The 71,618-nt window shown below is 51.9% G+C and overlaps 2 protein-coding genes across 2 annotated transcripts; one reads left to right on the top strand and one right to left on the bottom strand.

Moving 5' to 3' along the window:
* Positions 1-23,482: 23,482 nt before the first annotated feature.
* LOC119094590 (potassium channel subfamily K member 6) lies at positions 23,483-54,034 on the top strand. Its single transcript, XM_037217653.1, has 6 exons — positions 23,483-23,790; positions 39,448-39,588; positions 39,930-40,069; positions 44,374-44,632; positions 52,427-52,596; positions 53,951-54,034. Exons 1-6 carry the CDS (start codon positions 23,538-23,540, stop codon positions 54,032-54,034), a joined length of 1,047 nt encoding a protein of 348 aa, XP_037073548.1. The 5' UTR covers positions 23,483-23,537.
* Positions 54,035-54,998: 964 nt separating this feature from the next.
* Positions 54,999-62,654, bottom strand: LOC119094589 (protein arginine methyltransferase NDUFAF7 homolog, mitochondrial). Its single transcript, XM_037217652.1, has 8 exons — positions 62,596-62,654; positions 60,722-61,075; positions 60,257-60,367; positions 59,289-59,726; positions 58,859-58,969; positions 58,139-58,462; positions 56,303-56,472; positions 54,999-55,011 (listed from the first exon to the last, which is right to left on the bottom strand). Exons 2-8 carry the CDS (start codon positions 61,046-61,048, stop codon positions 54,999-55,001), a joined length of 1,494 nt encoding a protein of 497 aa, XP_037073547.1. The 5' UTR covers positions 61,049-61,075; positions 62,596-62,654.
* Positions 62,655-71,618: the final 8,964 nt, after the last annotated feature.

Genomic DNA, 71,618 nt, shown 5'->3' with positions numbered 1-71,618 from the left:
GTGTAATTCACGCAGAGGAGCAGGTCGAACCTATTTCTGCAGGTTGTAGCGCACATGCCAGCATATTTCACACGGAGCTGAATCACAGCACGAGGCTTGTCAGGCCTGTCAACTGCCAGCTGTACATGTAAGCGACCGATGCTGTTGACGCATTTGCTCGGAAACAGCAAACTGGTGCTCTCATTTTCGCCGCGTAGGCACGTACAAAGTTACAATCCAACCTCATATGAAGGCATATGGATCCTTGTTCTTAGGAGAAACATCCCGATGATGGTTACCCCACGTCATCAAAACGTGATGCTATTCTAGACAGCGTTGGTCAGCACGCTGGGCGCGGGCACGTTCCAGCCTGGTGGATTATTGCCTGCCCGTGCTGGTCGCAGGAAATAGCTCCCGCAGCCCGCTGATGGCTTCGACCCCGCTACCGCGGCCCTCAGACGGCTGCGGCGTTTCGATCGTGCCCTCGGGCCGTCATCTGGGACGCCGTCGCTCGAGCTGTCGATAACCTTTCGACCTCTAGGACGGCGGAGCGGGGCGACAGCAGGCGCGCGCCGGTCAGGGCGCCTGCGGCGGCCGGCGCTCAGTGCGCTGCAGCCAACTGCGGCCGACGCCGTCGGTGGGTGTCGCCACGTGCCGTGTCGGTGACGTCGGTAGCGCTACCGACGGCGGCGGCATCGTGACGTCATCGTCGTGCAGTGACGCCGCGCCGCCGACCCTCGCCAGCCAGACAGCCAGTCGGCCGTCGGCCACTCGGTCTTCTGACGTCGGATGGCGGGCGAGGATGAGCCGCCTCGCTGGCGCCCAGTCCATGGCGTCGGTACGCTCCTCTGCCCGCTGGCCCTTTGCCTGCTCCTGCTGACGGCTGCCGCAGTCTTCTTCTCGGTCGTCGAGGGGCCGGTAGAGGCCCGTCTTCGTCGCGACATCCAAAGCAGCAAGCGGCACTTCCTGGCCAGCTACCGCTGTGTGACAGGTAATCAGGCCATGCCAATGAGGACACGGGCCTTGTGCCGTGATGTGCACATAGCAGCCATGGTTTGCGTCTGAATATGGTGCCCTCCCCTCATCGAGTGCCTAAACGCGGCCCAGGCACTCACGCCCCCCCCCCCCCCCCCGCCCCGTCAACAGGTATGTCGGAGGGAGAGCTACTTCAGGGGTGCCAGTGTGTCTACAAACTCCCTTGGGGCCATCACTAATTGCGCCTCAGGCTCCAGGGTCTGACCGCGCTCCGCGCCGTCCTGTACGGGTGCATCTTCATTCCTGTGGAGACGTGGCTTTCCCTCTCCCCCACCATCACCCCCAGCCCGCCGAGTCCCCAGTCCACCCACCCATCACCCGCAGTCCGCCGGGCTGACGAATCCATCATGCCCGCTCACCCAGGCGTGTGGCCTGGGGTGCTCGTGCGGAGCACACCACTACCAGCGGCCGAGGCCCCTTGTCGCGCCACCTACGGCAGACCGCCGCCTCGTCTGAGACCGCGACGGTCCTGCCTCGCAGCTGAAGCACGAGCCGTTACGCCAGTGTTAGCGCCCCCCCCCCCCCCCAAATCCCCACCTCGTCCGCGCAGTCGCCTGACCGCGTTGCATGAGGAAGCCTACCCCTCCCCTCCCCCACACACACTTCTCACGCCGTGGGTCCGCCTCCTCGGCAATTAAATCAATCAAACCAGAACTAAGCGAAGGAGGAAAAGTAAAACACGGTCAAAGCCGGTAGAGATGAAGTCAAATCGGAAAAGCCGAACAACAAAATGCAAACAGGGACTAAAGTCGACACGGACAGAAGTTGACAGGATAAAAGTAGAAACACAATAGAGTCAAAAGTCAAAAAGTCAAAAGGGATAAACGCCGACAAAGATCGAAGTCTTATGACAAAAAAGTAGGAGGAAAAAGCCTACATGGAAGAAAAACTACTGGAAAAGGAACTGAATCGGAAAAGTGCAACACCAAGGCGTCGACAGGGATAATTCAAACGACAAACAGCCATACGGACAAAGGCTGGCAGCGATGGAAGCCAAACAAAAAATGAATGACAGCCAAGTCAAGCAAGGTCTGCCCTACCTCATGGGCCAGCATTATAGTTCAATAAAATGCTTCAGTGTGTTTCAAATCACGTCTTCCGAAACCATTTGCTCAACTTACTGGTCAGCACACCCACCGATGACTGCGTAATCTACTGATTGCATGAAAAACTAAGAAAAAGGACAGCATAAACAGATGTACATCGCACTGTATGAAACCAAATAACCACCGACGTGGCCCTGCCGTCTCGCGCCTGCCCCGCGTTCATCTGAAGTCTGACCGATGCCAGGCCCCCCTCCGACTGGCTGCTCCGCCCGCGGGAATTTACAGCGTGCCACAGGGTAGACAGGTGGGCAACTCCACTCCTCCTCACCATCACACCTCTTCGCCCCGAGGGCCTCGAGCCGGCCGCGGACGATCCGGCTGGTCGGCCGCGGACGGTCCGTCTGGTCCCGGTGCGGTGCGGTGCGGCCCCGGTGCGGTGCGGTGCGGCCCCGGTGCAGCGCGGCCTCTGCTTCAGGAAGCCCGTTAGCCTCGCATCTCCAGTCGTCGCTCTCGGCTAGGTTTGTGATGACCCAGAGCACATCTGGATGCGCGCTGTCAGCTTGTCTGGCAAGGCGATTGTGCTACCCTCTCTCGCCGTCCGTGGTGCGGGACGAGCCACGGACTGTGACGTCAGGCTGACTTCACTCATCGAACGTGAACTTCGTAGACCTCCACCGTCCACCCATGGCACGTTGTGATATGTATGTGCTTTCAAAGAAGGCAGCGAGCTCCAAGCATTATGTTTTGTACGTCCGCTTACCCGGCTCTTGTCCGCCATGTCACTGATGCGAGAGTGGCACGTATCATTTCGTGCGACTTACTGACACGCCAGATGCCGTGTATTAGCAATGGTTTGTCCAAAACAGCAATTGCGATGCATATGCTGTTTGGACAAAACTCAGTTTTCTCTTGCTGAAAGTGGGGACTTCAGCATGGCTTAGTTGAAATGGAGATCACGCTAACAGATCTAGAAATGCTTTGTTAAAAATGATATGCTAGAAATCGAAACGTATCCTACAAACTGTGTGCTGCTCGCTGCACTTACCCTACTTGGATGCAGTCAGTTGTAAACTGAAGTTTGAAATACGTTGTATGGCATGCAAGCTTTTAGTGTTATCATTGGTTCATAAATGTGTGCCAAACGTCCTTTTCAAATGCATTCAGGATACTAGCTAGGCATGTGCCTTACTCAGTGATATAAACAATGCTTTGGTTGCTGGTTCTCACCGACCGTGAATAAACACGAAACTCTGCATGTTCTTTCCGACTAATTATGCCAACCACAAGCTTATGGTTTCCGGGTCTCATTGGCTGCTCAACAAACCCTGGTTCCAAGGCCCCGGTTAATGGCTCCTATTGACGCCTTTAGCCCCGCCTCAACAGCAGTCCTGAGCCTTGGTTTTGGGCTCTAATTGAGCTTCGCAAACACGATACCCTGTTTTCAGGTTCCCGCCGCCTCGCAACGAATTCCAAAAAAGACTGTTATGGAAGCACCTGGTTTGTTTGGCAGAGTCGTCAAACAATCTATGACCGCCGCCAAACAAATCGGCCGCTTGGACATTGAGCGGTCAAGATCAAACTGGCGTAACGTAGAAACATATAAACTTAACAGGGATAATTTCCGATTTAGTTACATCACTGTCATGGCGAGATTCTTCCACCACGATGCAACTATGAGAACGAGGGTTCTGGCGGGGTGCCATGCCAGCTCGACCATCAGAAAAGCCGAAAAAGCCGAAAATATAACTGAAAATATAACTATTCCTGTATAGACCTGAACCTGTATTCCTGTATATTCCTGTATAGACCTATTCCTATATAGACCTGAACTGACCCAGCTTCAGATTTCTAGAAAAACTGCATGAATGAATGAACCAGTGTGAATTAGATATTTTGTATCAGTTCCTACTGCTTGACCCTGTTTTTCATCGACCATTTAGTTGGAAGTCCATTTACAGCTCCGAGTAAGCCCTGTCGACGTGAAGTGAATCTACCTGATATAACTGGGGCAAATTTTGAAGGCGTTTCGCGGTCGTTTCCGTACTTTGTTGAGAAACGCAGTAAGTGTGGTTAGCCCTTAGGTTTTACACAACATCGAGTAACGGTCAACGCATACTGACTGTCGCGTATGTGGGGCGAATCAGCAGCTGTCTATGTTGAGTGATATTGATGACGCAGTCAGCGATGTTTCAAACACCTGACTTAACGACGCCGGCGTAAAGCTAGTAAGCCTGTCCGCGCCATTGCCATGCTTGTGAGTCTCGGTAAGCTGATGCTGTTTACTCTCCATGTTTTCACCTTGACCTCCTTCCACTTAACATGTGGCGTACCTACCGTTAGCGTGACAGGCAATTTCTTCACTGATGCCTCTAAAGAGCGAGTATCACGTGTACATGTGTCACGTGCACACACGTGTGAAGGCGTTGGACGTGCCGGTCCAGGCCGGGTGACTGGTCCAGCTCAGACCCCCCCCCCCCCCCCCCCTCCTCGATAAGATAGGCTGATATTGGCCGGCGGCTATCTGGAGGCTCGACGCGAGCCAGGTCGTGCTGGTCCGTCGGGGCTGCCCGGCAATCTGCCACCGACGAGTGGACGCGTGCGCTGGCGGCCGCCGTGAGGCTCCTGCGGCGGGACTACAGCCACGGCGCAGCTCAGGCATCTCCGGCCGGCTGGGCCGCCGCCGTGAGGCTCCTGTGGCGGAGCTGCAGCCACGGCGTAGCTCAGACACTTCCGGCCGGCTGGGACGCCGCCGTGAGGCTCCTGTGGCGGAGCTGCAGCCACGGCGCAGCTCAGACACTTCCGGCCGGCCGGGACGCCGCCGTGAGGCTCCTGTGGCGGAGCTGCAGCCACTGTGCAGCTCAGACATCTCCGGCCATATATATGGATGAAGTTCAGAGTATCCATCCATCCTCTTGGAACTGCCGTCATTCATCACGTGTAATGTATGTTGCTGGATGATTTGCTCCCAAATAATGCCCCTCCGGTGACAACGGTCCGATCCCCACATCACGTGTTGGCTATTTTCATCGTAAAAATCGGTAATGGTTGTGGAAGAGCGGTGATAACAATATCCTGGTACGCTAAGGTCTCGCTAGAGGTGAACAAAGGGAACAGATGGCCAGCACAATTTCACTGAATCTCACCAAACAGGCCACCGCTTTCAGGGGTGTTTATAGTTGTATTGAGCAACGTGGTGATGCATTTTTTACATTAACACAAACGCCACCCTGTTTCCGGAGTGGTCCCATACAAGTATGCATGGTACAGCCAGAAAGGTTGAATTCATATACATCTGTGGGTAGAAGACGAGTCTCTTGTATACAAATCACTTCACATGCCACATCCATAAACAAATATTTGATGTATGCCGCTCGTGATGTTATGCCTATCAATTTCCAACGCGTTATTTGAAAAAGTCATTTAAGAAATATTATTATCAGGATTCGGACCAACGCCAACCGGCCGGTGTTCAGTGCGTTTGCCATGGAACGCATCCCGTTCCACACCAGTCGTACGCGACGAACCGCGAAGGCCCCAAAACGCCGCGGGTAGGGACAGGCCGGCCCGCGCATGTCGCCTGCCTGCCCCTGAGAGGTAAGCTGTACCGGCGAACAAGACTCAAAGACGAACCACAGACAAATGCGCGCTTTACGGGAGCAGGCAATGTGCAGATCAATCAATGTGAAATAGCGCGTTTTAGCTAGCACGAAATATAATACACATGATAGGCAGCAATGAGAAACTGATCTGACAAAAATTTAAGTTGAAGCAACAAAAAAGCAGACTATTTGGGTTCATAATGTGAAACGCTTATGATTTAGGGTGGTTTTGAAAGTCAGTATCAAGATATCACTTGTCATATCACAAGATATCACACATATCCACGACTGTTTTCTAGCAGATTGTGTATTGATTGTCAGATGGATCAGTTGCGCAATACAAGAACAAGTTCAATTCTTTACAGGGAATGTTCCGCATTTGAAGCTATTGAAGCAGGCATAAGATATGATTGGAAAAGCTTACTTGTAACGATTAGTAGGCTTTCAAGGTTCAAAAACGACGCTAGGTAGCACAATTTCAAGGTTTGCAAAAATGCACCCCATTACGTCAGTCTGATGGCGTCATGGAATGGTTCTGTGACGACAGCAATACCTAGCAGCATGTGGCAGCCAGACCTAAGGAATACCTCGAAACACACCGAAGCTTACGCCATCTGTCCATTTTCGTCGCGGGGCTGTGTCGAGTGGCGGATCAGCGGGTGGTTTGTTTGTGGAATTTTGTCTTGGTGCTGGCCATAAGAAAAGCTTTGGTGGACTGTTTGGCATACGCAACGTAGAGACCGCCAGCTTTTATGGCAGATTATTAATATCAAAGCACGATATGCTGTGCTGCTGCTGTTGTTGCCGCGCTGTTGATGATTTTGTCAATACTTTATTGTCGACCCACCATTACCTGCATTGCTATAGTCCTGACACTGATATCATGTGATGGGCACAGTAGTTACTTTCGTTATTGTTTGTACCTGGAAAGGCGGTGCTATGCGAAAAATAATAAATTTGTAACGTTGCTATGAATTGATTGCCCAAGCATGCCTATTGCTATGGTAAAGGTTGTAAGGTTTGGCTACCAAGAAAATTTGTTTTTGGCTTGGATTATTTATGCAATTAATAATTAACCTTGATATAACCATTGTGGTGCAATGGTATTCTTGCTGTTGACAGTCCTTTGGCATTGTTAAATCAGTTGTTACTAGTCATTCATAAATCATAAGCTGCTGTCTCGGTCAACAGCTGTGGCACTACCTCAGTGCTGTACTGTGGCCCAACAAAATGAACAGTGATGTGTTTTTTGTACGGCAATCCATGCTGTTTTCATAATAAATTCCATCATGAAAAGATGGGTCAAATGTCCTCTCTTTTATTGACTCCCCATTTGACATATGACTGACCAAAAACACACGATACAATATATAAATCACTTTCGGCAATGCAGGCAACCAATAAGTGGGATCACTTGCTCAGCCTGTTTTGGAAATCCACAAAATGTAGGTGAGAAAGATGGAAACGCATATTCCACTTCCACAGTCATGCAACATGCTGCAGCCATCAGGCGGCTTTACCAAAAAATAACAGGAAAACTTTGCATATGGTGAATTTTACATGTGGTAGTTTATTTCACGTGTGGTGACACCGTAAACATGCTGACTTTACCCAAGGCTGGAAGCATGACAAGTGCATGCAATTATGGTTGAATGGGCAAAATGCAAGGAAGTGATGCAGCTGCCAGTGAACACAAGGCTCATGATAAAAATATCATAAAGTGCTATCCAAGACACAAGCAGCAATAGTTGTCCACCTTTCTCAGCAACCAGCATCCCATGCAAGTTGCAGTGACGATGAAATTGATGACTCACGAGCAATGCTCGCCTGCATACAACATTTGTGAAGACAGTACAATGTGCATGAGTAATAAGACAGCCCTACATTGACAGAGTTCTTTAGGGAAAGACAATTTTGTAAAGCCATATAATGTCTACCTATACTGAGCATGTGCATTAACGAGCTGTACACACCAGCCCCTACTGCCGAAATGAATCATGATATGACACACAATGAATTTATTACATGCTGTAATATTTCAGTGGGTTTAAAATGTTGGTAAGATCATAATGAAGTACCACCTTACGTTTGCACACCCCTGCAGCATCAGTGTTAGTGCTTCTCTTAGCTTGCCAGCGTCCGTTTGTCATGTTCAAACACAAACATAAAGGTAGAGGCAAGTGTCAATATATCACATTTTATAAGGAGTCAGTAGACTTCACGAATACCAAAACAATGTTCTCTTTCAGAAGTACAAACCTCGCACGCACACTCCTCATCACATCAACATGAATACAAGCCACTGGCACACACCACCAGTGATCACACATATTTCAAACCCCCGGTGCACACTCTTTTGTCAAATAAGTGTGATCTCACATTTGCACAGCTCGCGAAACTATCAAATTGCAGGCTTTCTCGCAATTTCCGCACATATTTTCAGTCATAAGACCGCATTTCACCGTGACCTCTCTTCAAAGCAAAGTCCCAACGGAGGTTCATGGTAATACGGCTCAAGTGGTTTCTTCAAAAAGAAAAAATCGCCAACAGCGGAAAAAGACAGATTTGCCCTCGCGTTTTCTTTTTTATAACTTTCAGGAGAGTGCCCGTTTTTTGGGTGCCGTACTTTTCACAGACAGTGGCGTTCTTTCTTATAACATTGACCTATGGTCTAGAAATAAGGAAAAATGACCCGTTCACGACGAATGCCGCACAACCCAAAAGTGCTCACGCTTACATTCGCGACACGCATTCAGCAGCGAAATTCTGCTAACATCCAATCATCTTCCGTGCATTGCATCATACGTGCCGCATCATCGCTTTTGCGGATGTGCCAGCGGGCATGCTGTTTTGACCATAAGCAGAACACAGTCTGTAGTATGACCGCGATCGCATGACGTTTCTTTGGCGTCATTAATGCCGAGACAACTTTGGAATAGGCTCCAAATAAACCCTTTCGCACTTTGGGCAGAGAGATGAGGTCAAAATCAGACCGGATAATGTCGAGACTGTAAAAAGGACACTAAGTTCATAGAGTAACCCCAGTGAGTGTCCAGACTGTCGTCGTCCGTGAGGTAGCGTCAAGCGCTGGGAGGGAAGACGTGGTCACTTGATTGCAAAGGTTTTGATGAATTGGAGTGAATTGAACCGTCACTGGCGCAATGAGTCGATTTACACGTACATGCTAGCCATCGAGTCGTTAAGCTTAGTGTTGTCTCAGAATGCACTCATTTTCCGCTGCATGTACGGAGAGATGTGTGGGAGATACTGCGCCAGTAGCCCACGGCGGATGGCGCGAATGAAGCGTAGTCCCTTATTGTGGCGATGCATCCAGCCTTTCCAAACAGACAACCACCTTTTCATTCTTGGATTATGAGATTTAATCTTCGCTCGTTTACACGCTTGTAAGAAAGGAGTTCAAAATCGCGTAGAAAGGTGGTTCTGCATGGATTACAATTGTTCATGCTGTCACAATGAACATTTCTCTTGTAATGACGATTCCAAACACGACACACGCGTGGTCTGGAAGGTTCTGAAACATTTTGACGTAAAGGTTCGTTCGGTTTTCTTCCACTGCAGTGAAAAAAATCGCCACTGAACATAGCCCTTCATCCACACAACACGAGCATGCAGGAGGCTGTACCTCCGAAACCGCCCAGCTGGGAGGCCTGAAATGTCACAGGCGTCTTTAGCGGCGCTTACAAGCTCTTTCACTAATTTTAGTCAAAGTCGAAGAGGTAGGGATGCAAAATTGTTGCTTTGACCAGTCGATTTATGGCGGGATACCCCATAAGAAGCAATGCTGCGAACGTGTCACCATATTGCGCCAGTGTTTGGTTTCTGCGGACGAACTGACGGTGACATGGATGCATTTAAGTAACTTGGTGGAGGTCGCTATTAACGTCACGGGTCACACGAAAACACTGCGCACGAAACTACGGAAACTTCATAAGAATAACTACAACCGAGCGCGTGAAGTGAGATCGTGCACGTTTAATAGCGCTAGTTCAGGACCATTGAACAACACCTAGTCATTCGGCTCAGCCGTCGACGCCTTTTTGTTCGTGCCGCTGGCCCGCGTCTTTTCAATGCCATGATATGCTACCGTACTGGAATTACGTCACACATTTGTTAACATTTTCATACGCTCTGGTTAGCCACTGGTTACTCTGGCTGACCAACCCGTTCCCTTCCCGCAGTTTCGCTGAATTAAGTACAGCTTCTCGAAAAGTTTCGGCAGCTCAGTTAGTGAGAGCGCTTACCTTCCAATTTACACACCCGAGGGGAGTTGATTCAGGTACTCGATATCTATCCCTGACTGGGGTAGCATGTGGTTAATGACAGCGACTGCGTTGAAGATCAAGTGTAGTCAGAGGCCAGGACGGACTGCGTCGATCATTACGGTTCATTAATCTTTATCGCAAAATTATACCGCTGACTCAGAGTTTCGGGATCGCATGTTGAGGTCAGGACTTTCAAAACACGCATTGCTCAGCACGGCTTAGCGATCCCAGAAATCCGTCCGGCCTTAATGTCTAGGCAGCTTTTGTGTTAAAAAAGCGACGGTCATGACCCATAGTCGAACTAGAGATGCGAAACAACGACGCCTATGCTGCTGTCCGTGAAAAGAAGTCAGCGGTATCTTGCTTGATAGTTCTAAAACATTAAAAACCCACGCAGGCTGTTAGTGCGCTTGCGAGGGACATTACGCCTTTAGGTAAGGCGGTGGTAATTGGCGCATTCCTCGGAGAAAAATCAGGAGAATAAAGATACAGTATAGATGATATCTCCACTCTCCTGTTTTTTTTCCGAGGAATAAGGCTATGTATACTGTCTTGTCATAAAAAACCTTTAGTGTAGCCTGCAACGTTACGCTATCCGGCCTCCCCCTTCCATGCGTAACGTAACACGTGAACAACCCTTATGATGTCCCTAGCGTCTACTGGGAAGGCGGCCGACCACTCAGCGCATGGGGAAGGGACTGCTTCGACGTTCGAAACAATTTTATGATCGAGCGTAGAAAGCGGAATCATGCGCGTTTCATGGGACTGGTTCGGGCGTATGAAACGAGACCCGAACATCGCGCCCGACTACGGGCGCCTGATGATAGGATATCTTCAATACCTTGGTATGACGCTGGCGGAGGGTCTTATTGAAACGCCGCTGATTGCCCTGCGTTAATATAGAAATTCCTCGGCTACATCCGCATTCGGCAGCTGTTGATCACCCGCGGCTCGGGGTTATCTAGCGACGCCGCAAAATCGCTGCCGTTGCCGGAGCCTTTTTCCCAAAAGTTTATGTGACCCCCGCCTTCCTGGGTCACTGACCTCTAGCGGGTCACAGGCAGTCCGTGGATGTCATGAAAGGCAATGGTGTTGACAGCTTTGAAGCTGATGCGAGAACAGAGATTTTGACGAAGCCGTGCGGCATTGATATGTTTGCTCTGGTACTTACACCTCATGCAATTCAAGTCAAGATTGTGACTAACTCCACTCACCTTTTGGCAGTCATTAAAGGGAATGCTTCACTTCTGAAGATGCTGAAGCAAGCATCAGATATGATGAAACAAGCTCACTCGCTACCATTGGCATAGTTGTTATCGGTATAAGCTGAGGCTGCTCCAGACACTACAATTCTCGACATATGAAGGATATGAACGCCTCGACAACTATACTTTTATTGGCCTTGATCTCCGCATGGCTTCTGGAATAGCAGGATTTCAGTGACGTTATTATGACGTCATGAATACCAAGGTGACTTTGAAATACTCTCCCCGATACACCTTCCCCCTTTTTCGCGGGCGTGTAGCTCAGAAACTACAGGGGCTTAGGTCCTAAGAAGGGCAGGATTGTGAACTGCACTGAAGGTCTTCAATATGGCTGTTTCAGTTCAAACCTCCATATAAATGTGGACACTGCCTTTAAGTTCAGGTGAGGGCCAAAACCAAACAGTTTTTGAGTAGGAAATTTGTGCTGATCGAAAGATTATGTTACTCATTTCGAACTCCCTAATTTCGAAGACGTCAACAAATTTGTTGTGCTCACCTTACAAAGGTGTGGGGAGGTCATTGACCTAAAATGGCGTTAGTGAGCCTACTGTATATAAGAGCTTGAAGTTAGAGCTGAAGTGGAACCAAAATTTAAAGTTGAAGTTGAACTAGAAGTTGAAATATGATCAATTTCCCAAAAAGATTGCCATCACTCTGGCCTTGAAAGATGAGTAAGTCACTGAGCTGAAAGAAAAACATTAAGCGACCTTTTTCTTGGAACAGGAGTCTAGGCTAAATTTCTTTGCGTGCAGTCTCAAGGCACTTTCGACCCTGTTTGAGAATTTGATTGTATTTGACCTTAGTTGATCCAGAAGTCACAACCTAGAGATGTAAACATTTAACATCAACGAGTTGACATAGCGTCCCACGTACCCGGTCAGTTTGGAGACTCCAGCGCCCTCGCCTCTTGATAAGTCAGGGATTCAAACTTCCCCGCCGCTCGGCTACATCATTTTCAACCTGCTACCGGGCGCTTACTAACAGCCTTACAGATTTGGCAGCCAAACGAATCGCTTGACTGTACCTCGGGCCGAACTCTGCTTTAATACCATAGCAAATTTGACATGTCTTGCACTTCACTGCTGTCGGCTACCAGCATCCGCGTCAGCGGGATGTCGAGCGTCGCGCCCGCATCGAGGCGCGCGCGGTCGACCGCTGGCCCATTTCGGCGGCTTGACCTGATGACGCGTGGCGCCCGCATGCCCCGGCCCGGAGCCTGCGGCTGCGCGCGGCCGGGCCGCCGCCTCAGGTCAGCCAGTCCCCGCCGCCGTCCCGCACCGTCGCCAGGCCCGCTCCCGGCAGACGCGCCTCAGGCCAGCCAGTCTCCGCTGCCGTCCCGCTCCGTCGCCAGGCCCGCTCCTGGCAGACGCGCCTCAGGTCAGCCAGGCCCTCGCCGCCGCCCCGTTCCGTCGCCCGCTCCCGGCAGACGCGCCTCAGGTCAGCCAGGCCCCCGCCGCCGCCCCGCTCCGTCGCCAGGCCGGCTCCCAGCAGACGCGCCTCAGGTCAGCCAGGCCCCCGCCGCCGCCCGCCCCGTCGCCAGGCCAGCTCCCGGCAGACGCGCCTCAGGTCAGCCAGGCCCCACCGCCGTCCCGCCCCGTCGCCAGGCCGGCTCCCGGCAGACGCGCCCAAGTCACATCGGACGGTCTGCGCCAGTGGCGATGCCCAGGTCCAGGCCGATGTTGGTCGGATCGACCGAGCGAGTCGATAGGATGGCCCAGGTCAGTTCCCGTAGGTTGGCTCACGACAGGTCTGGTTAGATCGGCTCAGCTAGATCAGTCCAGGTCATCCGGGGCAGGCCTGATAGCTGGCGCAGGTCAGCCAGGTCAGCCGGGTGCTGGCGAGCCAGGTGGTCTTGGCGAGGGCTCGACGGCGAACAGAGCGGATCGGTGAGTTCATGTCGGCGCGGCTTGGTGGCCCAGGTCGGTCTTGATAGGTAGGTGCGCCCAAATCCATGTCTATTCGGCATGGCAGGTACGTCTAGGTCAGCTCAGTGGGTAGGCCCAGTAAGCCTCGGTAGTAAGGTCCAGGTCAGTCCTGGCAGTTGGCGTAGATCGGTCCTCAGCTCAGTGGGTAGGTCCAGTAAGCCTCGGTAGTAAGGTCCAGGTCAGTCCTGGCAGTTGGCGTAGATCGGTCCTCAGCTCAGTGGGTAGGTCCAGTAAGCCTCGGTTGTAAGGTCCAGGTCAGTCCTGGCAGTTGGCGTAGATCGGTCCGGGAAGGTTGGCTCTGGTCAGCCGTGGCAGTTCGTGTTTGACGGTCCTGGTAGGCTAATCCAGGCCATTCAGAGTCCCTGGTCAAGACCAGTCCCGGTTGGTTGGTCTAGGTTAGTCCTGGCAGGTCAGTCCAGGCCAGTCCCTGCGAGTTAGGCCAGGTCAGGTCCTGAGAAGTTGGTCCAAGCCAGCCCCAGTTTTCCGGACCATATCAGTCTAGGGCAGTCCCTGCGGGTTAGTTTAAACTCACCCCGACGGGGTGGACCAGGCTACTCCCGGTCAGATAGCCTCGACAAAGACAGGCTAAAGCATGTGACCTTAGGTCAAAGGGTAGTGGAGCTATTACCGTGCAACCGGGCGTTGACGCGGTTCCCCAGTCATGCACGAGCAGCATGGACGTGCGAGCTTGATAACATTTTACTTGCAAAACGTAGCAGAGCCTGAGCTCAGCTGCTAAAAAAGCTTTGCCGGCCGCTCGAAACCACCGACTTGATGTGCGCCGCTCAGTCAGATTTAGATGTCTTTCCCGTGAAAATTGCCCCGGGGGATTGCTGCTGCGCTGGCCGCAGTCGGCTTTACCGCCGAGCAGCGTGTCGAGCCGTGTCACGTGGTGGCCGGGATCAGCGAGCTTCCGACCCTGCCTGACAGGGCCCTCACGACCCTGTCTGACAGGGCCCTCACGACCTTGCCTGACAGGACCCTCCCGACCTTGTCCGATAGCGCCCTCCTGACCTTGTCCGTCAGCGCCCGCGCCGGTCACGTGGCTCGAGGCCTGCGCCGGACGGTTGGAGACGCATGTGACGTCACTGCCCGGTGGGCGGGGACACTTGCGTCGGTCGGCTCGCTGCAGCTGGCCCGGCCCGGCCGGCGTCAGTCAAACTGCGGCGCGGTGACGCGCGTGAGCCGCGGGCCGCCGGCGTCGACAGCAGCGCTGCCGGTGACGGGCCGCTGCGTGTGGCGGGGCCCGGCTCAGGCTGGCGCGCGCGAGAGGTCAGTCAGGTCAGAGAGGTCAGGCCGCGCGACAGCAGGCGCGTACGGCCCGCGTTCGTCTGTAATTGTGGACGCAGCTGTTGTGAACGAAGTGCTACGTTTGGTTTCATGGCATCCTGGCTGGTGTTCCACCTGCCGTGTTTTTATGGTACCAGTTGGTGCCAGTATAACATGGTAGGTGAAAACAAAAAATAATGAATGCGTCTGCCGACCGTCTTTCGACCGAAACCAACGCTGAGGCGCGGACCTCACTCAAATTGGGGGGGGGGGCCGGGGGGGGGGGGGAGCAATGTACTCTTCACCATGTAACGTGGTATGTCTAGTGTTAAAGGTTTTCTTTGGGGTAAATTGGGGTAAATTGTAGAGTTAAGCAAAGCGAGGCTGTTTTGTCTCCTCTCCCCCGATCCCCCCCCCCCCCCAACCAATTTCAGCATCCTTGCACGAACTCGTTGAGGCATCTACATCGTGATGATGATGATGATTTCGGGTTTTAGGGCGCATCGACTGCTGTAGGTCATGCAGCGCCCGAGGCGTCTACATCATGGACGCTGGCACTGAGGGTTCAGGGGGCCGGTAGCTCACGTGAAGTTGGGTGCAAATGCGCCTTTAAATGTTTTTTCATGAAAAACATGGGGCTAACGTTGAGCTTTGTCTTCAGAACTGGAAGAGCAAATGTCACGCTTTACCAAACCTCAGGACGTGGTACCTCCTGCCCGTCACGTACGTTACCTTGATGTCATAATCATCTTCTGAATCAGCGCCCAGTTCTGACTGAGCTTCAGTGCGTTTACAAGTTAGTTACCACGGGTTTATCATACGCGTTCTATACCAAAATTCCGTCCGTTGTGCTCAGTCTGTAATGGTTTAACCTCCAGATGTCATAGCACTAAGTCAAACAGTAACAATGTCAAACAGACTAACTACTGGCAAAAATGCGGCCGCATGTGATAACCTTGCATGCGTTTCAGCATGGAAGCTTGAAAGACCATAAGGCCAACTTACAAAGTCATATTTAGGATCAATGCTTGGGGTAGCACCACACCGCCGTTGTATGAGACTGATGTGGATACAGAGGGCATCACCTGTGAGGTAGGCGTCAATTTCAGCCTGACTTCCCAGGAGCAAGTGAATTAAGGTCAATCTGCAAGGTCACATGCAAGGTAAAAAAGGGTAGCGCCGCACTCCAACGGTTTGGCACTAATCCATGTAAATCAAGTGTCATGTGAGAGCCAGGCATCCAATCCAGTCTGCGGTATCAAAACATCACCCTTCAAGTTCAATTATTCCGGCCAGGAAGCCCAAAAGAAAAAAACTACGCATCATTGCACTGCATTTTGCCAAAAGGCAAAATGTGCAGGTCAAAGGAAATAGCGCCGTACCGCCGGGGTATGAAACTGGCAAATGTAGGAAGCGTGCCATCTGGCGGCCAGACATCAGTTTCCGCGTGAGCTCGCACACTTGCCCATTTTCATGGGTCCATCAAGGTCAACCCGAAAGGGCGTATTCAAGGTCAGAAGATGGTAGCGTCGCACTGTAGTTGTATGGGACTGATGTCTGTACGTGGAGTGTTATTTGAAAGCTAGATGTTTATCCAGCTTTGGTTTCCAAAGCATGGCAGTCACAAGCAAACATTACGATCACATTCAAGGGCAAGGGATGGGGCGCAGTCGCGCTGCCACTGCGTGGTACAGATGCGTACAAATCATTTGACAGATAGACAGTAAAGCTTGGTGTGTCGAAACGCCTCCCTCCAATACTAACTGTTCCCATCAGGAAGGCTAAAGCGCACAATTGCAATGTCGACGACGGGGTAACGCGGCACTGCCGCTATATGGGAGTGATGTACATAAAAGGGACTCATCAGCCTGTGTTTTTAAACTCGTGCAAATCAGTGTCGACCTTTAAGCTCAAATTTACGATCAGTTGACTGGATAACGGAAAGCTGCCACTGAATGAAGAGCCGTCCAACAAACACAACACTTCAGGATCAACTTTTAAGGTCCCATTCAAGGTCAGAGAACGCGGTACCGCTGCACTGCTAATGCATGAGGCCCATCTGTGCAATCACGTGTCTAAGTCTACGTTACGGCAGCACATATTGAAGTGGATGCCGTGTTTTCACATGACAGGCGGTCTGCGTGTGTCGCTCCCATACAGTCGCAGTATGGCACCACCACGTTCTCTGGCCTCACGTGCAGCCGGGCGGCGGCGTTGCAGTGACCCAGGGCAGATGGATGCATGGTTTTCCAATCACACGCCATTTTATACAGGTGAGTCCAATGCATCGGCAGTGCGGCGCTAGCCCGTCTTATGAAGCTAACTGTTATCTTAAAGGTTGGCGATGAAATGCGTTTTTTACGACCCATGCTGAAGTAGATACTGTCTTTGACATGAAACCTTGATTATATCAATCGGTTCCATGCAGCGGTAGTGCTAGGTTGCTATCTGATCTGCAGTTTTGGGCGTGATGGTCTACCTTGAATCGTGCATTTGGACGGATGCCTGGCTTTCTGGCTGGCGTTTGGATGGGTACGGAAGAATGCTTTAAATTGACACCTTATTTGTGCAGATCGGTCGCATGCAGCGGCTTGCTCTGCCATCCCGGCTTCTTATCTTAAATGTGACCTTAATGGTTGACCTTGGCTTGAGATTGCCCTTCCTAGACGCGTTCTTGTGGGTCCATGGTAAAATGGATGTTTGACATTCATATGACGCCCCATTTATGCTGATGGGTTCCTTACCATAACAGTATGGTACAACTCCGTCCTTTGGACTTGACATATGACGCTTTTGGCTTTGTGACTGGCACAGTTGACCTTCAAGGGGAGCGTTTTGATGATCCAGACCGAAATGCACGGCGGAATTTTAAGCGGCACGTGATTTGTACAGATCGGCCCCATACAGCGGCAGCGCGGGACCGCACTGCCATTTTTCTTTCAATATGACTGAAGATTGCTTTGCTCGTGGGTTTTGGTAGTTCCGCCTGCAAATGATAACTGCCTCTCCGACGACGGCCTGCTAATTGACATCAGATCGAAACATCGGCAGTGTGGTGTTTCCCGGTCGTTTGGTCACAACTATGGCATTGATGGATGCACTTGACAAATTATGCTCGTTAGGGGCTGCAGCGCTCATTGACCACCAGCGCTGTCTACGACGAACGGGCGCCGGGCTTATCACCTTATGGAAAATGGTGAATAAGCTATCTGCAATGGGTATGAATAGATGGCCAGTTAACAACTTCAAAAAACCCACTCGCTCCCGAGGTCACTATTTGTTCAACAAGGGGAAAGTCGATTGCAGGTTCTGTTGTTTCTGTTGCGATCAAAATCAGCTTGACATAAAAGATTTTGTTCGTTTTAGTATTATGGAAAGGAGGAAAATTAGCCCTTGTTTTAAATAAGACGAGCTTGCAGCCATACTGAGATGTACGCGAGACAAATTGCTTGGCACCATGTACAGAATTGTACGGAAAACAAAGTTTTACCGCTTACAACCTGTCAACGTAAAATCGAAGGCGATTATTTAGCAATGTATATGCAAAATGGCTGTCAGCGAAACATGACCTACACCGAAGTATTCAAACAGCGCGAATGCAACTTAGTTTTAAGAAAACAGCACATGCAGCGAAGGTGGCATTCATTATCCAATGCGTAATCCGCAGTTTAACATCCATTGGAAAATATTGTATGTCATGTTGTAAAAGGCAGCTCCGGTTAGTTCTTAGCTCAGTATTATCACTTCCGATATGGTTTTTTATCTATCTAATATGGATATACTAGATAGATAAATATATTAGCATGTCTTGGATGTCTCACTGAAGCGCACAGCATGCTTTTGCAACGTATTTGCAACATGTTTTCCCTCGTAACTAATGTAAACCTAATTGAAATTCTCATGTCGCTGGAGTGAAATGTGTTTTCGGCTTGAAACGATTAAAGCTAAGATTCACACACTTATCCATTAAATATTCGCGAGTAGTATCACGAACTGACTTTCGTTGCATGTAATGCTGTACCGTATCGTCACCTGTAAGGCTTCCAGTTAATTTGTCTTATAAGATGTTGTAATATATGGAGACTGCAAACGCATCCCATCCCGTGGCTCAGATATCCCACTTTCAGGTGCACATGGCGTCCCATAATGGAAGGTATGTCTGGGTTTACATGGGCCTTATATTTGCAGGCAGGTTTGTGTGGTGATGACCACAGTTTGACTCGTCCTTTCAGTTGTAATGCCACATGAATTGAGGTAGAGGGAAGCGGATCGCATTTTCATGACTAATGGATGTTGTTTGGCGTGAGCTTATTTTAGCGGGATCGAAACTTGGACGATGAGATTGAATTATGCACGCAATGGCAAGAAAGCTGCTCAAAGTGAGACTAGGATAACATCATTTGCTTTAAAAAATTATCAAAGGTACGCATTTGCTGACAATCCCATCGTCCAAAACTACGCATCAGATTTTCACGAAAACCTCACTGTTCGATTCAGCATGTTCGATTCACTTCACATTTTAAATTTTGTGGCGTTAATATGATCCATGGTCAACTAAATGGAATGACGTATCGTTTTTAGGCATTGCTTACAGTCCCACGCTACGAAACTGCTTGGCTGATGTTAAGGAAACCGATTGATGTAAAGAATGATGTGATACTTGTAAACGACCTTCAACATTTCGTGTTTAAAAGGCCGATTTAAGCCTTTCATTTCGGGAGACTCCAGCGATAACCGTGGTTATTCTTGTAAAAAAATGGTTTTTTTGTGGTGCAGTTGGACTGCCAGAACCTCACTTTTGCTGCCTCTCCCGTAGGCGCGGTTGCTCCGAGTGTTCAACGACATTTTAAGCGCGAAATCCTACTCGTCGGTGAAAATCACTCTAAAAGTCCCTTGGCTTTTCGCTGCGTCTAATACCGCAGTGCGCTAGCCGGATATACGGAGCTTAGTGCAGAGTGTATGAAATGCAGGGGTTAAGTTGCGCTTATAAGAAACCAGAGGTATAGGATGCTATTTCCGTTCCCGGCTTTCCTGCGGGGCTGAAAGGCAGGTGGCGCCATATAGCCTAAGTAGCTGGGTGCATCGCAAAGCCCCAATGCCACACAGGCCCTTGGCCTGGGACTCTCGTTTCTGACACACTGCCCCAGACAGCGGTGGGGCTGGGTAGGGCGCTTGAACCCTTTCACCTTGTTAGGCTTGAGTAACCGCTGAATGTTCCATCTGAAGACTTCCCTTGACCTGGCCATCTTGCGGTGATTCAGGTCGGTTTCAGTCCGGTCTTCTTGAAAGCAGGCCAGCTTCTCCACTTCGCCCACATGGTTTTCCAACACGGCTGTCCTGAGGCGCCCACCCCCGTGCTTTTTAGCACAGAAATCCGCCGCCTCAAGTTTGGTGATAACCGGTTGATGAACGGATTTATCCACTTAAACTTCGGAAACTCGGCCCCAAGTTGAGCTATCCGCCAGCTTTTTTACTCGAAGTAAGTCTTAATAATGAAGTGAGTTCCTCCGGGAGAGTCGTTAATCGTAGCTGAGTACATCATAAACAGAAACAGTAACTCAATCAACAACGTTGCTGAAAGTTAAGATTTGTGGCCGAGAGGTCCCAAAATTGTTAAAGTGGTTGGGGCTAATGTGTACGAACATGACGCGCGGTGACAAATGTTTGTACAACGGGGCAAGGTAGAACAAGACAAGAAGGCAACACAACACTTGAATTCATGATGACATGTAATGTTAAAGTTGTGTTGAGCATTTCATTCACTATTATTAAAGCGCCTTGCAAGGCTGACAAACTTGTCATAAGACAGTCTATGCATAGTGGACTACATAGACAAGCGGCGGAACAACGCGCAGAAGTCTTTTTTAAATCCACAAACGAAATATAGCCCCAGATGCATACGAAATGCGTTTCATTGAAAGCCAAGCAAGCTGTGTAAGTCTGCGTTCTTCACCGTAACATATATTTTGGGCACTGTTAACTAGTTCTGATCCCATTTGGACAAATACGGAATTGTTTGTGTGCACGCCTAGCCGGAAGTGTAATATCGTGCGCTGTTTTCTCTCCAGACCCTGACTGAGAGGGCCGTATTGTGCGGCAGCCTTGCAGGGAGGTGATGTCCATCTGACAGACACCGAAAGCGTGAGGCTCATCAGGGAATCGAACCACAGATCGTTGGAAGTTTCATCCAAATGAACGTTTCAGTCCCTCGCTGCTGGTATGAATGGTATTGTTTAGAGATATGATGGTTCACATGACGGTTTGGGTCTGTATACTGGAGGTTGATATCGTATGTTGCTTTCTCTACATAAGATCAGCTGGTGAGCATTTGAACAGGACCAAGGTCCGGGGTTCGGTTCTCTGCTGAGCTTTGCATTTTATCGCACCAGAAAAACCATATCACCATTATCATTATTTTCAAAGCGGCTGCACAATGCAGTCCTTGGCAGGCGAAGCGTGGAGCAAGGCATGATATGCGAACAATGCAGTAAAAAGATCCACGCATTTTGTTGTTTTTTTGTCCAGCTTTTTCCCAACTTGTTGCCGTTTGCCCAACAAACAATTGTGTGCCATTATTTTACATTTTGAAAAGTACGCAGTGAAATTTTCAGTACTGACGGTTTTTCAAACCCAGACAAGAGGGTGCACCGTTTAAGTTGGGACCGTCTTTGGGGTCACCCGGTCGCGTCGGTTAGCCGTTTTGGTTTTGCTCGCAGCGTTGATGCAAGAAGGGACTGCGGACGTCGGTGAATGTAAACACATGTGGCACTGCCTACCGGTCAGAGGCTGTGGACGTGGTTCTAATGACGGGACGACGTAGTTTGTTGCCAGTAGGCTCGCCTTTTGCACGATCAAACGACGACACGAACTATGTAGCAAGGAATAGCAATAAGCTCGAGAAAAGGAGAGTTGTGTCGCCCAGCACGGCAAAGCACATACAGACGGATGTAGCGATTCTTGAGGACGGCCGATCATTCCGGAAGGTCCACTCTGACCTTAAAACATTTCGAAAATGACGCGCCCGAAGTGACCTCACCGTGGACCTGCTGCGAAGCCGTGCATGTAAATAAAATCGGACCAGCAATGAAGCGTCAGGACTGTCGTCGAGGGTACGCGACAAATGTATGCACCTGAATATTGCACGGGAGTAAGAACTCATTCTAATAAAATGTGGCGCGTAAGGTATCTATAGGGAGGTGTAAGTAGATGTAACTGTATATGTGCAGGCAGATTGGCCCACTTTTTGTCGCGATATTTGAAAATGTATAGCTGGTCTTGCCGATTCTGCTAACACCCACGACATTTTGTAGGCAGTTCAACCACCAAAGAAAATGGCTCCTTTGAAATAAAGTCAGCGTCGTAAAGCGCAATACTTCGTTCATTTTTCCGTAGGCCGGTTTTCCTTAATTTGTTTTCCCCACGTCTTATCCTTTGTATAATTAAGAATTCAAATGTGTACAACGAGGTTAATGCGAACAAGTCAAAAGAGATGGATACGATCATATTATATGCCACAGGAAAGCAAAATTATTGCCGGTGGGCATTTGTACTAAAGAGACTGTGGACAATAGGACAAGAAAACGAGTATATTACGAGCTAGCAGTATACGCAGAAAGCTGCAGTATGTGTTATGGTAGAACGTCCGAAAGTTGGGAAAACGGTTTTATTGGAAACGTCTCACACTTCATGGTCTTGTGATCTCGAGAGAATATTTTAGGAGAAAAATGATATTTTTTCCCACAGGGCTGAAAACAAGTTCGAAAAAGAAAAGCTTTTCCGGGCACCTTGCTCATCATGCTCATCGGGTCTGCACAGCATACCCCACTGTTAGTGTGTGAAATCCTCAAGTGAAGTATATGTGACCTGCCATAAGAAAGCTTCTTATGAGTAATGCATCATTGCGCTGCTGCCAATCGGCAAAATCCACTGCGAAATATGTGAAACATCTTTTTTTGTTGAGGAGCAAGGAATGTAAATTACTTGGTGCCGAAGCACATTTGGAAAATGTGTCACAATACCACACATACTTGACATGCTTTGTGCGTACAAACTAAGGAGTGAAATCTGCGCAGATATTGTTAGAACTATAGCTGAATATTTTGAATCAGATAGCTTACGCGCCACATTTTATTAGAATGAGTTCTTACCCCCATACAATATTCAGGCGCACACATTTGTCGCGTACCCTCGACGACAGTTCTGACGCTTCGGTGCTGGTCCGATTTTATTTACATGCACGGCTTCGCAGCAGGTCCGCGGTGAAGTCACTTCGGGTGCCTCATTTCCGAAATGTTCAAAGGTCAGGGTGGACGTTCCAGAATGAACGGCCGTCCTCAAGAATCGCTACACACGTTTGTATGCGTTTTGCTGTCCTGGGAGGTAAGGTAAGCTCGAAATCCGGTGGATTTGTGTGGTGCCCGAAGGCGTCTACCCCTGCACAAGTTCATAAAACCATACCTGTGCACCGCGAAAAACCGACAAACTAGAATAAGCGCATAGCCCTGTTTGTTATGAGCAGACCATGAACCTTCTTCAATTCAGCACAAAAATAGCATTCAGTCATGACAGAAAAGCTGATCAGAGCGGCGAATGCTAGCGGCGTGTGGCGTGTTTTCAGGTCTTGTGTGCAGGAGACCGCTGGCGCGAGTCCGGTGCGTCGGCGCAGGCCCGGCCGCGGTCGCGCTGCCGCCGAGCTGCCGTGTGACGCGGCTGACAGCGGGCTCCGATCAGGGGCGTGCCGGCCGACCGGGCGGGCCGCCTGCCGGCCGGCCGGCGCTGACCAGACGCCGGCCAGCCGGAGGGGAGGGGCGGGTCGGCCGCCGCTGGCCCGGACAGCCGGTCGGACGCAGGTGCGCGGCCAGCGCCAAGTGTTCAGCCCTGCCATACTTGTGGTCTCAATCGCGCGGTGCCCAGCGCGGTGAACCCGTCTCCGCGCGGCCTGCTGGCGCCGCGCGCCGCACACGCCACCAGCTCAGGGCACCGCTAAGCGGCGGCGCCGGCGGACGGGAGGCTCTCCACGCCGGTCTGCAGTGCGCGTCGCGTCAGCGGCAGCCGGCGCCGAGGTCGCGTCCAGTGGCCGCCGTCGGCCGCAGCCTGGAGTCGGTCCGGCCGGCAGCGCGCGCCTGCAGCTGGCACCATGACGCCGCCCGACGCCAAGGCCAGCGCCTACTCGTGGCTGGATGAGCCGGGCCAGCGGGCGCACGTGCGCCGCTGCCTGTGCGTGCGCCGCAGCAGCTGCCTGCTGGCCTGCTACACGGCCTTCTACCTGCTGTACGTGGCGCTGGGCGCGCTGGTGTTCAGCTACCTCGAGCAGCCGGCCGAGATGATTCTGAAGGAGCAGCTGACGCGTGATATCCAGCTGTTCCTCAGCAGCTACCAGTGCGTGCCAGGTGGGTGCAGCTACAGCGGGACCAGCTTGTGAGATTGGTGCTCAGCCGGCGTCAAGCTGGTGTCGGCTGACAATTGCAGAGATGGTGCTATTTTGTTTCCGTTGCTTGTTTGTTTTGTAACATTTGGAAACATTGAGCGGTTATTGAGCGATTTTTCGAAACGATTTAAGCGCACTCATCTTGTGTGGAGAACAATGTATGTCGATAGAGAAAATTGTCGAGGGTGAGCGAGAATAATTTGGGTATGTACATGTCGGTGCTTACTGTTCAAAGCAGCTGGATAGAAACGCGTTCACAAACATCATCAGACGATTACCTGACTGGAGATGCTGGAACTGGTCACATTTCTCTAGCTGCTGACACGTCATGTAACTCATCGTTGTTAGATCGAGTCGAAAATCAACCGTACTCGCTTCGCTGACGACCGCAGCGCAGATGTCAGGCATCACAGACCATGCTATGCAGCGTTAAGCCAAACAGAAGAGTCTTCTTTCGCCATCGGTGTGTCCACCTGTCGTCATGCCCATTCCCGATGTCCATATTGAGCTCAGCTGCCTCGTGCCGTGACGGTGCGATGTGAACTGACAGAGACAGCGACGCTCAACGGTCGGGGTTCTCCTCGCGGAAAGTTTCCGTCGCCTAAGTGGCAGCGCAAGAGAACTCGAGTCCATGTTTGTTGCCTGTTTCATATACATGGTGAAGATGCACACCACGCCTTCGCATGGCTAGTTCCGTATCCGATAGCAGTTATATTTGCCGCAAACCTGCTCTAATGGTGTGCATCAGTCTCGGACTACACTGGTCAGAAAGTAACTGTACTTCAACTGATGATACAGTCCTGGTCTCTAGCTATACCCATAAGGTGCTGCTCGTGCATCAGAGGCTGACAATGGTGTGCATCAGAGGCTGACAATGGTGTGCATCAGAGGCTCTAATACTGTGCATCAGTCTCGGACTACGCTGGTCAGATAGTAACTGTACTTCAACTGATGATACGTCCTGGTCTCTAGCTATACCCATCAGGTGCTGCTCGTGCATCAGAGGCTGACAATATCCATAATCTTATGGGAGCACTGGCACAAAAGCCGGTATAATGGCATCCTCCTCCCTGAATCTGGGCTGTTTTCGTTCGTTCAGCCGTGGTGCATGGTAGGCATTCACAAGCTGCCTAACTCTTCACTGGCCTGTCATATTTTAGCGTGTTTTATTGGAATCTTTTTATCCCCGGGATCGATCCATATTCTTGAGTAAACATCTCGCGAGTCTGATTCACCATATGCTTTACCACCGACAGGACGCGTAAATATGACGTGGCTCCACTGAACGCGGGGGTCTTGAGGCTTTCCTTGCCCAATGCGACGCCTCATGCAGTTTGCGTGCAGAATAGCTGACTGGAGGCTTAGTCGGATACAACTTGGTGTTAAGCTCACAAAAATGTTATGGAGGAATAAAAAACGTCAATATTATAGAAATTCTTAACGTGCGGCAGAAGGGCAGCCCAGAGTTGCTTCATGAAAACTGTTCTGCAACGAAAATTGGAAATGTCTCTCGCTTTTTGGCTTACAGGAAAACTACCTGCAATAGGGCAAATAGAGAGCAGGTGAACGTGTAGGGTAGGTTATGAAGCGATGGAATGATTTTAGCATAAAGGGACTTTTCTAGAGGATATTACTCTCGACAAAAAATTGCATAATTGTGTTCTCGAACATTTGCCAGGGAATTTAGCGAAAGCAAACAGAAAACTCCTGAGATGTTCGTTCACAAACCGTCTGAATGAGTTGCTTGTGGCCATCCTTGGTGCTAAGATGGTTTTAAGGTGTAACATTTTGCATCTGTATCGGATTAAAATTCATTGCACCTTTGAGTGCCGCCACCAAGTCTATTCACACTTGATCCCACGCAAATCCTTCTCGATCCTTGAAAACACTTACTACGGGGTTGCAGCCTAGCCTTCAGCCTTTTACAACATACCCTCCAACCAGCGCTATCGCCGTGTCACTCAGTCTAACTCACGCCCCGACGACTGCAACTGACTCACTCAGCACTCAGAGGCTTCGAAGTAGGGCGGGGACCAGTGACGGGAGCACGTATCGGGCCGCCCTCTGACGGCTGAGACGTGGCCTTGGGCGGGACTCGCTCGACAACACGACGCAGTTATAAACGTATGCAATGTAAACACCATACCCCAGCCGCTCAACGGTCTCACCCCGTTTCAACGCTCACTTATACCTGCCACAAATGAATCTCGGAATCAGGTCCGGGTCCTTATCCGAATAGCGACCGCGCTGCTGAAGCTCAAGCGTGCTCTGTCCAGAGGCTGGTGGTGCGGGCGCTACAACCATATTGCTCTTTCGAAGAAAACAAAGCAGACAACATCCTCCATACCAGACTTCGTTGGGGTATGTCCTCCTTGAACACCAAACGATGTATCGTTTTTTCTTCTTCTCAATTTAGGACCCATCTTGCTTGTGTCATTGCCCCTCTGAAAATGTCTTCCACTTTAGCGTGCGTTGTCTGGCCTGTTGCGGCGCTAGGCAACAGTTATAACTCTACTGTGCCTAGACTGGGACGTTGACGAAGGCGTCGTCAGAGCAGCAAAGAAAGGGAGCACAATGGATGCGCTGGGTGATCTGCGATACGTATGTTTTGTTTTTTTAAGTCTGGTCCCTTCCATACTGGGGCTATCTCGCACTGCTATCAAAGATAAGAGTTCACGTTTGCCAGTCACCAGAAGGCATTTTATTTCATGTCATGAATCCATAGGCTGGTGACTTTTACCTGATCTTTGCCATTGTCCCTCTTCACCGTCACCTCCTACCTCTCCCCCTCAGCGGTGGACGCCATATACTGACCCTCGCAGTGCACATTAATCCGAGGTCCGGTACCAAACATAGGATTTTGAATTCGCACTTGCATTACACGTACAAGCGTTACGATCACACATGCGCATATATATGCATACGGTCTTTTGCGTGCCTGTTTTTAACGCATTTCATCCCTGGATAATTTTTGCGTATGAACTTTACGTATGGGGTCTTACAGCCATCCCACATCCGCGTACTGTTTTTTTACACACGTATTTTTGCCATATACACCTTCTCCTACCAACAATTGTTTCTTTTCACGTGCTATTTGTCCGCAATCGACCCAGCACACATAAAATGGTCCTAACACAGCACACCCAACGACGTGCGGCGGCCCATGGCCCCAGGCCCGTTCGGGAGTCGACTCAGGCGTCACCTAATCTCAGCCTCAATCGATTGGTGTCGTCTTCTGGCATTGTATCTGTTGTCCATGGCTGGTTCCATAATATAAAAGGCCAATGTGGTCGTGGATGGTCTAGCAATTAATATTGTGCTGCTACTGCTGCGTCCGTAATTTTATCAATACCGGGCGACGCGGTGTCGACACAAATCTGGACATCGTTAGAACAAACACGTGCCTTCTGATTCAGATAAATGCAAGGAACAAAACATGATAACAAATGCAAATCAATCTTCCTTTGGGTAGCTGCTAAACATTTGGATGCGTCAACTGCACAAAATTGCGAAAGTGGGACACATTTCATTCAACACTTCGTGATATCCCAGCTTGACTGAAATACTCTTCCCCATAAAATAAAAAAGGAGACATCCGTCTTGAGGACACTGAGCACTGAGATGTACTCTAAATATAAAATCACAGAACGTTGGTGGTGTTCACGTCATGCTGATGTCAGAGGGCCTACGAGCTGAAAAGAGATCAGCGGACTTCGGCTTTGTTCGTGACGGCTTCCATGCCCCGAATAGCCATTGTTTCTTTACGTTTCCGTTCCATATCGCCTCGACGCTTACATAATATCTTCCCCACAACTGGCACTTCAGGAATAGTATTAAAACTGTAGTCTGAAGGACGTGAAGAGCAAAAGGTTTGTTGAAGTCTGAACGCGGTGATCGCAGAATCGTTCCCTCGCCGTGCGCGGCAACTCCCACACGTAGATGGCAGGCACAGGATGCAGCTGAAGAGGACTAATTGCGTACGTCGCTGGTCGCACAGATTTCAGCGAAGTGGGACGTGCATGGAATGTGCGCACTTTGCTTGGAGTGGCACGCTGCTTCTTGTGTTTGCACAATGTGTACGACAAAGTCTGGGAGGGATCTTTTTGTCGGTAATGATATCGCACTAGACATATTCTTACATAGTATGGTCCGTTGTTTGTCCTTAAAGCCGTCTGTTCTCCATCACAGATGATATCACTGGCTTTTTGCTCGTTACACGCTATGTCATGTCTGTTTATAGAATGCGAAGCGTGCCATTTTCTCTGTTCCGGTTAGCGTGTGTGTTGGTGTGTATTCATGCGTGCATGCGTGCGTGCGTGCGCGTCCGCTAAGGTGGAGTGACAAGGTCAGAATTTTGGGCACCCTTGAATGTTTTTGGGCCTGCTAAGTTGTCCGAGGCGGGCTGCACGACGTGGATTTATTGTTTCCTCAGGATAATCAAAACAGTCCGCCGCGGATGCAGTTAATTAAATGAAGAATAAAAAATAAACAGATGCAGGCCTCACCGGTCACCTCAAAAAAGAAGTAAACAGTGCAGTTTGTCTGCTCATTATCACTGCGTCCTGATGCAATTTTTATGAAGTCCGTGTCCAGGTTGATCAGATCGGATAAGCATACAGTAAGGAGTGAGTTGAATTAGGTTTTCTTCACAACTGATACATGCGTGCATGGGACTCGGTGGTGTTATGCCAGTGCCCTGTCTTTGCTTACATGTCACGTCGGAAATTCGAATTCCCTTTCAAAATGCCGTGAAGCTTATTAAAAGATCCTCAGTGATCCATCCACGTCCATCTGTCTGTATAACTGAATCCATTCACACGCTTTCCTCCAGACCTTGATCATTGTTCTCAAGTCCGTATTTTATTCTCACCAACCTCGTGTCCCGAAACTTAGCTTCTCATCTTGAGGGTGGTGGCAGATAGCAAGTGTGGGTGTAATTTGGTCGACGACTGGTCGCAGTCTGGCGGTATCGTTTCGGATTGTCCTGACTTCTTCCATTAAATTTCACGGTTACTCGATTTCTGCAAGAAGATGTACATAGAGCTTATTTGGCTCTCAGACGTACGTTTTTTATAAAGGCAGCTGGCTCACGTTGGAAACGTGGTTGTTTTGTTGATTGCATTTGTTAAGCTGGCTGGCGAACGCATTCAAATCTGTGGCAGTACTCTTGGCTCTCTTTTACTGCATCAATAGCTCCGGCCCGTGATGGGGCATATCACCCTTTTATAATTCCACTAAGGCCTTATCTTTTTATCAGGGTGGCATGTGAATGGTCCTAAACAAGTTTTGCTACACATTTCGAGTTGATTCTCTTTGATGGTAAGAACTGCAGTCGCTGAGGAGCGTTTCTTTTGACCACTCCACTACAGCCCCTTGCGAGTATTCAGACACGCCAGTGGTAGTCAGCCTGGCGGTCAGGATGAAGTATTTAGCCAAGTAACGCTCTAAGATCGTTTTCACGCATACTCTTCTCTGATGGTCGCATCCTTTGTAAGTAATTAGTGTGAATAGGGAACCCAAGCATGAGTTACCTCATCCCTGCCGGACTCCGTATTAGCAACAGCCCCTGCCCTTCTCCCGCGCCCGCTCATCTCGGATAGAATCGTGTAGGGGAGTGGCGGTCGATCGCTGGATGTGGGAGGACCGATTCGGTGCCTGTTGGAAGAGTCAGTTGGAGGACCGATTCGGTACTTGTTGGAAGAGCCGTCATGAAAATGCTCACTACGTCTGTCACGGACTTGAGGGTACGTATGTATCGAGGACCCAAAAGTTATCCTTTTTCTACGATATGAACAGTCATGTTGTTGTCACCCTCAGATGTTGGGGTGCAAAAAGTGGCCCTTCTTTGGTTGAGTTAGCACGGGATGACCCAACACGTAATGGGGAAGATTGGTTCGGCGATCCATCTGGCAGGCAACTCTTTGTAATCCTGTGCTGACGCTGCCTTTGGGCCCATCTTCCGCCAAGATTCCGTTGATCATCTGTCTGTCATGTTCAGGTGACCAGGCTGTTTTTCGGAGTGCCTCCACATCTTAAGAGGTAACCTGTGATCAGCTATCTCGGGTCGTCATAGGCAGAACTAAGAGGTTTGAGTAGCTGCAATGATTGCATGTCAAAAGCTCCAGGTGTATGCTCCCTTGGGAGATTATTTCCATCGGCGGCATTGGCATCTCATGATGCGCTAAAAACGAAACTGGAGCTAAATGGAAGACGTGGCGTTGATGGATCTTCTGGGATGTGTGCAATCTTTCGCAGACCACAAAATAATGTTCCTTCTTTCTTGGGCACAAACGGATCCAAGTGTACGAAGTGTCCGTAAGTGATATTGACACCTTATGCATGAGTCCTGGCCTTGCGTGGTCGTAACGGAGAATTACGGGTTTCACCAGTAGGTGGCAGCACAAACGGCAGTTGAAACCAGCGCAATAAAAGCCGTATAGATCAAAGTTCATTTGATGTATTTGCTAATGTGTGGTAAAACGTTGTTTACAGCACACATTGGACAGTCTGTAGTTGGACATAATACAAGCGGACCTTACAATAGTGAATGTGCTTCGAGTTTGCGTGGATGCATGTCTAGGATTTTCGTAGCGACCTCTCTAAGAAACGAATGCCACATTGCACTGTAAGATTGCGTCAATAGTTGTGATCAGCTCATGGTATTGCATGGGGCCTAGAATAGACGTCTTGGGCCGCCCTTGCTCGAGCGCATCACCTCCCAGTTATGGACCCAGCGCTCTTCTGACCGCGCCGCTGAAGCCGGGAGGCACGCGTGGAAAGCCGGAAAGCTCACGACGTAGCGTGCAAGAAAGCCTTTCCGATCCGAATTGGGGTTTAGCTCCTTCAGACAAAAGCTGCCAATAGTTCGGCACGATATAATGAAGCAACCATTGCTCTGGTGCGAGACTCTTTCCAATGAGCAGCATGAATTCGATTGACTACTCTCTGACGAACTCCGCGAGGTCTCCATAGATTATACCTTGAACACGCAAGCATACCTGCCAACGCCATTCCGTGCGAGCCGAGTTGAAATATCCCATCGTGCGGCCCAAATCTAGTAATCTAGTTTTTGTCTTTTGAAAGTAAAAACATAGAATTGTAATAGATTGCTGTATGACAATAAAGCAGCATGGGCTTCCCCTGTGCTGTGGTCAGGGACGAACCTTCGGATTTTCGTTAGGGGGGGGGGGGGGCGAACCCATGAACTTTGTCTATCCTTTATCCAACAAATATTATACGAATTTCGTTCACTTTGCTCTGTGGTCGTAATTTAGACTACATATAAGAAAGAAAATCATTTAGTGTTTATTCCACTTTATGAGCGGAAAGTTTTTACGTTGGGTTAACGACTTTGATATGCCAAGAGGTACTGGTTAAACGGCTTTGTAATGCACAACAAGGGGCATTGTGACGGTGCTCAATATTTCGGGCTATTCTCATCCTCAAGAGCTCATCTCTTGAGGGTAAGCATGGGGCAGCAGATGGGAATATGCAATTCCATAGGTGTTTCTTCATAGACGTATCACTCCCGAAAATTTAATGCACCTATTTGGCATCCTGCCTTGGCTCAAAAACGGACCATTTGCTGGAGAAGAGCCAGCCACTGTCTGGCCACTGCACTTGCCTGCCATAGTGGACACCGCACGTGCCCACAAAGAGTGTCGCCTCGAGGCCGCTCCAGGAGGCTGCAGGAAAGTAAAAATTTCAAGTGGCTGTTGGGATCCTTCCCGAAGAACCAGCCCCTGGGGCTAAAGAAGATACTTGATCTAATAACCTGATGGCAATACTCCAGGCCTGTCTAAATTTGATGGTCATCAAATTGATGGTCATCAGATGGTCATCAATTTCATCAGATGGTCATCAGAATTCCGCTTGCAATCGCACATTACAGACAGGGGTGTATCCTGAGAGTGGGTGAGAGAAAGCAGGCGTCAGATGCCTAGGTGAGGGGGCCTGCCGCATCAAAAGGGACCAATTTGGTAAAATAGAAAAAAAACAATCATTTAGCACAACACACAATAACTTAGGTAAAACGAAGCCAGCAAAAAAGATGAATTTTGTAAGTGCTTACCCCACAGTGAATGTTTGTGCGTAATTGGGGCTTTACGACGCTTCTGGGACTATTTGGCGGCGCCCGCCTGTCATCCTGACAGAAAGGGCGAGCACCGTGCAGAATCAAATCTCACAGTGAATGGCTAAACGCGAAAGCCATAACTTGTGGACATTATCTGACTCGTTATGCCAATTCGGTGACATGTCGTGGCGCGAATATTGGAATGCTGTTGGCGATGGTCGAAAACGTTGAGACTATCAAAATTCGTGGGCCTTTAACGCAGTGTCCTTTCTTAAAGGAAAACGTACGGCAGCTCCCTGAAATATTTTACATGTTTCTGTCGTTGCGTCACGGTATTCAAATCTTGTGCGGCTTGTTTTGGTTGTCTCGGAAGAGTGCTTAAGTTTCTTACATTTTAATTGAGGAATGTGACGTGGGCAATGCAGACACACAATGAATTTTAGATATTGAAAGGAAGAATAATACACAAACTTATTTTAAAACAAGGTAGATAGTTGGTACAAAATAGTTGTAGTATAACATAGAAGCACCATGCAAAATAACTTATCTTGTAGAACGTTTTATCCATAAAACGCAATACGTAATACGTACGTATTTCGCACAGAATTGCCTTCATATTTTTGTGGTTTTTGCACACACGGCACTTCGGACTGATCACGCGGTTGCGTGAGAACAATTGCCCGTGATGCTGTAACTGCTAATTCCGTTCAGAGAACCTGCCTCGGAATGGCACAGGTGAATTTTCCGTGTCAGAACCTGAAAGGCCCTTTCATCCCAGCCCGGGGTAAATAGCAACTGCTACTCTGTTGATATGTCAACCGGGGTGCCCTGGTCGATCAGGAGACCTCCGAGGGGTACATCATGCTAGTCCCATCCCTGATGCGCCAGGAGTTCTTACCTGGGCCTCTGGCCTAGGATCGACGCAGGAACATATCACTGACGTAAAAGGATCCTTTGCCAAATTATACATTGGATCCCGGCAAAGGATCTAATGCATAATTGGTGCTGGGGCACCAATTCGGCTTATCGGCCTTGCCTCCTGGTTAAGGCGGTGTGAGGTCTCCGGTTTGGTACGGCGGGCTCTGAATGGCAAAAGCCACTGTCTCATTGTTACTACAACCGTTGCATCATTGTTACTAAATCACATTGCCTAAGGCTAGGAAAACAAATGCAAGCGTCTCCCATGCATGAAAATCTGCTTCCGAAGCAGCGCGTAGCGATCTACGTTAGAAATACCAGGAGCGCAATCACATTCCAAACTTTTGATGTGGTATGCTGTATTGTTTTGCTGTGGTATCTCGTAAATCAAGTATTCCCCATATGACCACAAAATTATAACGCAGAATATATTCATCAACTAAAAATGTATCGCGCACTTCACATGCTATTGGGCACATTGATATAGGAGTTCATGCTAAAAACGCAGATATTCTCAACTAAATAGTTCCCACTTCTCACATGTATATTGTTCCCTGTGAAGTTCATGCTCGAAGCCCTGATTTCTATTAAAACCGCCTCTCTTTCTCTCTCTCTCTCTCTCTCTCTCTCCTCTTCTCTTCCTCTCTCTCTCTCTCTCTCTCTCTCTCTCTCTCTCTCTCTCTCTCTCTCTCTCTCTCTCTCTCTCTCTCTCTCTCTTCTCTCTCTCTCTCTCTCCTCTCTCTCTCTCTCGTCTCTCTCTCTCTCATCCCTCTCTCTCTCTCTCTCTCTCTCCTCTCGTCTCTCTCTCTCTCTCTCGCTCCTCTCATTATTTTCTGTCTCCCGTCATTGTCAAGGGGGTCTCGACCAACGCCAGAGGCCTTTTGACATTCGAGGTTCCGCTCCTGTCCGTTAGCAAATGTGCCCATGATTGACTTTGGGTTGATTGCTGGCACGGGGTCCCTTACTAGACACTGTATGCCCCTAATCAACACAAGGGCCCGAAAAATGCACGATCTTTCAGATTAACCTTTAAAGGCCCGACCCTGCCCCGACCCGGGAAAGAGTCACCGGGGCCAAGACCGGCGCGGGACAAAGTGTTCGGTATTTGCTTCTGGCTGAGGCTCCTGCATCCCCCCCATCTGCCCCTCGGACCCTCCGATCGGATCCTTTGGTGTAGGAGGCGGCACGCCGCCACGACTGTGCACAGATGCACAAAGACTGGTACTGCGGCCAGTGTTCCCAGCTGTATCGATCATGCTTCTTCGCCGCGTTCATGTATCGTCGCGAGACAGCCGTGCCGCGCTGGTCAGGATGCTGCCGCCCCCATGGTGTCGACTGCCCTAAACGTAAGGAAAATTCCCGTACGGAGCCGCACTTTCCTGGAAAGCCAGGTCCACTTAGCCGGGCGTCCGGGACAGCGGTGCGTGGTGTCACTGCGCTGCGCTTGGGAGAAGGGGAGAGTTGTGTTGCGTGTGAATAATTCTAAGAAATTACTGTGACTATAACTATGTTCATTTCGTATCTCGTCACAGTTGGTCTGGACTGCCGCGGCGTCACCGTCGGCTGCAGAAACTCATTTTGTTCATCGTTGCGTAATTCTTAGTTGTACTCGGGCACAACATAGTTTTGTATCGCCATGGGGTCAAGGTCATCGTCACAGTTGGGCACGCCACGACGTACCCTTACACGGTAGGGCCTACACACAACCTGCGGTCGCTATCTAAGGCCGCACATCCGCCGCCGCAGCCGGTGTATTAGCCTAGCCGGCCAGGTGACTACTGCGCTCCTTCCGCGCCGTGGTTGTCACCGGCGGCGATCTCGCCCACCACCTCGGCGTCCTGACGCTCCTCTAGTAGTCGCTCGCGTTTGGACCGTCGGAAGAAGCCAGCGCGATGCATAAGGCAGGAGAGCAGCGCCAGCAGCAGCAGCGCCGCCAGCACCGACACCACGATGATCCAGACCGCGAGCGGCTGCGGCTCCAGCGTCGATGGCAGCAGGGGCGTGTCAACAGTGGCGCGGTCGGGTCGCTGGTTCAGCTCCGGCGCAATTCCGGCGTCCTTCGACAGCTGCACGAAACCCTGGGTCGTGAGGGTGGCGCGGTCCAGACCTCCGAGCAGGTGCTGCAGCACATGTAGGTCAACGCGCATCTCCAGCGTGACGGTTGCGCGCGATGACGCCTCCCGGAAGGACAGCCACTGGCACGTCATGCGCACGCAGCGTACGCGTGAGCCGCGTGTGCAGTTGATCCGATAGGCGTCGGGGACGGCGGAGCGCTCGGCGGCGTGCGTTTCCACCTCGCTTCGGCGTCGACTCGGCGGCAGGTCGCGCTCGGTCACGGGCCGACCCGCCGCGCCGCCGCTGAGCGGGCTGCGTCGGATGAACTTGCCGTCGTCCAGGAAGCAACGAAACGGCTGGCCGTTCCCCTGCACTTTTGGCGGACGCATCCGCAGAAAGTTGACCTGTATGCCGTCGCTGTTGAAGTTGACAGGGACTAGAAACGAGATGGCTACTGCACTCACAGGCGATGGCAGGTACTTCAGGACCTGGTACGTGTGCTGGACCAGGACGTAGTTTGGTTTGCCTTTTTCTTCCGTCTTCCTGTCGTCTTCCTTGTCATAAAAGACCTGCTCTGGCTCAGATGATCCTCGAATGTCCATGTCAGCCTGGCTGACGAGACCCAACGTGATGTTGGCCGCGTTGTCTTGAGGGTTCCTCTCGGCACCGGTGGATGTTACCGACACGTTGAACTTGAGGCTGCTGATGTGTCTCGTGACATCAGCCAGGTCGAACAATAGGCTGAGCTTGAACTGGGAGTCGCTGCGGAATGGATGCGGCAGGACGTTGCACGTGAGGCCGACACGGCCGTCTCCTGGGCTGCGCTCCTGACAGGAAGATGGGACGCGCACCAGGCTCAGTGGGCCGGGAACGTCCACGGACAGCGTCGGCAGCGATGCCGGCTCGGCTCTGTTCTCCAGACCCAGCTCCAGCACCAGCGTCTTGGTGGACCCGATCACGTACTTGCCATCCAGGCCGGGGAATTTGTAAAACAATTTGAGGTCAGTACTGCACACCGCGTCCGAGCCGCAGCCGACAGAAAATGGCACACTCAGTATGAACAACTGTTGGTTGTCCATGTTGACGTCCGGTACGGGACTGACTTGCAAAAGTCGTCTATCTTCCGCAGCTCTGATGGAAAGCCCACCTGTCGTTTTTGTTCACGAGCAAAGAAACCATTGGTGGCACGTTTTGAAACGTCCGTGTCGATGACGACTGCCTTTTCCCCAGGTTTAGTTCCGACCCCAGATGGCAGCACATACCTCATGCCGAGCTGGATTGGTTTGGTAAAGTCAGTTCTACCTTGGGAGCGAATGCTAGCGGTAAACGCACGACACTCACTCTTCTCCTTACTTGCCCTCCAGGGAAGTGTCACCGACCTTCGCTCTTGCTTGTCAATCTCGAACGCACCCTTGGCGTGAAACGACTCCATCTTGAGCGTAACGGTGACGTTCACCTCGGACGGCACGGAGCTGCCGCGGTACGACAGGCAGGCCTGCACGCGAAACTCCGTGGCGGACGTCTCCAGCTTGCCGGGCTCGGCCGTGAGCGACGCCACGAACTCGATGACGGGCCGGCTGCGCAGCAGCACGGCGTCGCCGCTGGTGTACGAGCCCACCGCCACGTCCGGGTAGCCGTTGCCGTCGACGTCCTCGCCGCGCGAGACGCTGACGCCGAAGCCGCGCAGGGCCCGGCTGAGGTCCCGAGCGGCGATGCGCTGCGCCGGCGTGGTGCCGAAGTCGCCCGGCCCGCCACGGAAGACGTACACGGCGCCGCGGCCGCCGTCCTCGTACGGCGCGCCCACGGCCAGGTCGGCGAAGCCGTCACGGTCGAGGTCGCCGAGCGGCGCCAGCGCGGTGCCGAAGCGGGCGCGCGCCGCGCCGGCGCCGACGAGCGGCCGCGAGACGGGCCGGAAGGAACCGTCGTCCGTGTTGAGGAAGACGTAGACCCGGCCCTGCTCGGGGGCGGCGTCGTCGCCGAACATCGGCGCACCGACCGCCAGGTCGCTCAGGCCGTCGCCGTTCAGGTCCAGGGCGAGCACGGCCGCGCCGAAGTACTCCCCAACGCTGACGCCGGACCGCTCGGCCAGGACGACGTACGGCTCGAAGTGGTTGCGGGGAAAGTCGAGCAGGAACACTTTGCCCCTGCCGTCGGCGGCGCGCGGCGCACCGGTCAGGTAGAACGTGTCCGTCGACCTGCTGAAAAACCTACCGGAGCTGACCGAGTATCCCAGGTAGTCGTATTTTTGCAGCACTTTGGTGCGTGAAGGATTCGGGATGATGAGGTCGCTCAGCGGCTGCACCCCCCGGCGGCGCCGCTGGCTGCTACCTCTCGAGCCGTGCGTGTCCAGGTCACTGTAACGGACCAGGGTTCCGGTCCAGTCGATCACGCCCGGCGCGCCCAACACCAGCTCACGACCATTCTCTGGGAAATGGACGGACACGCCGGCCTGGCCGTAGGAAAAGTAATGAGCGTTTGTGTTATTGCCTGGACCCAGTGGCTTGAAGCTCTGCCTTTTGGGGTCGGACAGCGGTACAAGCTTGGTAAACGACTCATTCACCGAGTGATGGCAGACGCCGTTGCTAAGATAATACTTGTGATACTTCTGGTTGCGCCAACGATATGCGCAGACGGCGTATCGACCAGTGCCGCTCGCCTCCACGTTCAGAGAACCGCCGAGCCAGCCGTGGTCCTTCAAATCTTTGTAACGACGGCTGGGTCCAAAGTCATTTCCAGTGATGTCGACGAGGACCTCCTCACAACGGGCGCCGCGGCGCAGCCGACACTTGTAGAGCGCACCTGGCTGGAGCACGCGCGAGGGTGGGTTCACGCCCAACGTGGAGTTGGCTCGCGGTGCTCCGACCAGCAGCTGAGGAACACCGTCGCCGCCGCCAGCGAGGCCCACCGCGAACCCGAAGTATGTGGCAGGGCGTGGTCTGTGACCAGCGGGGTCCGTCACCGGACCCTGGAAGATGACCGGGTGCACGATGTCCACGTTGAAAGCCACAGCTAGTCTCAGATTCAGGAGCACCAGCACCAGCGCCGGGGCGCTGCGGTGCTCCCCGGAGTCCGCCATCGGACGACTGGCGGGCCGGCAACGTCCGCTAGCTGGCACGAGGGGGAATGCTGGCGCCCGGATGCGACTGATAGCGACCCACGCTTCGGCGGATGTCGCTAGTGACCCACGCTTCGGCGGATGTCGCTGGTATCATACTGAAGCGGTGACTCGCCAGCTCCGTCTTCGGTTTTGAGACAGGTTCCTTTTGCGCCGTGAATTTTTAAGTAAATTGAATATTACGCTGTGATAAGATCTCTGCAGGAGCTCTGTGTTTTGATTCAGAGGATGTCTTTACGCTTGGGACTCAAGTAGTATGCTTTGTGGCCAATGGCGCATTCAGAGGAGAGCGGGGGGGGGGGGGGGGGGTAGCACTACAGTATCACTGTGGGCCATCTCTCGGGAGCTTGAAGAACTGCAAGCTGGTGCTGTCATGCAAACGTTCCATTGTCATGCAATCGCTCCATGACGCATTCAAACAATGACGCCTTGAGGGACAATAGCTAAATCGAGTGTTTCGATGCCAAGAAGTGTCTTTTTCAACTGAACGCTCATTAGTAATTGTCAGTGGGCTTTTGTCATCTCATCTGATAATTGCTTCAATATCTTCAAACGTGAAACGTTCCCTTTAAGCATCACGTTCATAATACATTTTGAATGGCGGAATATTTTGCACTGGATCATGAAACTCTAAGCAAAAATTTCACATTAATCACCAGCCATCAGCTGACCACATTGACTAGCCGGTTAACCATAATTGGATTAGGACTGACGTTTGTGCTTGATTTTGATGCTTCTTGGCTTCCAAATGACTGGACTCAACATTATGTGGAGAAAGTGGACAGGTTTCATGCATGTGCATGTAGCCAGGCTTAGGTTTCTATGGCTGCGCACAGTCATGTGAGTTCCTGTATAAAAACAGCATATGTGTATATATGTATACATATATATATATATATATATATATATATATATATATATATATATATATGAATCTGAAAAAGACATTGGTCGGAATAAAATAATTTTTGGAGAGGGCCCCAAACCCTCGGGGACCCCAAAATGTTGCGTGCCCGCCTTGACGAAATCCTGGATCCGCCACTGCTCGTGGTCCGTTTTTGAATGCTTTAGAAGCCCTATTGGTGTCTTGAAGTGCCAAAATTGGACTGGCCCCCCGGCCCCAGTTGCCACCACCTTTTGCACGGGGTGGCCATGTCCCAAAAACCACTGTCCTGGGTGCGCCGCCGGCGGATCTCATCACGTTGAGGCAGTTCGTTAGCTCTACAGATGGCTGCCGAGAACATTCGCCATTTCCATGAAGTTGGGCGTGATAGATCTCACATTAACATAAAAGCCGTAACTTAATTGCACAGAACGACCTTCTCATGGCCGAGTTCATCGGACACGGCGGAAGTTCACGATGACCGTCAAGATAGCACCAGAGTAGGGTCTTCGACCTAGTCCTGCTCGAGGCGACAGGGTCGGCTGTCAGCTGAGGCGAGACCGTCTGGTTGCAGAGACTGCTCTGGAAGACCTGATTCAGGAGGTGGTAATCGCCAACAACCGCGGCGTGTCCGCCTCCAGCAACGTCTCCACCGGGCCCAACTGGAGCTTCGGCCAGAGCTTCTTCTTTTCGACCACCGTGGTCACCACCATAGGTAGGAATAGAGGGACTGAAACGGGCTCAAATGTTATGTTGTCCTCAAATGTTGTGTTGCTCAAATGTTGTCAAACCAGGCGGGCCCAAATGTTGTGATGCTTGGCCGTAACTGACCTCTGTAACGGAGGCACGTTCGAGCGGATCGAATGCAAAGCTGTGCTCGTGGTTGAGGCGATATGTTTGAAGTCGGTGCCCCACGTATGAATGTATTGTGGGCGTTGGACCGAGCCGCTGGCGGGGAGTCTCGTGTAGGCCGATTTGGCCGACCGCTGGCTGGATATGCCACCGCAGGCCGCAGCATACTCAGCATGGGTATTGATCGTGTGCCGGTTTTTGCAGGCTATGGTCACGTGACCCCGCTGTCCGAAGGCGGCAAAGTATTCTGCATCGCGTTCGCCCTGATCGGCATCCCGCTTACCTTGGTCATGCTGTCCGCCTTCGTCGAGAAGTTGATGGTGCTGTCCACAGCTGCCCTTCAGGTGGGAGTGCAGCAGCGGGCGGGCCCAGGGTAGCGCGGCACCGTTGTGCGAGCTGGACGCACGTCTTAGTCCGCGGTCGATGCGAAAGGAAGGAAGTGACAGAATGACCCGGTAAGGAAAGGCTAAATATCACTTAGGTGGATGGGAACACATCTGGAAGCTGACGCTTTCTCCTCAGACGTGCTCCCATGGGACAATTTCTACGGCTCACCATGAGCAACTAACCTGTCACAGACCCACTGCAACTAATGACGGCATTTATCACAGACTACGCCACTGTGCCTGCCTTTTGTGCTCATCTTAAGTCCAGATTGAATGGCCTTGCTGCCAGCTGTGACTTCAGTTCCTTGTCTCGGGAAATTTATAGCGCGCATTTTACCAAGTAAGAACAAACTCTCTCCCTCAGCGATCGCGAAAACAAGTCGGTAGAGCCAGACGACATCCATCATGCTTTTCTCAAGCACCTCTGTCCCGTTTCCTCAATGAATCTACTCTCGGCCGTTAACAATCTCTTTGTCAGCGACTCCTTTCCAGTAAAGAAAGCATTGTTACGCCTATGCCAAAGCCTAACAAAGACCATTCGCACCCAAATGCCTAAAGGGCTATTACCTCATTCCGCTCACTAGCTGTGCTAGCGAGCTCGCTGAGCGCATAATTAACGCAAGGCTCGGGCACTTCCTCGAAAGTAACAATGTGCTCGACGTCTACCAGTGATGATCCACACACGATACATCCTCAACCAACAACCTCACACGCATCGTCATCGAGATAGAAAACGGCATGTGCAGAAAAGACACTACAATTGCAGCATGTGTGGACAATACAGCAGCATTTCATCGCACACAATAACCAGCCCTTCTGCTCAAGATACACCAGCTAGCCAACTCACAAAATTCATCACCAGCTGCTCGGCAAACCGCGCCTTCCGCGCCGGATGCGGCACAGATACCTCAATCCTTGAAACCTGGTGCAGTGCCGAACAGGCGGACGGTGCGCAAAAGGCCCCCCCCCCCCCCCCTCCCTTTATCGTCCAATTTGAAACGGCCTTCACGGATCTCAAACTGGCGTTGCCAAACGCAACTCAAGCTCCTGGAACCAAGCCCTTCTGGCGACACGACACCCCAAAATTAACGTGCCTTCTATCTGAAAAGAAAAGCAACGTAATACACACAGGAGTTCAAACCATGTTTAACCAGTATCGATCGCTACAAGCACTCAGACAGCTCATTTTTACGGACGTGTCTAAATGCAACCACACAGTAGGTACGACACTCCACGGAGAAGGCCCTGGGCTTTACAATCGTCTCCTAGACAAAATATCAGTTTTCACGGCTGCGGTTGTGTCCGTTGTAACCACCGTCAAGCTTGCCTCGCGGCAAAAAAAAACCGCACTAAGATAACCATCTGCTGCTACTCCAAGGCGGTCCTCAATCAATCTGCAACACAGCTTATCGAACAAAAACATCGTAGAAGCCAGTGGAGAGCGTTGTCCCCCAACGCGCAACACATTTCATTCCTATGGATACCGGGCACGCAGACTTAGCCCGCAACGAAAATGCTGCTAAAAGCTGCTGCTGAAAGGCTGCTGCAGACTTAGCCTGGCCGAGAAGGCTCTGGATCTCGGGACGTTCTTCGACATAAAACTCTCTCTATCTCTCTCTGGAAGATTATAAAGCTATCCTACACCACCACTTGAAAACCTACCAACAAACGCACCGGACACAGCACCACCACAGACACTGCATGCACTTTATTAAGTCGACACTCGCCAAATGGTCATTTAGCCATCAGAATTGCCGCCACAAGGGGGTCTTGCTAACTAGACTCAGAACCGGCTTCACCAGGTTCAGAGCGCCAGCTCTGCGAGACAACGTTTGGACACGACCCAGCTGCGACACTTGCAGCGCCCCACATGATATAAAGCTAGAATGCAAAGGATTTGAAAGCCAACGGCACCGCCTACAAGCTTGCTGCCGGCGGGCGAGCGTACAGCGCACCCTGCCAATGCTCCTCGGTGTGGAGGGCTCAGGGCTGCTCGTTCTACTCCTCAGGTACTTAAATGACACTCAGATACCAGGGGAACTGTAGGTTACACCCACCGCATACACACGCATACACACCCACGCATACACACATACCTACACCTACACCTACACACACACACACACACACACACACACACACACACACACACACACACACACACACACACACACACACACACACACACACACACGCACACGCACACGCACACGCACACGCACACGCACACGCATACGCATACGTACACACACACGCACATGCATACCACACACACGCGCATGCGCACACGCACACACACGCACACACACGCGCACGCGCACGCACACGCAGATATAAATTCATGCAGCCAGGTGGTTTCTGATCGACGTAATTACCATCGTTTGGCACAGAGAGTCTGCTGGCAGGGGTGAGAAAAGTGTCTTTTCTGTCACCAACGAAATTTGGAACCGTCTAGATTGTCACCTGGAGCCGAATCTTTCAGAGATCGTTGCAATATAACTCTTAATGCAATGAATCACTAAACAAAGACACATTTAATGCAATGAGGCATAACCATGATACGTTTTTGTTTCGGAGCTCACTTGCACTCAAGTATCATTTGCTAGCCATCGCGTGCTGAATGATGGTTGAGACTTAATTAATTAAATAATCGGGTAACGGCGTACTTAACATGACCATCTTGGAGACCTGTGGTTTCCTTTTCAGACAGGGGAGGGAGTTGTGCCTCCTTACCATGAATGTAGTTTTCTATTTTTAGTTATCATTTTTAAGCACTATTCTTCATATGTCACATTTTAAGGGTATAGCCCCCGAACTAATTTTGAGAAACTACACCCCTGCTCTCAACTGTGAAAAGAATGTGCGTCAAATAACTGTGGAAAGACAATGCACAGTGTAGAAAATTGTTTTGAGTGCATTTTGGAGGCATACTTAGTCATTTGTTCTTGCCGCCCCCATCCCTCAACACTAGCGATTTGCAAAACTGCATCCCTGTAGCCCTATATTTACCGACAACATGGTTCTATAAGCACCTGACAACAATATCACCGTTGGTTTTGTGACGTCATCGTACGATTAGCTGAGCGTGCAGGCGACCTTCACTATCTTCGCGTAATCATTATCGGCGCAGACCTCACACTTCCCAACATGCTCCCAATCATTTAGAGCAAACCCTATACAACAATGGTATAAGCAGATGCAATCGATGCGTTTGTGGACACTTCCTCCACCTTCATTCAGTTTTATATGCAATATGGTGAACATAGAGTTTTATCTCACGCCTGTCCACCGATCAGTACGCTTAGCCGGAGGTGCAACGGGCAATGTGACAGGCCTACAACAGTGATGCTCAGTATCTTATGTCAAGGCTGCTGTTTCTCTCAGCAGCAGAAAGCCTCGGATGAATCTTTGACATGTGTCGCTTCAACGTTCTCCGTTACCTTTGGAGCTACAGCTTAGGTATCCACGAACAGCAATCTTCCTAGATCATCACCAGGGCTTTTAAAAGCTATTACATGAAAAAACTACGCTCGTCTAGCCAGTCAGCTTCTCACGACATGAACACAACTAACAGCGGGCCACAGCCTTGCACTGAATTCAACGCACCGCCGCGTGGCGAGCGCTCGAGCTCATCTGTCTCAAATGGCACGACGCTTTACAGAGCTGCGCAGCGAATTGGTCACGTTCGTCGTTGGATCCTGCGGTCAGCCACGATCCTTACGACTAGAAATAAGCGTGATAATTACTTGGTATTTTGTGCTGTTTAGTATGTGAAGTGAATCTTGGCTGAAAAATCTGTGAAAAAACACTGCTCTGAGGTGCACTGGGAAAACGCTGTGTCACCGCTGATCTGTGGCGTCAGCTCTTATATAGTAGAGTTTGTAGTATATTTCTGGCACCTGCCAAAAACTATCCCGATTTAAGCTGCTGTGTTTGCCGGCATCTTATGACTCAATTTGCTCATTCAGCGAAATGTCAACGTTTCGACACATGTTCTACACATGCTCACTCTGCAAATCTTAACAAGCACAGGTCAATACTAAGCTTAGAGTTTCGTTTGACTTGGATGTTAAGCTGTAGATCGTCCGCTCTATTAAAAATTGCTTGCATTTTCGCAATTTTGTCACCAATTGGTTCACATAAGTGTCATTTTTGTCACCGATCATATCCGGTTATTCAGAAGCTGTTTTCACCCCCGTCTGCTGGCGTCCGTCACCGATCATATCTGGTTAATCAGAAGCCGTTTTCACCCCCGTCTGTAGTGGCTGAACGGCCGTCTGGGTCACGCGCACCCGCCACTCACGGTGCGGCTGCTGCACCTGGCGCTGGTCGGCGCGCTCGTGGTCGGCCTCGCCTTCCTGGCGCCAGCGGCCGTCTTCTGGATGCTGGAGGAGGGCTGGACCTTCCTCGACTCCGTCTACTACTGCTTCATCTCGCTGACCACCGTCGGCCTGGGCGACTACATCCCCGGCGACCGGCCGGGACTGACCTACCGGGCTCTGTACAAGCTGGCCACCGCCGGTGAGACGCGGGCCTCTCCTGCCAGAGGTGCGACCGACCAGGCCCCTGCACTGTGTACATACTGTCTGTTACGGGTGAGATGGGTAGGCCTGCACGCCCCTGTACAAGCTGGCCACCACAGATGAGACGCGGGCCTCTCTTGCCAGAGGTGCGACCGACCAGGCCCCTGCGCTGCGTACATACTGTCGTTACGGGTGAGATGGGGAGGCCTGCAGGTCCCTGTATAAGCTGGCCACCACAGGTGAACTGTAGACTTATTGGTCACCGTTATAGGGTGGTAGTCATGGGTAAATGGGTAAACGTCATAAAAAGCACGAGTAGCAGCCCTCGCCGCGTGTTGGTCTTCACGGGTGAGCTGCATGTCTGCAGACTATTGTTCATGTTAGCCTCCACGAGTGGGCTACAGACTTACGGGCCGCGGTCGAGAAGTTCGCCAGGGGTGGGTTTGCAGACACATGTGACACGAGCCCCGCTAGCCACTACCGCGGGCTCAGGACCATATCAATATCCCAGAAAGACGGACGATCAAGCCTTGTTTGAAAGCCAATTCCTCCCACGCATCACCACAGGTCTCATACAAAACTCACAACAGGCGGGTTCCTGCAGATAGGGATAACGTGAGAAGCAGACCTATAAGCCTCTGCGCAAGCTGCCCATCTCCTGAACCATACAAATCAGCAGGCCGCGAAAGCTGGGCAGGCGTGGTCGTGGGCAGAGCTCGTCTTGACGTCAGCTTTCGAGGAACGTGGCTGCCCCACCGGCCGATCACCGGCGTTTTTGACGGGCTTCTATTTGCGTGACCGCCGACGTCGCTATTGCGCAGCGACAGGCCGGCAACAGGCATTGCATGTGTTTGGGGGTTATTGGGAGGATGTATTCTATTCGTACGCGGTGAGGTATTCAGCAGGAAGGGGGGGGGGGGGTTGAGGACAGTTCGCGTGCTTCATAAGCATTTTCATGCACGTCTTAGATACAGAGGTCGGCAAAGTTAACCCCAAATTTAAGATCCGCTTCAACTTCCGTTTAAAAACCCGTTGACTGGGCAGGTTGATTAAGTTACATTGAATTCAGTAAAATATTAAAGAAGTTGACGTAGGTAAAACCTAATCCGTTTATCTGCTAACATTTTAAATTGCTTTCTGGTACCTGTTGTATACTTCTCTTGAACCACTTTAAAAGGTGGGAATGTCTTAATTGCATCGTTAGGAGTCTAATCACCGTATTGCAATACATATGTTGAGTTATGTGCGTGCATGCATTTTGCAGTCGTTCTATTGCCCTGGAATTTTAACAAACTAGAGCTAAAGATTCGCTGCAATTTGGAACTTGATTTCCATCGTGGGTGGGTACCGAGTTAGATTCAAATCCAAGGTTTGAATGTGTTGGAATTTTTCCAAGGAAACCTGGAGACTAGCATGCAGCCGACTTGTCACTTCTAAACAGATGATTTCATTTGTTCCTGACCAGCTGTGCTCAGCGTGTCTGACAATGGTACATGCCACGTTTCTAACCCGGCCAAAATAATACCTAGAGCGAGGTATACTTGCAGGGGTTCACATGTGCATCATGTGACGCATTTGAAGGAGGCTTGAGTCTGAAGTATATTTCGATGCATTTGTTTCGATGCTTAAATGTCGGGTTTTAGGACTCGGCTGTGGCTTTTAGGATTCGAATTTTTATTTCAGACTTCGAATCCCCATTTTCAGGCTTTAAAGATTCGTCAGATTCGAATCTGTCTGAATTTATTTGACTCCTACGAGCCCGAACCCTCACCTCCTATTTTAACCTACTCATTCCATCACTTCCTGGACAACTTTCCGATTGGGACGACTGACTCTGGCGCCCTTTTGGCCTTCACTGAACCTCTGGGAATAATTCGTGTAGCGCTCGTATCCCATCTGGAGCTCCCATGCCGTCAGTGATGTGAGAAATTCAAAACTGAGATACGAATAGGCCCAGCCTGGTTTTAGTTCGATAAGTGAAGGAAAGATGATGTTGCCAAAAATACGTTTGGATATGTACCTATGGGTTAAAGGTGTCCCCATCAGACAAATGTCGCCAGTTCAGCGTATCCTGGGCGCCGTGCGGGCATCGGTGCAGCTCGCTAACGTTGCTGTTACGCTCGTCTCGTTCGGAATACGCGGATCGTTATATCTCCAAAGAGACTTTTCGGTAAAAAGTTATGATTGTGCCGTCCACTGCCAAAACAGATGCCAACGGAATATTCCTAACTGAAACAGGTAATACTGTTTACATCCATGAGTTCCGGATTCAGATGCCATAAGTTTGAGTAGCAATAATGAAGGAAAAGTAAGTGCATGCAATTAGGGAAGTGGCTGGCTCCTTATGGTACAGCTCGGAATGAGAATCTGTGGCCTGAAACTTCGTTGACAATACCGGAAGCTAAATATCGTATGCGCTGCTATTTTAGAGTACTTTATGAGGTCCGTGTTTTTTACTTACCATTTATACTTACATCACTTATGATGGAATGCTGCCATGGGGATGAAATTGGCTCAAGTAGTACACTCAGGACTTTGGCGAGTAGGTGACAGGAGGCGACCCCCACCATGAAGCCTCCACTGCAACCCGATACGCGTTAACATGAAGCGTGCTTACGTTCATCATCGTTTCCCTGTAACTCTTGTCCCTAAGGCCTTAGCTCTCGAATATCCCTCAACCCGAGAAATCCATCCACCACTTATGCAAAGTTAATGTTCCAAACTCATTTGAATGTTGATTTTCAAAGTAAATGGGAAATTTGGACGGAAGTTAATGATTCCGTTTATGTGTCTGACGTTAACGAAAGTGTAGGTCGTAGGTCTTGTTAATAAGCGGATTAACAGTTTAGCGGATTGATGCCAGCCCCTGATTTAACGTTGATCATTAAAAGATCAATTTATTTCTTCGAAAATATAGATTAGAAATGCGTGATGCTACTATGCCACGCAATAAATTTTGCGGTTTTTCACTGGCAAGTTTACGTTGTGCGTTCAGTACGAAATCCTGCACACGCATTTGTTGGTGTGCATGCAGATGTCTGATGAGGCACGTGTCTCTTGCCTTATTCAATGGAATCAAATTTAGCTCATGATAGACTGTGAAGACGGAACCCGCAAACTTAGGACCAGACTGAGATTGCAGTACCACGGGGTGGACATCAGCAGTCCGTTAGCGGCATGAATTGGATCAGAGGGCGGTATGGGCAGGGAAGTTTAATACCCAGCTTATCATCGCTTATTGTCGAAGCTTCGGAAAGGGTATTATCTACGGATGCAGTAGACAGCTGCTCATGACAGTTTCATTTGACGTGGTAAAACTCCCCGGAACTTGAGACGTTATTAGCGTGGCGACCGATGCTTGAAAACGGCACCGCGTCATCTGTGGGGACTGCAACGCTTGCAAGAGCTAACAGGCTTCCCCAGGGGCAACGCGCGGCATCACGCGACTGGCGGAGTGCATGTCTGCGTATTTGAAGGACCTCCAAACATTCATTAATATCAACCAATATCAATACCATCAGTAAATATTTATAATGGATAATGGAGAATCAATACCAATGCTGGGCAAAAGGGAAGGTGGCAGATGCGTTCCGACGTTATCTGTCATCAGATCTGCTGAAAGTGGGATGAAAAGGTGAATACAATCTTAGGGTGTCTGAAAAAATGAGTGGTGTCGCATATTCCAGAAGTACCAACTGCCACGGGATTGGGGACTGCGGCCTTAAATTGTTAATGTGTTTGTCCGTTCCAGTAACTTGGTTTGAACGCCTGCCTTCCGGTTCACCCACTCGTGACGGGGTGGGTCCGGGCCTCTTTAAAAAATCTTGAGTAGAATGGCGCCAGGAGGGATTTTTAATTTGTTCACCAAAAAGGTTTTCACTGTTAGTGGTCGTGCTAACGCGCCCCCATAACGTCACTGGCTTACCATGTTCGGGGGACAATGCTAACTGACGCACCTGGTAATTATTCGTCCCAGGCGGACATAGCCAGCCGGTATTCCAGCAAAGTGATATGTCGTTTTGTGCGTCAACCCCTCGTCAGTAAAGTCCCAGCTGCCAAATGCTTATAAACGGGCGAGCAACCCGCTGTACTGATAGCACCTGTTCGTGTCAGCTCCGAGATGCGTTCTGCCTCTGGCTGCATTTGGTTATGCTTCGGTCTGACATAATTGCAGGACTCATTTCTTGTCGCAGATTGTTCGTCCCACGCCAAATTTGGCATTTCAATGGTCCTAAAGGGCTGCAAACCATTCTGCAAGCTCGCCGCCTCCGGTCGAAATCAGCTTGCGCTCGGGGCCAGGTGTCCACGTCCCGGCACAGCCTCGGTTGGCCGGGTATGATGAGGACTCCCTGTAGCCGCGTCTGATGTGACGTCAACCCGGCGGGGCAACAAGCTGCCATATTTATCCGATCCCGGTGGGGATATTGCCCCAAACTTGTTCACATACTGCAGACAGATAGCTTTGCTGCAGACGCTGTTGCGTCTGTTGGGTCGTACCGCTGTGGGCGGCATGGTGTGACGCAGCGCTGCCAGCGCCCGAGACGGGCGCGAATGTCAGGCACGTCATGCATGCGAAATACCCTGCGGTGCGACGGACTGCACGCTGACCTTCAACCCTGGGGCTAACGCTGCGGTCAAAACGAAGACGAGCAAGAAATCATCCGCTGCATGAAAATCAAAAATCAGCGTTTCGACACTAACACGCGCTCGGGTGAGGGTCAAATTGACCCCTAAAGGTCTTTCCGCGATGGCTTCCGAAGAGCTCGGCGTAGCCGCGCCAAATTTTGCACAGCTGTAGATAGTTGAATAGCGGATCGTTTGGTAACATAAACTCAAATGCACCGTGTAAGGTCGCTGACCTACGGTAGATCAAAGTCAGGCCATGGATTCAGCAGTCAATTTCTAGGGAGCCTTTCATTCTGATGCGACAACGGAGTGTTAGACGAAGCCATACATCTTTGGAATGCTAACAGGTAACACAACACTTGATGAACAAACTCCACTCACCTAGGGTCAGGTGTAAAGGTCAGACCAATGTCAAAACCGGCGTGTTTTATTACTCTAGGGCTTGTATGGAGTAGGTTCTGGTGCTCATTTTAGATTTACTAATAACAGGAACCGCATAATACATCTTCCATAGACTTCTTGAATGTCACAGTAGGTCAATGATCTAAAATGACCCAGGTCAACATCTTGTTTTGGGGAACATACTGCCTAGCGTGATCTTTGTAGCTTATTCTAATGCATAACTCAAAGCAGTCCTGTATTGTTTTGGTCACCATGGCCTTCAAAAGGACGGGCAATGTCACTGACCTTCCATCACCATGGACCTTTTCTTAAGAACAGGTATCTAGGTTCTACGGGCACTTTGGATGTTAATTTGTAATTTGACCTTGTTTGGCCTTATCTGACCCGATGGTCATGGCTTAGGAACCTCAAACTTTGACCTAAGTGAGCTCACGTATAGGTCAACAAATTCTGTGAATGTGGTGTCTCTAGCCTTCTTAGTTCCTAAGATCTGAGGGGTTTCAAATTAACCCCCACCCGAGCGTAGGGTATTGAACCGGCCACGCGGGCGCGTGTTAACCCTAAAGTAGTGCATGTGAAAAATTGGCTCGAGCATGACCAATGGCAATTTGGCAGTCCACGTCTCAGGGACGCTGTGTGGAACGTTTCTGGAACGGTTTCTTGGGCGTTGCCGTTGCCTCCTGCACCTGTGTGGGAGGTGCTGGCGCATATCGACCCGCGGCGCTCCCACTGTCGCCAAGCTGCGGTGCGAGGCGGGGGCGACACGTCCGCGCTACAGCAGCTCAAGCCAATCTCACCGCCGGCCAAACAACTCTTGAGCCGGGTCGCACCCGCCACTCGATGTATCGGCCTTTATTTCAGGCTCGTTCCGAGAGAGGCCCCCGAGATTGCCTTACCAGGCCTTTCGAGTATTCATGCTGTTTGGTCGCGACGTGAAGCTGTTCCCGTAACTCATTTGGCAAAGCGTATGTCATCTGGATACTGTGTATCGATTACGTGGGCTTCTGTTCGTCTCAGGGGACGCGCGTGTCCGGCCGGTATCCACCGCTAAGCGGACGGGTGGATACGGGAGTCAGGCTGGCGCGGGGCGGCCACGTTGAAGCTCGACAATGCACATGATGTCGGCCAAATCTGCCAGCAAACGCAGCTGCTTATCTGTCTGGCATTCCTTAGGCGGTGGCTCAGTAGTCTTCAGATCGATACATGTTCAGTAGTAGCTGTGGTCAAAAAGCCATCCCTGAAGAACAATAGACCATTTTTATGTCATATCAAAATGTATGACTTATCTCTTTCCTGGGTCCATGTTTTTTTTTTTTAGAAGAAAAGACATGCAACGGAGGACAGTCCCTCACATACTACAGTGTTGGCGTCACTTAATCATTGCATTTGTTACGTCAGCCGGCTCTCTCCCGGGTCACCCGGTGCCCGGCGTGTTTAGGATGCCTCAACCGCCGTAGCCATGTGCGGGGTCACCCACCGCTCTAGAGCAGCCAGATACGTAAAAAGCGTCCGAAATTACCTCGCTCCCATCGAACCCCAGGTGTTTTTGGCACATGCGGGAACATATGGCTCGGACAAGTGTCGGGCTAGTATTGATCCCGAAGAATAAGTAGAAGCCTAATGTAATTCTACTTGTAAGGAGTTAGATGGTTCTTTTCTGATGTTAAGAACTACCAGTGTTTTGTGGGCTCTTCGGTTCTTGGCCAGAAATAGAAAATGTGACAGAATCGATTGAAACTTGCCCTCAATGCGTACTGCAGTCAAAATATGTTGCCGCTTGGAGAAAGATGTATTTCCCGATGGCATGCCAACTTCTCTTGCAGTGACGATGAGTAAAATAACGCAACGCAACACCAACGATGTGACTGAACACTAAGGTAACTCTAAACCAAGCTCCCTCATACCTTACTTGTGCAGTTAGCTTTATATAGCCCAAGTTGACCTTTGGTGCGGTATTCAGCGCCGGCGTTGTACAGTCGGCATGGCCACCCGCCATTAGCTGTGGCCGACCACGACTCCTGGGACACTAATATGACCTGTTTGCATCATCCGAGTCATAACGGTAGCTGAAATAGAATCCCTGTGATGGTACATCACGCATTAGACATCTCCACGCGTTGAATGACTGGCTTTAAGGTTTGTAAGTGTACAGGTTGCATCCGCTCTGCCGTCCAAAGATAAGCCCGTTATGTTAATTTTGGACCCTTTTGCGTTTTTGTCATCTGATTCGGATTTGTCATATGATTCGTGCTGGATTCGGCTATTTAAAACAACAGTTGAAATTTTCACAAACTTATAACCCTTTCTTTTTTAGTTTAAAGCCTATGAAACCCTTAACTTTTTGTTTAAATATCCGAGTTCAGCATGAAAAGACAAATCAGATGGCCAAAAATGAACATGTGGGGTTTTACCACTGTACGGCAGCGCCCATTTTTGCATGTTTAAAGCATTCACAAAGCGTCGCTGCTTACCGAATTGCGACGTGGTGAAACAGAATGTCTTCATTGTGAATAACGACCTCGTCGGAAATGGAACCGTGTGACTGCACTAGCAACCTCCCACTAATCATCTGTAGCTACTCTACCGGCGTCATCCCATCACCCTACTGGCGTCGTGTCCACACGCAGGCTGGCTACCGTTGGTCGGGTCGGGTCGGGTCGTGATGGCGAACCCCTCGGGGCGTACAGGGCCGAGTGTCACGACCACATCCGTCGCTTCGTGCGCGCGGCCTTTGACCGCCGGCGGGCCGGCCGGCTGTCGGCAGGGTACCTGCTGGTCGGCCTGGTGATGATGATGTGGCTGCTGACGGTGTTCGCCGAGATCCCGCAGCTGAACTTCGGCATCCTGTTCCTGCACCAGTCGGACGAGACCACCTCGGATCCGGAGAAGATGCGCCTCTCGGGCCCCGCCGCCGCGCCTCAGTACACACAGCAGGTACCTGTACCGCCCGCCCCCCCCCCCCCCGCCTCTCGGGCCTCGATACCGCGCCTCAGTACACGTACATGAAAAAGTACCTGTACCGCCCCCGCCTCTTGGGCCTCGATACCGCGCCTCAATACTCGTGCATGAATAAGTACCTGTACCGCCCGCCCCCCGCCTCTCGGGTCTCGATAGCGCGCCTCAATACACGTACATGAATAAGTACCTGTACCACCCGTCCCTCGCCTCTCGGGCTTCGATACCGCGCTTCAATACACGTACATGAAGAAGTACCTGTACCGCCCCCGTCTCTTGGACCTCCATACCGCGCCTCAATACACGTGCATGAATAAGTACCTGTACCACCCGCCCCCCGTCTCTCGGGTCTCGATACCGCGCCTCAATACACGTACATGAATAAGAACCTGTACCACCCGCCCCTCGCCTGTCGGGCCTCAATACCGCGCTTCAATACACGTACATGAAAAAGCACCTGTACCGCCCCGCTTCTCGGGCCCCGACGCTGCGCCTCAGTACACTTAACAGGTACCTGTGCTGTCCCCCGCCTCCCAGGCTCCCCCGCGCCTCAGTACACGCAGCAGGTACCTGTACTTGCCCCCCTCGCCCTCCCGGGCCCCGCCGCAGCACCTCATTACACGTAGCAGGTGTCTGTGCTGCCCCCCCGCCCCCCCCCCCCCCCCGCCTCCCGGACCCCGACGCTGCGCCTCAGTACACGTAGCAGGTATCTTTACTGCCTCACTCCCCGCCTCTCGGGCTCCGCCTCCGCGTATGTCAGTCATTGCTGTCTTGATTTCATAAGCTAGTCTGTGTGCGGACAGCGTGGCTCCTCCAGGCGACGTTACCGAGGGACTTACCCTGCTTTCCCTCTGCATGCAACACACGCGTATGTGAGGAGAACACGAGCTGATTTCTTCGCTCGCATCATTGTGTTATCACCGCCTATCTGTGTACCCCACGGTTTTCTCTCTGATTTCACTCATTTTCACATCTCACTGATTTTCAAGTCTCACATTTTGGAGGAGACATGCTTGATGAATGAGTTGCAGGCGTAACGCTGAAGTGTTAATGCAGTATTAATGCTCAAATTGTTTCCCAAGCTTGGGGATGCTGCATTTTGGTCCCCAAGCCCGGTGCAGCTCCCTGCCCTCCCTGGCATTGTAAACGCACTATGTGTCGTCCCTCTGCTTTATCACTTCCAAGCCGCGCTAAGCTGCCGTTGTCCACCCCCCCCCCCCCCCCTCTGGACTCTTCATTTCACAAGTATAGTCCCTGTGGTTAAAAGGCGTGTCAAAAGTAGAGTTTGATTGCAATCGTACCTATGACCAGCGCTCCGTCTCTCCCACGTCAGACGGACAGCCTGAGAGCGGACGGCCGGCCCGTCCAGCAGACGCCGAGTCCGCTGGAGGCGGCGCCACCGCACGGACCGCGCTAGCCGGGCGGCGGCGGCCGGCCTGCAGGGCGTCAGCGGTCGGCGGCGGCACCGGTGTCGGCAGATGCGCTGACAGCCCGCGGCGCCAGGCCCCGCCGACAGGCGCCAGGCGACGGCGTGGCGCGCCGGGTCACGGTGCCCGAGCAAGCACGGGCGAGCGGGCGGCCGGGCGGCGGCGCGGCTCGCCGCGGTCGCCGCCTGACCAGGCCTCGGGTCGCAGTTCGACGCGCTGGCAATTTACGTGATTGCTCTCTCGCTCTCGCTCTCTCCCGGCAGCCCGCGCTCGATCCGAATGACAAACCACTCAGCAAATGGCCGAGGACGGAGCGCGTCACCGCGCGGCGCGGCCGCCGCACCTGTACGTCAGTGCGGCGCAGCGCTCAGCTGTTTGAAACCCGGTGGCGATTGGTAAGCATTCAAGCATCAAACTGTCCAAGAAGATGATCTGAAGAAAGGCTATTCGGTAGCGCACTGAACTGATGACGGGTGATGCCGCCCGAGCGCTGTGATTGGCTATGAGAAGTAGCGGCCAGTTCGCTGATTTTCTGGATCCATGCCAGAAGCAAACGATCCATGTGAACACTAAATCAATAATGTGACGATCGATCTGGACACCACGCCGGGTACCAGATGATCCACGTGGACAACGTTCACAACACCAGCCCGTCTGAACTCGTCTCCATACCCGATTAGTTCCTTGGGATGTGTTAATATACTAGATCTGTTCATCGGCGCAGGCCGCTCTCGTGATGTGGGCGGCGGCGAGTGGTTCCATCGGCCATCGGCGCGGCGCGAGTGGTTCCGCGAACAGGCGTGATTACAGGCACGGCCGCCATCGGGCGCCGTCGGCCGGTGCTGATGGGCCGCCGCCCGGCCGGAGCGGTCGGCGGCACTCAGCGCCGCCGCCGGACGCCAGGCACGTGCCCGGGGCTATGGCGCAGGTCGCCTGTTTGGGATCATCCCCTCTTTACTGAATCAGGCTGAATCAGGCGGAGGCGGTTATCATGCGCGGCGCCACACGCCTCCGATGGAATCGTTCGCCGGCCTATTCCAGACGAGAAATATATGTTCCCCGTCCGTGATTCGAAAGTCTCTTGATGGTCGTTGGCGACCGAAGTTTGCCGGCCAGGACTGCATTGTACAGCAGGTCCGTCGCCTGGGGGCCGGGGGGGGGGGGGCATCGTCGGCTCCCAGGCCGATCATGCCTGGGGCAGCTCAGTTGGTGACGCGCCTGCCACTGGCTGGTGGAGCTGAGGAGCGGGCCGGGGCCACCCCCGCTGCCCCGCCCTCCCTCCCCCAGTGGTCTGGTGGCGGTATTGTACCGATAATACCTGACCCACTGCCACTGGCTGGTCGGCATTGCCTTCGGAGACCGGCCCAGATCAGATCAGACCAGACCAGACCAGACCAGACCAGACCAGACCAGACAGACCAGACAGACCAGACAGACCAGACCACGTCAACCGGCCTCGTTTGCAGCTGCTGGGCTGCCGTGCGGACCCGCTCGGTAAGGGCCAATCCCGGTTCGGCCCTCGTTACGGCGTCACGAACGGCCTTTGCCGTTACCTGGTGATGCAGGCGCTGATTGCCGGCTGTGTAGGTGACGGTGACCCGCGTGCCGCCCCGGCCACGCCGCCTCGCCGTCCCGTTGGGTGGAGGTCACCATGAGCGGTACGCAGCTGACGAGCCCGAGGAGGAAAGGATGAACACAAACATCTCGATATGCAAACGTAGTTGCAACTCCGCAGATGCTTCAGGAACGGCGTCAAATCCTGAGTCCCTGTGGCAACACATTGAGCCATTCTCAGATCGATAAGACAGTAGTAATTACCACACTCCTCTTAGAACCACGATGATGGATAGCTGAGTTGATATTTCGGCTATATTGCCTTCATCGAAACGAACATCAGACATTCGTATCGGTAAAGGTATGTTACAGAAATATCATCTCAGCTGTCTGTCAACTCAGCTATCTACCCATTCTTCCACGAGGAATAAGGCTGTTACTACTGTCTTACCCGTATGCATAACGTTCCTCGAAAATGCACTAACAACTTAAGTAACATCCTTAGGTCAGTATATTTGAATGACATGAACATAATCGCCGCGATGATCACATGAATGCACGCTCTAGCCGTACCCGACGGCCACGCCCACACCTCAGCGGACTAGTTCGGCGCCGCACCACCGCCACTTTCCGCTGCGTCGCACCCCGCCCCGGCGTCGCAGCGGCCGCCGCCGACAGCGGAGCCGGTCGCCGGTCAGCAGTGCCCGGACGCCGCCGCTGCCGCGAACCCAGCCGGCGGGTGCCACCGCAGGATCGGCGCCGCCGTGGCCGGCAGCAGCGCCCACATCTTGAACCGCTCGCCCATGTCGCCCGTGAGCATGCTGTAGGCGGCGCGCAGCTGGTCGGCCCGCTCCGGACAGGACGTCAGCAGACGCTGCAACGGAAGCGGCCCCTCAGTGGCTGCAGTGCTGGGGATGTCTGCAGCGGTGGGGAGGGGGCGGGGGGCGACGTCAGCCACCAGCGCTCCCATTCATCTGCGACGCCACTGAAGGACGTGATTGATCGCCAATGGAGTCGTTTGTCCGCTTTTCGGGCTTAGCTAATTCAGATATTAAACGTTATCAGAGCCCTTTTACGCTATCCTGGCTTTCTTACACTTACATGTATGTGTAAAGTTGACGTTCATTCTGTTGATTTATTATTCTTCGTCTATTTGGCATATTAATCTGACGTTTAGGTTGGTTTACATTCAGGCTAGTGATTCGGTGAATCGGAACTTCAGGCATTTCGAACTCTTAAGGGTTTGAATTTCATTTGAATGCATAAAATGAAGGCATCGATATGAAGACAAATAATTGGAAAGCATTTTCAGCGCTAATACTCATCTTTTTAAACACACAGACCACGGGTCGCAATACGAGTGGCAGGGACTATGCTACGGCGATGAGAGACACCAAATATAAGTGTGTGAAAATTTCTGAGCAATGCGGGAGTTGCAAATACAAATCAAGGGCATTAATATACTTTCAGGAACATGACACACAAGGATGGAAGCCTGAACGGCTGATGACGTCGGTTGACTCGTAGTCACGTGACCGCGGGACCACAGCGTGACTCCAGGTCACGTCATCACCATTCACTCACTGATGTCAAGACTCGTGTTCGACTCGAGCTGAAGCGTGAACTGGCTCTCGAGCCAGTCGTTTCGGGATGAGCCGCGAGCTTAGTCGGCTCGTCAGGAAAATGTCGCTTTGAGCCGTGAGCTGAATCACGTTCCTCGTGCATTTTGTGAGCCTGATCGTGTGCGGATCATTTCTGACACGGTCGTGTCAGTGATCCACATGGGTCAAATTAAAATGGTAACATGGTGAAACGCAGCAAACCCCACACAAAGAAGACCACTTCGGAGTGTTTCAGTGAACAAAACTCAGGGTGTTAACTATGATAGCAAAACCAACACACGGTTTATTACTGTAATTTCTAAGCAGCAAGCCCAATATTGTTGATGCTGATCTAAAGGTTGCAAACTTCAGCCAAGAACCAGAGGCTATCACATGGTACAACTACATACATACTATGTGAGTCTCACTAATAGGTATATATATATATATATATATATATATATATATATATATATATATAATCAAGCATATACGCAAATGGGTCATATGGTTCACCAGTCACAGGCAACAAGCCAGAATTGAATAAAATCTTTGATTTTGCATGCGACATGAGTCATGAACCAAATGATTCAACACAACAATGATTCTGAACTGAGCTGAATCGAGACAATTGGGGCTGTTGATGAGTCATGAGCTAAATCAGATACTGCATGTACGGGCCGTTCTTTGGCTGGCTAAAAAAATTGAGCCAAACACGTCCGTGGTGATAACATTAGCTGATTAAATTCAGCCTCTTCGCTCAAAATGCCTTTACTCAGAAGTTATCATGCCATAACTTAAACCGACCAATGACACGTTCGTGGTGGAGAACGCAAAAGCCTGCCATTGCTGAGACAGCCCCAACTAAATCATAGGGTGAGACAAGCAGACAAGGACACATGATAAACAGTACACAGCTGCGCATTGTCACCTTCTCACCTCCAAACGCGTCGCCAGTCCCATCTCGGCAAGGAACTGCCGCTGGGAGACAGGGCCGAATTTGAGAACCTCCGGGCCAGCGGCGCGCGCCAGGGCAGCGAAGTCCACATCGCACGTGATATCAGCGCTGCCCGGCGCTAGCAGTGGTTCCACGCACTTGTGCTTCCGAAACGCCCGCAGGGTGTCTCCCCGGTCGCCGGTGTGGCCGTAGTCGCAGATGAGCGCGGCGCCGCCGTCCTGAGCCAGCCGGGCGGCCAGGTGGGAGGTGAGCAGACCGGCGCGGGGGCACACCTCCAGCTCGTCCCGACCTGCGGCCGCCTCCTCCTGCAGGACAGGTCAGGCCAGATCAGCACCGGGACAGCTCGTCCCGACTCGCGGCCGCATCCCCCTGCAGGTCAAGTCGGGTCAGGGGGCCGGCCGCTGAGAATCCGGGTCATCACGGATGGGGCTGACTAGGGCCGAGAAGTACAGCTACAAGCAGAAGTTGTAACCCTACTGCAGAACAGCATTTCAACCGCAGGACGAAACACGGTTGACGATACGATGCGGCGTCAGACAAGGGAGCAGCACTGTAAGACGCAGCCCGCCTAGAAGCTCGGTTCCAATGCCGTTGACAGCCTGCGAACGTCACAAATGGGAGCGGTGCACAGGCTGGCTCCGAGCCGGCCGGACGCCGGCGCCGGCGCCCCGCGCCTGACCGGAGTGCGCCGCCTCACTCACGTCGATGTACAGGCAGGCGGGCGTCCTGCCACGCGCCAGCACGAACCGCAGCCGGTGCGGCTCGTCCTCGGCCAGGTCGACCAGCACCTCCCGCCAGCCGGCGTCGGTACGCTGCGGATGGTCACGGATTGGGTCACGGGTCACTGTCACGGGCCAGAGCACCGCAGCTGCGCGCGCAACTCCTGCCGCACGACGCCGGCCCCGATCACAGCACGTGACACACGTCGAAGGAGAAAGTCAGGGTTCTGCTACGTTACACGATCGGCTGCTTCCCTACGCAAGTGCCCAAAGCTCGAACGGTCCAATACTGAATGCTGTTACACTACAAACGTTTGAAACACCAGACAGTCATGCTATCACTGACCGCTCGGACAGCCATCACAGCCGTGGAACAGCCGGAGCTGACGCTGCCCAGCAGGGCGTCTCTCACCCTGAACTGGTGAACTGGCAGCGCATCGAAGAACTCGTTGGCCACGACCAGGGAGAACGCCTCGGGCACATCCTGCAGCCGGGTGTGCCACAGCACGTCTCGGCCACGTGCCGTCGTGCCGCGCAGCACGTCACACGTCTCCGCGTCTGATTCGTCGCCCGACGGTAACGTCATTTGCTCCGGGGGCGCTGATTGGTCACCTGACTGTGACGTCCGTCCGCCGGACTCTGAGTGGCCAGCAGACGATGACGCTGCCCGTCCACCGGGTTCTGACTGGTCTCGCCGCGACGAGGCCGTCCCGCTGCCGGAGTCTGATAGGCCGTCCGAGGCTGACGTCATGCGGACCCCGAGGGTGCTCGCCTGGACGTGGGCCAGGGGCCTGCTCACCTCGACCAGGTGCACAGATAGTTGCACGTCCCCGGCCAGCCGGTCCACCACCTGAGCAAGAGTTAGGTCAGCGACGAACCGGCGCCGACATGGACGCCGCACTGGCAGCCGCCATGTTCTCCGGGAGCAGAGAACATGGCGGCGTTCATCCGCCATCCCACCTCAGTGTCGGCCTGATCATGCTGCTACCATACATGCACGATGTTCAGCACTGTAACCCACAGATGAAAACCACTCCGACGTCCCTACCCCCACCCAACGCCGGAGGGATGTGTCGCGGTCACCCGGAATGTGTACTGCGGTCACCCAGAGCGGGATGTGCTGCACTCACCCGGGGTGGAATGTGTTGCCGCCACCCGGAGCGGGATGTGCTGCACTCACCCGGGGTGGAATGTGTTGCCGTCACCCGGAGCGGGGTGTGTTGCGATCACCCGGAGCGGGGTGTATTGCGGTCACCCGGGGTGGAGTGTGTTGCCGTCACCCGGAGCGGGGTGTGTTGCGATCACCCGGAGCAGGGTGTGTTGCGGTCACCCGGGGTGGAGTGTGTTGCCGTCACCCGGAGCGGGGTGTGTTGCGGTCACCTGGAGTATGTCCGACATGAGCGTGCCCCGGCCGGGCCCGAGCTCCACCAGCTGCAGCGGCTGCGGTGCGCCCAGCTTCTGCCACTCGTTCACCAGCCACACGCCCAGCATCTGCACACATGACGGCGCGACAGGTCAAAAGCAGCACCGGCCGCGGGCGCAGAGCGGAGATAACATTTGCCCAAGCGATCACGAATCGCTCGGCTTGTAAACGGGAATGACGCATGCAAAGCGTATTCAACAGTTTCGCGGAAGAAAATTGGCGTTTGGATAGCCCACTGTCACACCGTTTCACGCATCTAGCATCCAGTGTCTGGAGCGCGGGCGTATGGATCTTATGTTGATCCATACGCTCACGCTCCAGACATACCCGACTATAGCTCAGTGACTGCCCATGAGCTCCGTGTCCCCGCACGCGCGGAGAGACCGGTGTCGTGGTCTGGTGCGGCTGCACATACCGCTCACCTCACCGTACATGCCGGCCACCTCCGGCGCCGTGACGAAGTCGCCGTGCGCCCCGATGTCGGCGCGCGCGCTGTAGTAGCCTTGCAGCGGGTGCACCAGCACCTCGCTCATGTACTCGGCCACGGTCATCGGGCCGACAGCGCGCAGCCGGGCCGCCAGCTGGCGGGCCAGCGGCGTGGCGGCATCCGCCGGCCGACCAGCGGCCGCGCAGAACAGCCGGCCGAGACCGCCGGTCCCGAACGGTCGGCCCAGACCCGCCGCCGGCGCCCGGCAGAACGGCTCAGCTGCGGCCGCCAGGTGGCGCAGCAGCACCACTGGAGCTGACATTGCTGACAAGTGGGCAGCAATGGAAACCTGGGAAATGCATGCCATGAAATGCACCAGCTACAACTACAGGCCATTGTGGTGGGTACTTTAAAATATCATACGCCATCAAACCTCGATCAAATGCTTTGCTTGTCTTGGTATTTGACACATCAATAAGCAAAGCCTTTTGCTAAGACAACAACTGTGCCACACTAGGAATAAGTGCAGACCAGCATTAATTTTTGACATCTTCATATGCCACCTAATGCAATAGCAAGACCACCCTAGTTTTAACCCTACCCTCTTCACTAGTTCCCTATTAGCCAGAAATGACTGGCTGCATAAGGTCAGTCATTGATGGTAAACAATTGGACTCATGTATCAGTCAATTAGACTCCAGAAATATCATCCCATAGAAATACATAACAGTCACTGAGAGGACCTTAGTTTATCATGTACACAAATGCCAAAGGAAACCTAAACCCAGCCTTATGGTAAGGATATTGATAAATCAAATCAGCAATTTCTGAGATCAGCAATGGTTATGACAACTATCATGTCATCCAATGGCTGCCAGCTTCCATACCACATTTGTGACCTGAGGCCATGATATTCACTGCAGGGCACAGGCCAGAGTTATGACCTAAAGACCTAATGCCCAAAGAACTGGTAAACTAATGTGCCAGAAGCCATGCAGCTAGTTCCCCATATGCATAAGAAGTAATTCCTGAGATCAATGATGACTGCAAAGACTGATAAAACAATGCTGTCAAGCTAACTTGCTATTTTTAGTTCAAATCTATAAGATTGATCTAGCACTAATTAAACAACCTATATTATGTGACTCTCAAAGTTGTATTTGAGTGATCTATTATGCCAGAGTGATGAATAGATACTTCCCACAGCCATTAGCATCACCAAATTTTGATCAGTCAAGGTGATTCAAGTAGCCTATGTTCTGCATTTATCTGTGGACTACAGGAGCTTTTTGATGGACAGTGGGCATGCAACCCGACATCCACACACTTTGTCCAGCCAGCACAAAATATATCCACAGCACCAGACACCTATATTGCCACACTAAGCCCTATGCTCATATGCACCAAACTCAGACCAGGACATGTCAAGCTGAATCTTTGAATTGCCTCAGCCCATTGCAACTCTTTTCAGGCATGTGAGGGAAGTTAATAGTGTAAACCTTCATCTCAGCATCATAATTCCTAGCAACATTGGCTCTCCATGCACTGAAAATGGTGCCAGTGTGTGCCCAACCCCAAGTACTGGAATCTTCTTTAGCATATGCATGCTGGGCTGTGCTTAAATTTCTGCTGTCATGTTGCTGCTAAGCCAGACATGTTCCAGTAAGCATGTAATTTAGGAGTCAAGCATTGCGTAATCTGCTGTCCCACAATTTTCATGCAAAATACACAATTTCAGGCTATACCTTGTGCTGGAGGTTCATCACACCGTAATAGTAAACACAGTTTCACCAGTTACGAACAGGGTTACGTAAACGATGGAGTCAGTCTGAAACAATGCGTACATAAATACTTCAAAAACCAACCTACAGTTTGGTGATCACCGCTGTCTTCTCATAGACAAGCCGCCAACTTCTCAGTCATATTCGTCCTTTCACTTTCAGCAGATATGCCAGGCAATACATACCCTTTCGTCACTGCTGCGCTGAGTTGAGGTGGCCAAAAAATATGCTGAGGGCAAAGAAGCAAGCCAAATTAAAGGAAAAGTTTTCACTGAACACGACTTAAGCTGCAATCCATCAAGCTTGAGTTTAACAAAAAATAAAATCTTTATACGATTTGTTCAATTTTTAGCTTTTTATCAATACTGAATAGGTTCATTGAAACGCAAGCAATAAACTTCCTTTGCAGTTTTGTCAAAAAACGTGAATTTCTTCGCCTTCTTGGACCATATGGTATCTTGTTACCGGCATCAACTGTGCTGCCCCTTCCAGTATAAACAAAAGACACGAGACTTGCGCGCTGTTTAGTCGCGTCCTGTGCAGTGGGTTCCGCGTTGGTTATGCTGTAACGTGCGCATTGAATCTCGGGTAATCTATGATGTGATACCCTGTGTAATTCGCGACAGACTTGAGTGGGTTGTGTTTTATCCAAATAACAGTAGCCAAGCGTTTGTATTTGTCGACAAAGCATGCTTCAACGCGCACCTGCATTGAGAGGTAGGCAGTATCTGAAAGTCGGGTCTAGCTCTTGGGAAGCGAGAAAAAGTGTTTAAATTGCAGCGTTTAGTATGAACAAAATAGCCTAGGTATATCTGCATTGTGTGTACCACTGCTATTGAAGGAAATCTTCAGCAGTAGTTGACAGTAAATACCATGCACTAGCTAGTTTATGATTGCCAAAGACTGTTGAAGATTGATAGCTTGCAATTTTGAAAGCTTCTAGCTTTAGAAGTATGTGCTCCCCTTCTAAGTTGATGCTCACACATGCTGTACCATTTGAATCTGCAGAGCAGATATAAAGTTGTTTGCATTGACAGTTTTATTCTGAGAGGTGTGAGTCAATCAAGCCTGATGGAAAGTGATTCTTGAAATGTTGTGTACCAGCTGTGTGGTTCCCCAGGTTATTTGGTGACAACTTCCAGATTGAAATTTCATGCAACGCATGGTAATATATATATGAGAATATGTGACTCATGATAAGTAGTGCTGCAATATACCAGCCAGAGCAGTATCTTTCTCACCTAAGGGAGAGATGCCAGGGCAGTGTAATGTCTAGCCAGCCCTCTTCTGACTGACACACACACACACACACACATATATATATAGTGTATATATATATATATATATAATGTATATATATATACTATATATATATATATATATATATATATATATATATATATATATATATATATATCTATATATATATACCTGGCATCTCTCCCTTAGGTGAGAAAGATACTACTCTGGCTGGTATATTGCAGCACTACTTATCATGAGTCACATATTCTCATATATATATTACCATGCATTGCATGAAATTTCAATCTGGAAGTTGTCACCAAATAACCTGGGGAACCACACAGCTGGTACGCAACATTTCAAGAATCACTTTCCATCAGGCTTGATTGACTCACACCTCTCAGAATAAAACTGTCAATGCAAATAACTATATATATATATATATATATATATATATATATATATAAACAACTATATATATATATATACACATATATATGTATAAGGTTAGGACCAGGGGTGTAGTTTCCTCTTCAGTTGGATGGGCTCTAGCCCCTCTACCCAGTTTTAACAAGACATTTTTGTAAAATGCAAGAAAAAACATGGTGTATACCATTTATATGATTATTTATTTAGCAGCAGACAGGTCATCAGAAACAGATGTGAGTCATCAGGACATGATTAAGTGTGCTTCATGAATGCCAGTATTGGTCATTTTATAGATATTCATCAAGCAGTCATGTTAACAATCTGTGATCCTCCTTTATGTAGTTTACCATGTTGAGCTTAAGGATTAATGCCATTGCCTGAATAACTGTAAGGTGGATTCAGTGTAAGTATATTAAGACAAACTTTTGTGTGAACAACCTTAGCACCCAAGTCACCAGAGATGCATTGCATGCATTGCATTTACATGCATTTTGCTTTAATTGGTATAGTATATGAAAATCATGGTTTTTGATACATGTGCTAAGTGCATTACACTGTGCAAAAACATGTTTTTACATCCTGTTGGCAAAACATAAGACTTGATTGACATTCAATTTTTTGGATTGATAATTACTGCCTTTCACAAGAAATTGTTTACCTCAAGACTAACAACTTTGATTATCCTCTTGAACTAAGCAATGGGTGCTCTATAGTTAGCATTTTATATTTCTGGGATGGAGCTTGGCCATCGCCTGCATTTCCAATTTGAACAGAAAACTGCATGTTGGTTTCTTTTTTGTGCATTTAAGGTTAGCCTATCAGGATATGTTCACTGGTGTGTGTCTGGAAACTGGGGAGGGAGATACATGTATGGTACAACTCTGAAAAAACTTATAAGCTTCAAAATAATTGTCATCAGCCAAAAGCATTCTTGATGCAACAAACCTAAGCCTACAAACTTGGCACTTTTGCAATTGCTAGCTGGAACTATAAAGCACAGATTCTCTGATAACTGCTGTGCTTGCCAGCACTTCATCCACATTATCTACATTTCTACATTCCAATCTATATAGATATACAATCCTAGTATCTTTGTTATGCCTTTTGCTCTCAAATGCCTGTAAGAAGAAATGTCCAAATTTGTTTGCTTTAGTGGCAACCATCAGCATTGCACACTACTGTGAAGATTACATCCAGGTTTAAAGAAAAGTCCCCATCATTTTGTGCACTGGCCAGCATATACATTGTGTGAGTATGATCTGTACAGATGGGAGAATTGTTTCCTAGCCTAGCAGTTTTTGAAACTTCTGAATTGACCAGGTTTCATGCTCCTCCCAATACATTTTTGACCTCTATGTGGCTGTGTGATCAGCCTGAAACCCACTGTGTTGTGTTGTGTTGTGTTGTGTTGTGTTGTGTTGTTGTGTTTGCGATCTGTCTCCTGGCACGTCGCAACGCCGTTTCTCCGTCCCGCCCGGGACCGCGTCCATCCGTGTGTGTGTCCGGCCGGGCGGCGTCGGCCACCGGCGCCGCGGCCGCTGCAGCACCGGCAGCCCGGCAGCGTCAGGCGCCGCGCCTTTGTCTGGCCGTGACCGTGGCTGGCTCCGGCCTGCGGGGCCGGGAGGGCCGGCTGCCTGCGGTCGGCCCGGCCGGCCCTGGCGCCAGCTGTGCCGGCACCTGTGCCCCGGCGGCGGGGGGCCACACGTGCCTCCGCCCCCGGCCCGGCGCCAGAGCTGCGGCCCGACCAGAATCAAAGTCCTGGCCTGGGTTGGCACCAAATTCCTGGTCCGGCCCCGCATTAGAGTCCTGCCCCGGCCCGGCACCAAAGTCCTGGCCCGGCCCGGCACCAAAGTCCCGGCCTGGGTCAGCACCAAAGTCCTGGTCCGGTCCCACATTAAAGTCCTGTCCCGGCCCGGCACCAAAGTTCTGGCCCGGCCCAACACCAAGGTTCTGGCCCGACCAGGCAACGAAGACCCGGCCCAACCCGACACCGAGGTCCTGTCTCGACCCGATACCAAAGTCCTGGCCAGGCGCGGCAACGAAGTCCTGTCCCGACGCCGGAGCTGCGGATCGACCGAAACGGGCAAAATCGATTTGGACAACCATAATGTCCCCTTGTCAAAATACGCACCCTGATCTCCAGCCGAATCAGCAAACCGAAACGGCAAACTTAGCACCAGGAAGGCTGTTACGCCACCAAAGCATTGCTAGTGCATCGCCAACAACCGTTGCAGTGGCGCCTGTTAAAATCTAGTATAGTCGACACCGACCAGACAGGAGGGATAAAGCGTCCGATCTCAGGTGAAAAGGCGCGAATGATCACGGAAAGGAATGAAAACGTGGCCAAAATCACAACCTGTCAGTCTCCATATCTCATTGGGTGTCAGTTCCCGGCGAACTCACAGCAATGTGGCTGGAGAGCTCCTGACCTCTCCTGGAGAGCTCCTGACCTATCCTGGAGAGCTCCTGACCTATTCCGGAGAGCTCCCACGTGGCCCGACCCATGTCAATGCGGGGGCTCAAGCTGCTGTACTCACTCGCAGTGGAACGTCCAGGATAATCTAAATAAGGGAGAGGGGGGGGGGGGGGGGGCTCAGCGAGAAATCACCATGCTTCTCTTTATTGTCGGGAGCCACCTATGGTGCTAAAAAACGTGGGCCTGAGGGATGTGGGTGGGAGAGGGCCCCTCATCCTCTCTTCGCTGCGTCTTTGTGCGTTCGCTAGTTGACCCCTGACTTGGATAGTCCGCGGCCGGTAGCAGCGCCAGATCAATGCCGGTGAGGTCGAAGGTCAGGCTGGACCGTGCCGAGTACTACGGCACGGTAACGTTTTCCACAAAGTTCTGTCGTAGAATTGAAATTTCCCGATTGCAAGCTGTGGCAACCGCACTTGACAGGCCTGCCTTGCGTGAGCTCTGATCCCGAAGGATGCCGCTGCGCCTCACATGTGATTGGTCTATCTGATTAGAAGAAAATAGCGCCATCTGACAGTTATGTTGAGACAGGGGGTGGGTGCTGAAACTGTTCACCGTACAAAACGGCGTAGACAGGCCTGCTTTAGATTATAAAGAAACCTTCCCAACTTCGTGGTTTAATCACCACCCTGTAGTTTGTATCTTGCTCTTTCAGTTTACTTGTCTCCCACAGGGCTTGTGGAGAGCCATGGGCACCCAGTTCTTGCAGGTCAAATGTAATTCCTGCTACATTCTGCTTGTTACCGGTTTTATGCATCTACGGTTAGTCTTCCGCCTTAGGAAGAGAATGCAGGGAGAAATTCCCAACAACTGAATTCCGTGGCAACTGTTTTTGGTTTGCACCCGTCAGCCAGACACCCAGTCGATCGCATGAACCCTTGCGTTTGGAAGTGTTTTGTTACAGCTACATTCACGGGGATGGTGAAGATATCAGACACCAGAATGGTGTGTTACGTTTTTTTGTTGCAGTTAGAAGTCAAGTAAGTCCGGCTTCTACTGTATTTTGAATCGTGGGATGCTGCAAATATCCTGGTAATTGGTGAGGTATCGAGGAGGCCACCCAGGCGCGTAAGGCATTAGCCTGATGTTCGTATAGTCGCAACAAGAATGGCTTCTACGCCTCTTATCACGTATCTTCAGAATCCTGTCACGTGCTCTTCGGTACCCTCTTGTTTTCTGTTCGCTTATCACGCTCCCCCTCTTCTCCGCTGGGTTACATAATGCCCAGGCCGGGCGATAGGCTAGGACCTGCCTGCTGCCGCGGGGTGGTTTTGCCGCGGTGCATTATCGGGCAGAGGTTGCGGCCGAGCTAACGTCCGCTCTTGATGGCAAAAGTCGCCGGCCGTGCCCGGATGCTGGGGACGGGCCGCCGCGGCTGAGCCGAGCAATCCGCAGAGTCGGGCTGATGGTGGGCCGAGCGGTCCACAGAGTCAGGCTGGTGGTGGGCCGAGCAGTCCGCAGAGTCAGGCTGGTGGTGGGCCGAGCGGTCCGCAGAGTCAGGCTGGTGGCGGATCGAGCGGTCCGCAGAGTCAGGCCGGTGGTGAGCCGAGCAGTCCGCAGAGTCAGGCTGGTGGCGGGCCGAGCGGTCCGCAGAGTCAGGCTGGTGGTGGGCCGAGCGGTCCGCAGAGTCAGGCTGGTGGCGGGTCGAGCGGTCCGCAGAGTCAGGCCGGTGGTGAGCCGAGCAGTCCGCAGAGTCAGGCTGGTGGCGGGCCGAGCGGTCCGCAGAGTCAGGCCGGTGTTGAGCCGAGCTGCTGGCTCGGCGGTCTGTAGTGGCTGGCTGGCTGGGTCCACAGCCAGTCAGCCCCTACAGACTGCTCGTCCCTGCAGTCTGGCTGATGGTGGGCTGAGCAGTCTGCACGGTCAGACTGGTGGCGGGCCGAGCGATCTAGAGTCAGGCTGGCGATGGGCTGCGCAGTCTGTAGAGGCTGAATGGCGGGGGCTGGGCAGTCTGTAGGGACTGACTGGTAGCGGATCGAACATTCTGCGGGGCTGACTGGCGGACGGCCGAGGAGTCTGTAGAGGCTGGCTGGAGATGGGCTGCGCAGTCTGTAGAGGCTGGCTGGTGTTGGCCCGAACAGTGTATGGGGGCTGGCGGGCTGGGAGGCTGTGGGCAGCGGACGTCCACACCAGACCATTCCGCAGTGACGCCAGATCAGTCCACAGCGCCATCTGGTGCTGGTGAGCGACGTCGCCTGTGGTGCCGAGGATGTAGTGGAAACCGATGTGGCATTGTGAACTGTCGGAAGCCATGCGATCTGTTGTAGAGGTACCTACTACTCTGAACAATGCTTCAGTTATCATGTATCCACAAAACCGGCAGAAATAAGCATGGCGTGCGTGCTATTCTCGTTCACGGCGAACTCTGGTCAGTGTTTGTCATCTGATATAGGAGCTGGACTGCGTTTGACTTAAAGGGGTGTCCGTGCACGTCTTTCGTGCACATCTTGTGCACGACATGTTCGTGCACATCTTCGAGCGTGACCAGTCGTTAATTAGCACGAGTTTCAGTTCAGCTATGGCGAACGCATCTGTCGGTCGGGAGATGTCAAATGCTAGGTCATGCGTGCGAGGTCAATTAAGCAGGACACGCTGCGTGCGTGGTCAACCTTCCAGATGCGGTCGTGGAAGCCCTTTGTCGCTACAGAGTTTCTTATCAGCTGGATTGGAGCCACAGTGCCAAAGTCTGCGAGCAGATGCATGTTTTCAACGCGACTTATCGGCTACTCGTGCGGTTCGCATCGGATGTGTAAACATCGTCAGTCTTACGTTCGGTTCGTGGTTCAACATTGATGCGGTTCGTCGCCAGTGGTCGTAGTTTGACTTGGGTCAAAACACGCGATAGATGCGCAGTGCAGGCGAAATAGAACTGTTGCTTACAGCGTATGTGTATAGGGGCCATCTGCACAGCTGTAACGAACGTGAGGGTCGCGGGTGGCGCTCTTCAAACACGCTTAGCATGCCGTTTACCCACATATTAAGCCGAGTAAGTAAACAGAAAGGTTGATAAACGTATGACGCATTCGAAACGGATAGACAGACAGACAGACTTTGCTAGCACAGGCGTGCAAAGTCTGCCTGTCTTTGGAGTAAATTGAAACCGGCTCATTGTTTCAATCCAAACTAATTATAGGCCGAGAAAGCACCTGAACTTGTAAAAATTCCCTCTCTTTCGCTGAAGCTGCTTTTCATCGCCCGCCGACACTCGCGACATGCTTATTACCGTAGCTGCGTACCATTAGGATATGCCACATCCGCCCCCACCCCCTCCCCAACCCCATGGCACGCAGACGCCCAGGCCATTGAGAAGGGGATCAGAGCGGCTCGGTCGGCTCGCGGGCCTTCCGGCCTGTCTGCGGACGTGTTTGTGTGCGGACGGTGCGCGGGTGGCATCCCGGGCGGCCCGTGGGAGCGTCGAGGCGGCCTGTCCCGGATGTTCGTCGACGCCGGCGCAGCTATGCCCGCCGGCTGACCCAGTGGCACATCCGCCTGCCTGCCGGCGTCGAAAAAGCGGCCCCTGTTCACAAAAACCGGACCGCCGGCCAAAACCGGGCACCGTTTTAAGGGGCCGGCCGGCCGGCGGGCGCGTCCAGTGAGGCGCTCCAGGCAGAGCAGACCGGAACAGCAGCGAGTGTGAGTGCCTGCGCCATGGACGCCAGACAGCTGTTTGCCAGCGGCATTGGCGTGACGACGGTGATAGCCGTGCTGAGCGCCGCCGCCATCGGCACCGTCCTCAGCGGCCTGGCCGTCACCACCTTCATGGGCGTCACCAATGGGCTGGGCTTCAACGCCAGCACGCTGGCCAGCGGTACCACCAGCCTGTACCAGCGCGTGACGGGCGCCGACGCGGACGACGAGCCGCTGGAGCTGGAGGCGCCGGCGCGGCTGCAGGCGCTGGAGGTGGCGGCGGCCCGCGGCCGCGCCGTCTGCCTGTCGGATGCCGCGCGGCCGGACGCGGCCCACCTCAACCTGGCATTCAGCGGCGACGGCGAGGCTGGGGGCGCCGTGGTGGAGGGCCAGGTGCACGGCGCGCCGCTGCGCAACCTCTCCTACCCGATGCTGGTGCTGTCGTCGATGCCGGACTGCGCGGCCGGCCTGAAGCGCTCCTCGCACCTGGCGCACTACCCGCTGCTGGGGCGGGCGCCGTCAGCCGCCGCGCGGCTGGACGTGCCGCACGGCCGGTTCGACGCGGCCGTGCTGGACGAGGCGCCGCGCACCGTCTGGCTGCACGCCGACGGCCGGCCGCTGCAGCACGCCTGCTGCCTGGTCAGGAGACTGGCCTGAGCGCGGCCGCGGCCAGCGGCGCCCCCGGGACGCACCGGCGGACGGCCGCGCCTGAGGGGAGCCGCCTCTGCGCGCGGCCCGGCGCGCCGGACGCCAGCCGTCGTGCCGGCGGTGACTGGTGCCGGCTGCCGGCGCCGGCGCCCGGGCGGCGCCCTCCGCCGGCGCGCTGGCGCTCCTGATGCGCGGGGCGCCATTCAGGACAGAACCCAGGACAGCTGGGTGACACGCTAAGGCGCGGTGAAACGCGCGGCGTCGGACTGCAGCCATGTAGCGGGTCAGTGGACGGGACGACTTTTTACGCCGTTGCCGCGCGTCGAAGTGCCAAGAATCTCGTTTGGGAAGCGGCCTGCTTGTAGGAGAAAAACAGCTTCTTTGACAAGCTGTAAGCAACTGACCCAGAACGAGTTCAGGACAGCGGCTTGTCCATCGGAAAAACTGGGGGCCCGGGTGAAACGCGCTCCAAATATCGCGGCCGGTCGCGTGAGCCTTCAGGACGATAGCAACTGGTGGAAAGGCGACCGAACAAAACCGACGACAGGTGAACAAAACAAACTGAACGGAAGTTGGGGGATTGAAAGGGATGTGACGGACTATACCCGGGAGCAGAGCGCGACGACCGACCAGTCTACGGTTCCGATGACCTCGCAGCGGGGGCGACAAGCGGTTATTTTGTCTAGTGAGACGGA

This window comes from Pollicipes pollicipes, unplaced genomic scaffold, assembly GCF_011947565.3.
Source record: "Pollicipes pollicipes isolate AB1234 unplaced genomic scaffold, Ppol_2.1 Scaffold_4002;HRSCAF=4701_pilon_pilon_pilon, whole genome shotgun sequence".
In the NCBI taxonomy this organism is placed as follows: domain Eukaryota; kingdom Metazoa; phylum Arthropoda; class Thecostraca; order Pollicipedomorpha; family Pollicipedidae; genus Pollicipes; species Pollicipes pollicipes.
This window is presented reverse-complemented; position numbering and strand designations above follow the sequence as displayed.

Bases quoted from the DNA above. Each gene is read 5' to 3' on its own strand.
- LOC119094590 (XM_037217653.1), top strand. From the start codon at position 23,538: ATGACGCCGCCCGACGCCAAGGCCAGCGCCTACTCGTGGCTGGATGAG. The intron at 23,791-39,447 runs GTGGGTGCAGCT...GTCTGGTTGCAG, and splicing joins CAGCTACCAGTGCGTGCCAG to AGACTGCTCTGGAAGACCTG. The intron at 39,589-39,929 runs GTAGGAATAGAG...CGGTTTTTGCAG, and splicing joins CACCGTGGTCACCACCATAG to GCTATGGTCACGTGACCCCG.
- LOC119094589 (XM_037217652.1), bottom strand. From the start codon at position 61,048: ATGTCAGCTCCAGTGGTGCTGCTGCGCCACCTGGCGGCCGCAGCTGAG. The intron at 60,368-60,721 runs GTGAGCGGTATG...TCATGTGTGCAG, and splicing joins TGGCCGGCATGTACGGTGAG to ATGCTGGGCGTGTGGCTGGT. The intron at 58,970-59,288 runs GTGAGAGACGCC...GACCATCCGCAG, and splicing joins TGCCAGTTCACCAGTTCAGG to CGTACCGACGCCGGCTGGCG.